Raw genomic sequence first — 70,042 nt, 5'->3', positions numbered from 1 at the left:
GCAATCCCTGAGCCTGAAACTCCCCACTGGCCCACGGCCTCAACTCAGACCCCGGAAAGCTCATCACAGCGCCGGTACATCAAGCCTGTCATGCCCCTAAGCCCTAAGCCTAACCCTAGGTGGGCTTTGTAGCACTCTGTCCCCAGAGCCTGGCTCCAAAGCCCCAGAGAATTGAGACACCTGACCAGACCCAGAGGACTCAGCCTGCCACTAAAAAGGAAAACGTGCCATGGGGAACTCCGGTGAGCATTCTGAACAAGAGAACTGCGCCGGTCCATCCCAACGAACCCCGAGTTCAATGTGCCCAGGATGCAGTACTTGAGCCTGAGACTCCCCCTGACTTTCGGCCTCAACTCAGACCACTGGAAGCCATTCACAGCGCCGGTACATCAGGCCTGTCATGCCCCTATGCCCTAAGCCTAACCCTAGGTTGGTTTCTGAGCGTCCCTCCCAAGAGCCTTGCTCCAAAGCACCAGGTATTCGGGATACCCAAGCAGTATCAAGGGACTCGGGCTGCCACCCAGAAGGAAACCGCACCACAGGGAACTCCGGAAAGTGCTCAGAGCAGAACTCTGAACGCCCATCCCAGCGAAACGGCACTTTCTGCGCCGCCTGGCGGCCAACCATGAGCCTGACACTCAACCTGACTCCCGCCCTCAAGACACACTGCCCATCCCAAGCTTGCCACAGTTCCTGCAACCAGGAGTGCCATGCACCTGGGCCCTAACCCTAACCCTAACCCTAAACCTCACGTGGTTTCTGAGAGGTCTCTCCCTAGGTCCCTGGCTCCATGCTCCAGGGATTTGCGCCACCTGAGCAATACTGGAGGACACAGACTGACACCACAAAGCAAAATGCACCATTTGGCACTTCTGAAAGCGCTGAGAGCAGGAGAGCTATGCCTGCCGTACCCCTAGGCCCTAACCCCGACCCTAGGTGGGCTCCTGAGTGCCTTGTTCCCGCGGGTCTCGCTCCAGAGCCCCACGGACAGGGCACGCCTGAGCAATACGAGAGGACTCAGCTTGCCACCAAGAAAGAAACCCCGCTGGTTGGAACCCCGGAAAGGATTCACAGCAGGAGAGCACTGCATGCCCACCCCAGTGAACCCACACTTTCAGCGGTCCCCTGGCCGAAAAGAAGAGCAAGACACTCACGCTGACTAAAGACACTCACGCTGACCCACACCCTCGACCCTCACCTCCGGGAACATCGACGCAGTGCTGGCACATCAGGCGTCCCATGCCCCTATGTCCTAACCCTCACCCTGGGTTGGCTGCTGAGGGGTCAGTCCCCAGAACCTGGCTCCAAAGCCCCAAAGATTTGGGACACCTGAGCAATATCAAGGGACTCAGGCTGCCACCCAGAAGGAAAACGCGCCATTGGGAACATGGGAAAGCATTCAGAACAGAACTCTGAATGTCCATCCCAAGGAACACACAAATTTTGCGCCTTCTGGTGGCCAACCCTGAGCTTGACACTCAACCTGACCCACGCCCTCAAGACAAACCCCCGAGAAGCAGGCCACAGTGCTGGCACGTCGGGCCTGCCGTGCCCCTAGGCCCGCACCCTGTCCCTCGCTGGCTTCTGAGGGCTATGGCCCCAGAGGCCTGGCTCTAAATCCACAGGGATCGGGGGCACCTGAGGAATACCAGAGGATGCAGCCTGTCTCCCAGAAGGAAAACGCACCATTGGGACCTCGGGGCAAAGCTTTCCGAGTACGAGAACCCTGCGTGCCCATCGCAGCGAAATGCCACTTTCAAAGGCCCCCTGCCCGCAAACCCTGAGCCTGAAACTCACCCTGACCCACACCCCCAACTCGGATCCCCCGCACCCCAAAGCTTGCCCCAGAGTGGCCAAATCAGGGCTCCAATGACCCTAGGCCCTAAGTCTATCCCTAGAGTGGCTTCTAAGTTTCTGTATCCAGTAGCCTGCCTCCAAAGCCCCACGGATGGCAGTAACTGAGCGATATCAGAGGACTCAAATGCCAAAAAGAATTCAAACGCACTACTTGCAACTCCGGAGAGCGTTCCGAACAAGAGAATTCAGAATGCCCATCCCAGCCAACGCACAAATTTGGTACCCTCAGGTGGCCAACCCTCACCCTGATACTAAACCTGGCCCACTCCCTCAAGACAGACCCCCCAGAGCAGCCTACGGTGCTTGCACATCAGGCCTGCCGTGCCCCTGGGCCCTAACCGTGACCCTACGGAGGCTTCTGAAGGGTCTGTCCCCAGGGGCCTGGCTCCAAAGCCCCAGGGACTGGGGACACCTGACCAGGGCCAGAGGACTCAGCCTGCCAATAAACAGGAAAAAGTGCCCTTGGGAACTCCGGAAAGCTTTCCGAGCAGGAGAACTGTGTCGGTCCATCCCAACAAACCCCGAGTTCAACGTGCCCAGGCCACAATCCCTGAGCCTGACACTCCCCACTGACCCACGGCCTCAACTCGGACCCCGGGAAGCTCATCACAGCGCCAACACATCAGGCCTGTCATGCCCCTGAGCCCTAAGCCTCACCCTAGGTTGGCTTCTGAGCGCTCTGTCCCCAGAGCCTGACTCCAAAGCCTCAGGGACTTGGGACACCTGACCAGGGCCAGAGGACTCAGCCTGCCACTAAAAAGGAAAACGTGCCATTGGGAACTCCGGAAAACTTTCCAAGCAGGAGAACTGTGCCGGTCCATCCCAACGAACCCCGAGTTCAACGTGCCCAGGCCGCAATCTCTGAGCCTGACACTCCCCGATGACCCACTGCCTCAACTCAGACCCCAGGAAGCTCATCACAGCGCCGGCACATTAGGCCTGTCACGCCCCTAGGGCCTAAGCCTCACCCTACCTTGGCATCTGAGTGGACTGTCCTTGGAGCCTGGCTATGGAATCCCGGGGGTGGCTGTAACTGAGCAACACTAGAGGACTCAAATGTCAAAAAGAATTCCAACACACTACTTTCAATTCCAGAAAGCGTTCAGAACCCTAGAAATCTGAATGCCCAACCTAGCCAATGCACAAATTTGGCGCCCTCTGTCGGCGAACCCTGAATCTGACGCTCAACCTGACCCTCGCCCTGAAAATAAACCTCCCAGAGCCGGCTACAAACTTGCACGTCAGGCCTGCCATGCCCCTAGGCCCTAATGGTGACCCTATGGAGGTTTCTGAAGGGTCTGTCCCTCCAGGGGCCGGGCTCCAAAGCCCTAGGGACTGGGGACACCTGACCAGTGCCAGAGGATTCAACCTGCCACTAAAAAGGAAAACGTGCCATTGGAAACTCCGGTAAGCATTCTGAGTAGGAGAACTGTGCCGGTCCATCCCAACGAACCCCGATCTCAGTGTTCCCACGCCGCAATCCCTAAGCCTGGTACTCCCCCCTGATCCACGGCCTCAACTCAGTCCCCAGGAAGCTCATCACAGCGTCGGCACATCAAGCCTGTCATGCCCCTAAGCCCTAAGCCTCACCCTAGGTTGGCTTCTGAGCGCTCTGTCCCTAGAACTGGCTCCAAAGCCACAGGGATTTGGGACACCTGACAAGTATCAGAGGACTCAACCTGCCACCTCAAAGGAAAACGTGCCATTGGGAACTCCGGTAAGCATTCCGAGCAGGAGAACTGTGCCAGTCCATCCCAAAGAAACCCAAGTTCAACGTGCCCAGGCCGCAATCCCTGAGCCTGACACTCCCCGCTGACCCACGGCCTCTACTCAGACCCCGGAAAGCTCATCACAGCGCCAGTACATCAGGCCTGTCATGCCCCTAAGCCCTAAGCCTAACCCTAGGTTGGCTTCGGAGCACTCTGTCCCCAGAGCCTGGCTCCAAAGCCCCAGGGACTTGAGACACCTGACCAGGGCCAGAGGACTCAGCCTGCCACTAAAAAGGAAAACGTGCTATGGGGAACTCCGGTAAGCATTCCAAGCAGGAGAACTGTGCTGGTCCATCCCAATGAACCCCAAATTCAGCGTGCCCATGCCGCAGTCCTTGAGCCTGACAGTCCCCCCTGACACATGGCCTCAACTCAGACCACTGAGGCCATTCACAGCACCAGCACATAAGGCCTGTCATGCCCCTAAATCCTAAGCCTAACCCTAGGTTGGCTTCTGAGCATCTCTCCCTAGAGCCTTGCTCCAAAGCACCAGGTATTTGGGACAGCCGAGCATTATCAAGGGATTTGGGCTGCCACCCAGAAGGAAACCACACCAATGGGAACTGGAAAACGCTCAGAGCAGAACTCTGAATGCCCATCCCGGTGAAACTGAACTTTCTGCACCGCCTGGCAGCAAACTCTGAGCCTGACATTCAACCTGACTCTGCCCTCAAGACACACCGCCCATCCCAAGCTCGGAACAGTTCCCGCAGACCAGGGGTGCCGTGCACATGGGCCCTAACACTAACCATCACGTGGCTTCTGAGAGGTCTCTCCCTAGGTCCCTGGCTCCATGCCCCAGGGATTTGGGCCACCTGAGCATTACAGGAGGACACAGACTGACACCACAAAGCAAAATGCACCATTTGACACTTCTGAAAGCATTGAGAGCAGGAGAGCTCTACCTGCCATGCCCCTAGCCCCTAACCCCAACCCTAGGGGGGCTCCTGACTGCCTTATTCCCGCAAGTCTCGGTCCAGAGACTAACCCGTACACTAACCCTAACCCGTACCTTAACCCTAACCCATACCCTAATCCTAACCCGTACACTAGCCTGTAGCCTAACCCTAACCCGTACCCTAGACCATACCCTAACCCGTACCCTAACATTAAATCCTACCTCCAAACCATAAATCGTATCCCTGATGCTATCCAAAACTCTAACCAAAACCCTGAACTTTAACCCCTTTCTTATTTTTCCCTGGCCTGGAGTTTCCTTATTCCCAACCATGTGCATAGTCTCCGTTCCATGGAAAGTTCATCCCCCTAAAATATTTCTGAGTCTCAGTTTTAAATCTGCATAGCTCAGTCCCATTCCGAATGGTTGCCTTAGGTTCTAGGGCTTACCTGTATTTAAAGCTCCCAGGTGTACCCATGAGGATTACTCCTGCAGCCCAAGTCGTCTCGGTCCTGGAAAGGCAGTCCATTCTCCTTCAGTCTCAAAGCACATTTTTGTTGGATAGGGTAAATTCTTGTGGGCCCAAGAGCCCCCTCCCAAGACCCAGCCTTTCAAGATTCTTGCCCTGTTCCAGGTTCCTGCCTATCTGGACCTCCATATTTTGTGCATAAACAGTAGGTACCTCCCCAGTCTGCCACTGTCAGCTGGGGTCTCTCAGGCCTGTGGAGGACAACCTGGTCCCAACCCATCTGCTGGTCACCTGGCTGTTGGGATCAAAGCCCCACAACTATTTCTTTGGCAGCAGTTTTAATGTGGTGACTGTCAGCCCCAGGACCGTCTGCCTGTTCGATCCCCAGCTTCGTCAGTCCTCACAGGTGTCTATTATACGGAGATAACACGTTATCTAACATTTAATCCGCTGCACCGGCCAAGGAATCCACTCTGCTCCAGCTCAGCCTTCAAAGGAAATAGGTACATTTGAGTTAGTACAGGCTTGGAAATGGATAGATTCCATGTACCCCCAACAGCCCGCTCCTGAAACCAGGCTCCTTCTGAACTTCTCGCTGTACAGATCCCTGGGTACATCCCCGTGTGGGACGTGTGTGTGCAGTATGCAGTGATCAACCAGTTTTGTGTGTCCAGGACCCTACAAGCCAGTGGAGTTCCGACCTCCTCAACAACGTGACATTCTGAAAGGAGGGGGCACACCCCTGAAAATCGTTGCATGGTGGCAGATTTCCACGTTTGAACTGATTGCACACTGGGGATGCTGAGTTGCACAGCAATCAGTGTTGGCAGCTGTTTCATTGACGGGTACCCCAGCGAGTCTGTGGAGCCCCATAATGGCAAGGATGTGCAGCTTCCTCCGGCTGGGCCTTTAGGGGGCATATGTGCAGTTGGAATTAGGCAGATATCTGGTGCTCCAAGCAGCCCGCTCCTAGGGCAGGGCCTCTCCCTAGAGCTGCCCTATTCCAGCTACCTGGCTCCCCAGATCTGCCCAGCTTGTGCATGCACACCACACATCCTTCAACCTGCAGAGGGCAGCCTGAGGCCCACAGGTCTGTGGAATCTGTCTGCATACCTCCCGGGGAAAGGGTTACACCCCTGAAAATCTCTCTCAGCAGCACCTTTAGACTGCCAGCAGTCAGACCCCGTTTGGACCGGCTTCCTGAAGGGGCTCCGGGTCTCTCTTCTTAAACACGGCCCAGACAATCCCTCACTCTCACCCGCCTCTTCCAAGGGCCTTGACTTAGGGTCCATCTTGTCTGATATGGGGATGGCACACCACGTCTCCACTGGTTGATGTCTGTATGGAGGATCTTTTCCACCCTCTCACTTTAACCCTCTTTGTGTCACTGGGTCCCAGGTGAACCTCCTGGAGACAGCATGAAGCTGGATCTTGTCTTTTAAACCTAATCCTAACCCAAGCTCTGCCTTTAACTGGAGACATCCGCTCATTACTTCTAATGTAAATGAGCAGGAAGAACTCACTTCAGTCATTTCCTATGTGTTTTCTGTATGTCTTCAGCTTTTTTCACTGAGTCAAGATTTATTTCCAACCTTGAAAACATTTGGACTCATCAAAATGGTGCTGCTGTAATTTCTTATCCTACTTTAGTGTTTCATATAGAGATTTTCAGACATAGACACAGTGACCCAGCCCGACAGCACGTGGTAAGAGTTACAAAGGCCTCGGCTATTTAACAAAACCGAAAGTGACAACCAAATAATGCAGCACAGGACTTGCGCGTCCTTGATGAGGACATAATCAGGAGCAAGTTATTCAACCAAACCAAATGCAAATTTGTTTTTACACTTTTCATGTGTACTTTTAGTCTTTGCTTCATACAGCCACTGATAATTGAGGAAACTTTCAAGTGCGGGATGTCTAAATATTTTTTTTAAGATTTTTATGTATTTGAAATAGAGAGTGAGCAGGGGGAGGGGCGGGGGAGAGGGAGAAGCAGGCTTTCCACTGAGCTGGGAGCCCGGCGGGGCTCCAGCCCTGGACCCGGAGATCCTGATCTGAGCTGAAGGCCGAGGCTTAACAGACTGAGCCACCCAGGCACCCTGGGATTCCTAAGTATTTTACTAAAGAAGACACGAAAAGGCCACAAACTACAAATGCCTACACCAAAGAGGGAAACACGACCCAGCTGCATTTACCCGTGTCCCCGCCCCTCAGCACCGCCGGAGGCCCGCCCGCCACCCGCCAACCCTGCGACCAACCAGCCCTACCCAGGCCCGGCCATCCGGGCACCTCCCGCCCTCCCTCCCGGCACCGCGCTAGCCAGCCTGTACCCCGGAGGCTCGCTATGCTCACCAACCACCTACCACTTGCCATACACTGGTCATGAGATGAAGGTACCTGGGTAAACAAGGCTCAGCCCCTACCCGAGCAGCGGTTAAAGTCAGGGAACTCTGGGTCCTGTGGCCACATAGCTGATGAGGGGTAAAGCAGGGGGTTTTTTTGAACCCAGACAGACTGACGAATCCTGAAAATACTCATGCCTGCTTCATCAGCCCCTGTTGCAGCCCCAGCAGGAAAAGACAGGGTCCTTGGTCTTCCTCACCCAAAGTTCCTCCCTCATGCTCCTGTACCCTCTGCCATCTGTCTTTGCAACCAGAACATAGGACCATCTTGCGCTTGAAAAATGTGCACACAGTGAACAGGTGAACAGGTATGAGACTGTTGCTTGTTGCAGCAACTGCCCAGCCAAGAGCCCGGGAGTTTCTTTCTGGAGCCTGCCATCTTTAATTCTCAAGTGGCTAATCCAGCATTTAGGCTTGATCTGGGCCCTGACCAGAGTGGGCATTTGACCTGAGGCCATCGAGATCTCTTTCTCAGGAATTCACAGATGGACATAAGCAATTCTGGTTGAGGGCAGACTCCTGCCTGGGGTTGGCCATTGTGGGCTGAGCATCAGATGGCCACGCTACAAAACTTCAGACCGGGGTCATTCTTCCAATGCACTCAGACCCACACCCCTCCTTCTGAGTCAGCTCACCTCACAGAAGTGCTCCAAGGCCCACCTGCACTGATTTAATAAGCAGAGACTCTGAGTGTGAGATCCGGACCATACCTGGCCTGTCACCCCAGATAGCCTTGTTCCAACTACAAAAATCAAGATTTAGGAAACCACAATGACACCTGACAAACAAGCAATTCCACCCTGTTGGAGGGTGACAGAGGGAGGACAGATTTGCTGGGGGAGAGTTTGGATTGAGTCGGGGAGGGCAGGTAGGAAGAAGTCCAGAAAGCAAATATAAATATAGTTATATAATATATATATCTATATTTATATTTATTTATTTCATCTTTGTTTTCTTGGGAGTAAAGGGCTCACTGGGTCTGTTGAGAGTGGGGTTGGATCAGGAGGCGGCAGTCAGTTCTGGGAGATCCGTGGTCTCCATTTCGTAATACCCCTTTGCATTAGAAAAGGTCTTCCCCTTCAAGATCTCTGTGAGTTGCTGTAGTCGCTTGGCAAAAGAAAGTACTTGGGGAGCTTTAGTGATAGGTGGGGGAGGGGGTGGGGTTGGGGCCAGGGGTTTGGGTCGAGGTTGAGATGCAGGGGGCCTGGGAGGAGGTCGAGAAGGGCATTGGAAGTACCAAGGAGGGTGAGCAGAAGGGCGGGCAGAGGGTTGTCTAGCCGGGATTGCTTGAGAAGTTGGATGGGGAGGGGTGGGTGATTGAGCCATGTGCAAGGCATTAGAAACGATCTTGGAAGCAGTCCAGTTCAGATAGGGCCAGGTGGCCATGAACCGAGGCGCTTAGTTCGGGCACAGCCTACCCCCCAGCTAGTGACTCCCACGACCACATAGGTGTTTGCCACGTTGTCTCTGCACATGAGAGCTTTTCCCCCAAGGTCAGGAATGCGGCAGGGTTGTCCACTCTCACCACTGCTATTCAACATAGTATTAGAAGTCCTAGCCACAGCAATCAGACAACAAAAAGAAATCAAAGGCATCCAAAACGCCAAAGAGGAAGTCAAACTCTCACTCTTTGCAGATGATATGATACTTTATGTGGAAAACCCAAAAGACTCCACCCCAAAACTGCTAGAACTCATACAGGAATTCAGTCAAGTAGCAGGCTATAAAATCAATGCACAGAAATCAGTGGCATTCTTATACACCAACAACAAGACAGAAGAGAGACAAATCAAGGAGTCGATCCCATTCACAATTGCACCCAAAACCATAAGATACCTAAGAATAAATTTAACCAAAGAGGCAAAGGATCTGTACTCAGAAAACTATAAAATACTCAGGAAAGAAATTGAAGAAGACACAAAGAACTGGAAAAACGTTCAATGCTCATGGATTGGGAGAACCAACATTGTGAAGATGTCAATGCTACCTAGAGCAATCTACACATTCAATGCAATCCCCATCAAAATACCATCCACTTTTTTCAAAGAAATGGAACAAATAATCCTAAAATTTGTATGGAACCAGAAGAGACCCCGAATAGCCAGAGGAATATTGAAAAAGAAAAGCAAAGCTGGCGGCATCACAATTCCGTACTTCCAGCTCTATTACAAAGCTGTCATCATCAAGACAGTATGGTACTGGCACAAAAACAGACACATAGAACAATGGAACAGAATCGAGAGCCCAGAAATGGACCCTCAACTCTATGGTCAACTTATCTTTGACAAAGCAGGAAAGAATGTCCAATGGAAAAAAGACAGTCTCTTCAACAAATGGTGTTGGGAAAATTGGACAGCCACATGCAGAAGAATGAAACTGGACCATTTCCTTACACCACACACAAAAATAGACTCCAAATGGTTGAAAGACCTAAACGTGAGACAGGAGTCCATCAAAATCCTAAAGGAGAACACAGGTAGCAACCTCTTCGACCTCAGCCGCAGAAACTTCTTCCTAGAAACATCACCAAAGGCACGGGAAGCCAGGGCAAAAATGAACTATTGGGATTTCATCAAGATAAAAAGTTTTTGCACAGCAAAAGAAACAGTCCACAAAACCAAAAGACAACTGACAGGATGGGAGAAAATATTTGCAAGTGACATATCAGATAAAGGGCTAGTATCCAAAATCTTTAAAGAACTTATGAAACTCAAGACCCAAAGAACAAATAATCCAATCAAGAAATGGGCAGAAGACATGAACAGACAGTTTTCCAAAGAAGACATCCAAATGGCCAACAGGCACATGAAAAAGTGCTCAACATCGCTCGGCATCAGGGAAATCCAAATCAAAACCTCCATGAGATACCACCTCACACCCGTCAGAATGGCTAAAATTAACAAGTCAGGGAACGGCAGATGTTGGCGGGGATGTGGAGAAAGGGGAACCCTCCTACACTGTTGGTGGGAATGCAAGCTGGTGCAACCCCTCTGGAAAACAGTATGGAGGTTCCTCAAACAGTGGAAATTAGAGCTACCATTCGATCCAGCAATTGCACTACTGGGTATTTACCCCAAGTATACAAATGTAGGGACCCGAAGGGCTACGTGCACCCCAATGTTTATAGCAGCAATGTCCACAATAGCCAAACTGTGGAAAGAGCCAAGATGTCCATCGACAGATGAATGGATAAAGAAGAAGTGGTATATATACACAATGGAATATTATGCAGCCATCCAAAGGAATGAGATCTTGCCATTTGCAACGACGTGGATGGAACTGGAGGGTGTTATGCTGAGTAAAATAAGTCAATCAGAGAAAGATATGTATCATATGACCTCACTGATATGAGGAATTCTTAATCTCAGGAACAAACTGAGGGTTGCTGGAGTGGTCGGGGGTGGGAGGGATGGGGTGGCTGGGTGATAGACATTGGGGAGAGTATGTGCTACGGTGAGCGCTGTGAGTTGTGTAAGACTGTTGAATCACAGATCTGTACTTCTGAAACAAATAACGCAACATATTTTAAGAAAAAAGAAAAAGAAGAAGATAGCAGGAGAGGAAGAATGAAGGGGAGTAAGTCAGAGGGGGAGATGAACCAGGAGAGATGATGGACTCTGAAAAATAAACTGAGGTTTCTAGAGGGGAGGAGGCTAGGGGGATGGGTTAGCCTGGTGATGGGTATTAAAGAGGGCGCATTCTGCATGGAGCACTGTGTGTTATGAACAAACAATGAATCATGGAACACTACACCAAAACAAATGATGTAATATATGGTGATTAACATAACAATAAAAAATAAAAAAAAAAGATTGCAGAGTATTTTACCACAATAGGAAATAATAACTGGAATGGTATCTCAGACTCTGCATGAGATAGCTCTGCTCCTGTTGCAAAGCAGAAGGATGTGTATTTTGATACTGATGTTTCATCTCTGGCCCACGTTATTGTGAATGTATCCATTTTGTGCAGAACCACAGCTGCTTCCCAGGCCATGTTGGGTGGAGAATCACTGTTCTAGCCCCACACAGCCTCACCAGTCTGTCTGGATTCTTCTAGACACTGGAATTCGTGAAAACTACAGGGAGTGGGGGAAGAGATATTGTGTCTTGTTTTCCTGACTTTGGGTTTTGTTTCTGTATCATCTCTTCTCAGCTATCATATGTTTCCACTGAGATCTCATAGTGAGTTGCCAAATTTGAAATGCATTAACCAGTTATCTGGATCTGGACCGTCAAGCAGTGGCTTAGTTTGAATAAGTTATGTGTGCATGTAAAATATATACATATATACATATATACGAGTATGTGCATGAAATGTATATCTTTGTACTTTTTGATACAATGTACTCATTTGTAAATTTTTAATTATATTTGATATAAATCAAAGGTTTGTTGCAAAACTTTATATTTAAGAACATTGTTAAAAAAAAAAACAAAAACAAAAAGAAGTCCTAACCATGCAACACAACTGGGACCTGCTTTAAAACAATCCTGTGATTGACGAGTTTGCTGCCTGAGTAATACTGATCACCCAGACTTTGGATTCTGCTATTGTTTCTACAATGACATTTGGTATGAATCAAAGTCCTTGGATTAAAATAAAACTTAGCAAAAAATCAAAACAAACCCCACCATGCTGCTGGGTGATGTATGCAAGAGGTGTGGGAGTCAGCAACCTGTGCGTCCTCAGGAGGCAGGGCCACCTCCATGGGAGTGTGGGCAGGAGTGCAGAGCTGAGCAGCTCTCTGGAGAAAATAACCCCCTAAAGCTGATTTGGGCCTGTTCGTGATGCAAGTGTGGATCAGCCTGAGAATCTGGGTGGGGTTGGGGTGAGGGTCATGGGCTGGGGTCAGGGCCAGGGTCTGGATCGGGATTAAGTTTAAGCATAATTGGCTTTCTTCCCCCTCCTCCACCTCCCTGGGCCTCCAGGGTAGACAGGACTCACCCAGGGTCACACACGAGTCAGAGGTGAGCTGGAGCATTGGTTTTCAGCCCTTCACTCCTGGGCTCAGACAGAAGAAAAGTGAAATGTCCACCTGATCCCTGACTGTTTGAGATCCAACGCATCCCCAGTCAGGGGTTATAGGGGTCTCAGAGGTTATACAGGGTTCTTCCACCCTCCGACCTGGGAAGGGTGCTGCTGGCCCCACTCTGCCTGGGCAGCTACAAGTTCCAGCACGGCCCCACCCCACAAGGGCACTCTGTAGACATGAATGGATTCATATAGGACTGACTGCCATGGCCTGCCCGCCCCCATATACAGCCTTCTTGTGGGCTGTTGGGGGCCCCCCCGGCGCTGGCTAGATCCTTCGTCCCATCTGAGTGATCGGCAGGAAACAGGTAGTAGACAGGACAGCCCTTGGCCTCTGACCATCCAGGGAGGCATCTGTGGCCCTCCAGCTCAGGCCAGAAAGGGTCCTGACAACCCCCTCAGCCATTACTGAGCTGACTGTGCTCCTGGCAGTGTAACAGGCCCATGGGCAGTGTAGACAGCCCCACAGGATGTTTCCATTCCCAACGTCTGTGTGGTTGAGACAAGTGCTTCCTCCATCACAGTCTCTTAACCCTCCAAATGTTGGATGTGGCCCTGTCCACAACAGCCATACAGCCATACAGCAGACTGACCCTGCAGTCCTTTGGCCTCCCGATTGTGATGTAAACCTTTGACATACGTATTTGTTAAGAATTAAGGTTATGGGAGTAACTGTGCCTCCCAGCAGGCAGTTTCTCAGTGAGGCTGCCTGGTTTCAGAGAGTCACATGCATGATTCAGGGACTGTGGCCCCCAGAAAGTCTGCCATGTGTGGATTTGTGGTGTGGAATAATCCTTGAGCCTCCCACTGTTTCAGTGAGCGATACTTTCCTTATCATCCTCACATTTGCTCTCTGTTCTTCATAAAGGAGAGAGAAGAGACTGGAGAATGAGCCAGTTTGTTCTTTGGGGAGGAGCGATTAATGTGGGGGGCAGGTGTGAGTCCGGGGCTCCTTCCTCCCAGGGAGAAGAGCGAGGTCTGTGTGCCTTCCGGTCTCTGAGATGTGAGGACCCAATATCCAAGGCAGGAGCCTTGAGTTTCCTACCAACAGCAAAGTTGCTTCTTCAGCAAGTAGGAGAGCGCCTTGCCGTCATGGGAAAACAGCAAGAGCACTGGATGCGCGGCTGCAGCCCGTGACCCTAAGTGACCCCTTCTTTCCTTGGGCTTCAGATCCAAAGCCGTGCAGTCAGTCACCAGTGATGCGGAATCTGCTGCTTTCCCAGCCTGGCATCTCTTCTCACGTCCAAGTCCAGCATCTCAGCTTGCCTTTGGGAACCCCATGTCACCTGCCTACCATCCAGACAGTTCCAGAGGGCAGACCCCACTTTCCACCCACTTCAGAGATGGGTGTATGATCCAAGTCTACCCAACCCCTTGCTCTAATTTCTGGGTGCTCTGATGGCTTCAAGGATGAGAGTGTGACCCAAGCTGGGCCAAAGACAGTTAAAGCCATGACTTTTCATGGAACCCACGGGAAAGAGAAACCCTTCCCAGTAGAATGGATGGTGAGTGGATGTCAGCCTGGAGTTGTGGGAGGCCCCAGATGCAGTGAGAGAGACTGTGCCTATGAATGGGGCCACCCCAGGTCGCTTAGCAGGATGGAGGGTTGGAGAGGGTCTAGGTCACATTGTGAGAGTGTGAGCCTTTGGGCCTGCCAGGTCCAAACCCACTCTTGTCTCTTGCAGGTATTAAGGTGTTTCTACCATTAAAAAATATTAACTTCTTTTACTGTAGTAAGTGTGTCCAGTCCCTTGCCATCCATAAAACTACTGGGTGACACATCAGGATCCACAATCCCTGAGACTCCCCGTGCACAGTGTCCTCGCTGAGCAGGGTATGGCTGGAGGAGAGGAAGACAGTGAGTGGGGTCGGGTCTAAGGGCAGCCCGAGAACAGTTCTGTCCCTGTTCCTTTTCTGTCCTAGGAGAGGAAAACCCCAGAACAGTGAGAGGAGAACCAGCAGTAAGATGAGGCCCTGGATGGCTAATTGGTCTGCCTGTTTTTTCCTTATTTTAACATCCATTTTATTATTGTGCATTTTTATTAGGAAATCACCCATTTCCTCTAGGCTTCCAGTCCGATGCAATAGGTTTCCCTTATTTGACCTTTAATGTCTGTTTTTTTTTTAAGATTTTATTTATTTATTTGACAGAGCAAGTGAGCAAGAGGGAGAACACAAGCAGGGTGAGCAGCAGGGAGAGGGAGAAGCAGGCTCCCGCGGAGCAGGGAGCCCGATGTGGGGCTCGATCCCAGGACCCTGGGATCATGACCTGAGCCGAAGGCAGACGCTTAACTGACTCAGCCACCCAGGCGCCCCTGATTTCTCCTCTTTTTCTAGATTTCTACAAAATTGTCACAACTTGTGAAGAAATATTGATATGTTATTTTTAGCGGGAGTCCGTATTTTATTCAGGTTCCCCCTGTTCTACCTTTTCTCGCTCCAGGATCCCATGTAGGGCACCACGTGACATGTGCTCATCATGTGTCTTTAGGCTCTCCTTGGCTGTGACAGTTTCTCAGTTTCTCAGACTTGGTTTGTTTCAGTGACCTTGGCAGTGTTGAGGAGGACCAGTCAGGCATTTTGTAGAAAGTCCCCCATTGGGATTTACTTGTTTTCCTCCTGATTAGACTGTGGTTATGTGTTTTGAGGAAGCAGATCAGGGAGGTAAAGTGCTTTGTCATTACTTTACAACAAGGGAACACTTGTCACTGTCCATGTTAACGTTGGTCACCTGGCTGAGGCAACATTGGTCAGGCTTCCCCACCAGGAAGTTACTCTTTCCCATGTGCAGGAAGACAACTGCCCTGAGCCCCCACTTTAGGAGAGGAGAGTTAGCTCCATTTACTTGATGAATGGTTGAGTATCTACATCTATTAGTTGGAATTCTTATAGGAGAGGTCTATTCAATCCTGCTTATAAAAAGCTATGTAATTTGTTAATAAAAAAGGCAACAAAGTAATTTAAAAGATCCCAATCCCACTGGCTTCATTGACCAATTCATGAGGCAGGCAGCACCTCATTTAGCAAAAAGAAAGGGGCTTCTTTGAGCTGCGGGGAGGGGAAGGATTTTAAAGGCAGAGAGGGATTGATAAAAAGAAATTACTAGAAAAGGATGCACTATTTTAGGCAATGTCCCCCGCCTAAGGGGAACAGAAGGGGTCGTTCAGTTCATTTTCCAGGTTGACCGGTTAAAGTTTACGTGGAGGTGAGGGTGTGTGGAACTGCAGTTAGGTCAGGTAGTAAGTCTTGGTTTGCTGGCTTGGGTTTCTTGACATAAGTGACTCCATTTTGGCCCTGTGGTTTCTTTTTAAAAAATCGTTTATTTCAGGGCACCTGGGTGGCTCAGTCAGTTAAGTGTCTACCTTCAGCTCAGGTCGTGATCTCAGAGTCCTGGGATCGAGCCCCACGTCGGGCTCCCTGCTCAGTGGGTGGTCTGCTTCTCCCTCTCCCTCTGCCTCTCCCTTCTGCTTATGCAGTCTCTCTCCCTCTCAAATAAATAAATAAAATCTTAAAAAGAATCATTTATTTTTACCAGCACAGACACCCGGGTAGGTTATGTTCCAGCACCTCAGTGTTTGGTCGCTGGCGCATTCCTCCTTTGGTGACGGAGAGCACTTTCCATTGGCTCCTGCTTTCCATTGACATCATTCCGTCTCTGTGGCTCTTTTCTTGGTACTTCCTTACTTTCTGATACGTCAAGATTATCTTGGCTCCTATACTTACTGTCCAAGTTCTAGCGTCAGCAAGTTCTTTAAGGAGCTCTGGTTAGTAGAGAATGGTATTAAAGTCTTACACGTGGGAGCTAAATGTCCATGCTCAGCGGACAATGCAAGGCAATATATGCCTGTATTCCCACCTATGTCGACACACCTAATGATAAAGATTTCTGTGTGAAACCGTCTCTCTCTATATTAAGCTAAGGACGATTTTATACTGATGTCTCCAACCTGGTCCGCCACCACATGGAGATTGTGATCTTCTCCCTTTGCTGATCTGTAACTTCCTACTCTAACAGTGACAAACGTGGCTCTCACCACCGGCCCTTTATTTAATTCATTGCTCCATTCCAGATTACAGATGTGGTGTTTTCAGAACTGTTAGCTACCACTCTGATGGCAGAGAACTTTATCAACTAGAGTCCACTGTATACGTACATTATATTTTTTCTTTAATCTACAGATTCCATTCATTTCCAAAGTTACTTAGGTCAGCACCTTTTGTCATACAACCTACAGTGAGGGTTTTTTTTCCCCCATATGTTTCTAATACAGTTAGATTATGTGTCACGTTCTGTATTCCATTGAAGGGGAGGAAGAAATTGTCCTTGGTCCAAGGTTCTTACTGCGGAATGAAGAAAGAAATTGACATGAGACAGATAAATAGGAGAAAAAAACCTAAAGTGCAATGATGTGCAAATGGAGACCCAATAATGAACCTGAGGTCTAAAGAAATGACCAAGGAAGCCGGGTTTTATACTTTTTGGACAAAGAGAAACTACACCTGTGATGAAATCACAGGACAATGAAAACTTAACCTTGGGAGCTTCGATTAGTAAGGAATTCTAAACAAAATTTGGGCTGCAGTCATAAATTAGTAAAAAGTAACAAGGGTTGTTTATACAGCCTTATGGGCTCCAAATCTCCCATTTCTGGTGATGTCGAAATCTCTTTACCTCCTGGTACAGGGACATCTTCACATGGGAGATTGATTTTCTTTCCAGGGGGACAGAGGAGGGTCTAAGTGTCCTCATTGCATAGGCTGTCTCTTAAGTAACTTTTAATTAAAATGATCTATATGTCACAGTGGCAGATTTGGGGCAGCCTGCCCTTGGCCCCCACACCATCCTGTGACACTCCCACAACTTAAACAACTTACTTTCAGTAGATTATTATTTACTCTTTGGGATGTAGAAATGTTTGTATTTTTTAAAGATTTTATTTTTAAGTAATCTCCACACCCAACATGGGGCCCGATTTCACAACCCGAAGATCAAGAGTTGCACGCTCCACCGACAGAGCCAACCAGGTGCCACAAAAGGCTTGGGTTTTGACAAATGCATAGTGGCAGGTATAAATCATGAAAATATCACGGAATTCACTCACAGATCCTAATATCATCTCTAGTTTTGCCTTTTCCAGAATCTCCTACAAATCGGGTCACTCAGTGTGCATCCTTTTCAGACTGGATTCTTTCACTTAGAAAAATACATGTAAAGTTCATCCATGTGATTGTATGGGGTGATGGTTCATTCCTTTTTATTGCTGAAAAGATTAACAGGAGAAAAACAAGTCAAAGTTTAATATCATGCATATGTCCTGTATTCATGGGAGATATCCTTGAAGTGGCCCAGCTCTCACCCTAAATGCTATCTTCAGCTAAAGACCAAAAGATTTTGGGTGGTGGGAAGGCTAGTTAAGGGATGTTCTCAGGTGAGCACAGTAAACGAGGGCATGGTCGTTACACAACTTTAAGTCTGTGCCTTCTCTTTTGATAAGAGTTTCTTGAGATTTAGTAATTCTGTTCCTGATACAGAGGGAGACAGGCTTACGAATGGGGCATTCCTTTATAAGTGTACATTTCACTCACCAAATGGCAACTTTTAACCAATTACCAGAGATTCTGCCATGTCTGCCGTTTCTTAAAATTAATCAGCCCAAATATTCCTTGTGCAAAAGAGGTATATTTTGCATGGCATATTCTGCTTCCTTCACATGGACGCACTTAGTTTGCTTATGGATTCATTTATGGAAGGACATCCTGGTTTCTTTAAGTTTGTAACCATTATGAATAGAGCTACCGTGCATAACTGCATGTGAGTTTTTTTCGGAAATAGGTTTTCAAAGCAGTTGTCTAAATACTAGAAGTGCAATTGTTGGATCTTAACATAAGACTTACTTAGGTTTGGAAAAAATGGCCAAAATGTCTTCCGAAGGGACAGTTGCTGCCATTCCTCACCTTCCAGCAATTGGTGTTCTTGTTTTTGGAGTTTAGTATTTGTGATAGGTGTGCAGTGCTGTCTCACTGTTGTTTAAATTTGTACTTTCCTAATGATGATGTCAAACATATTTTTGTATGCTTATTTTGTATCTGTATATCTTCTTTGTCCAGGCATCTGTTCAGATCCTTACCCATTATCTATTAGGATGTTTGTTTCCTTATCATTGATTTCTGATAGTCTTTTGTATTTTTTGAATACAAATCTTTTACCAGATTTGTGCTTTGCAGATATTTCCTCCCAGTTTGTGGCTTGTCTTTTAGTTTTCTGAGCAAGGTCTTTCACCGAGCAAAAGTTTTTTTTTTTAAGATTTTATTTATTTATTTGACAGAGAGAGACACAGCGAGAGAGGGAACACAAGCAGGGGGAGTGGGAGAGGGAAAGCAGGCTCCCCGCTGAGCTGGGAGCCCAATGTAGGGCTCGATCCCAGGATCCTGAGATCATGACCTGAGCCGAAGGCAGCCGCTTAATGACTGAGCCACGCAGGCACCCCCTTTATTTTGATACTTTTACATTTTAAATTTATCTACAATTTGGGATGAATTTTGGTATAAGTTTTAAACCCTGTGTCTGCATTTCACTTAATTCCGTATGGTTTCTAATTAACAGTTTCTATTTCTGGAGAAGTCAGGGGATTATTGGACTCCATTTCAGTTCGAATTTCCCAAATGTAATGGATTCAGCTGGACCCCAGAAGGGACAGGTGCCTCCACGGAACTGAGTGCACCGCATCCTGCACTGCCCCCACCTCCCGCAGGGGGCGCCCGAGTCCCGCCCCGCGACCCGTACGGGGCATGCGCGCTCAGCCCTCCTCCTCCTGGGCGAGGACAGGTGTTCCAAGGCCTCAGGCCCGACCCACTGTGCTGACGCTCAGGCTTCGGGAGGGTGTGGGTCCGCGTCCTCGCTGACGGGAGCCGGGCCTCCTCAGGACCCGCTGTGGAGACTTCGGGAGGACGTGGGGCCGCGTCCACGCTGACGGGAGCCGGCCTCCTCAGGACCCGCTGTGGAGACTTCGGGAGGACGCGGGGCCGCGTCCACGCTGACAGGAGCCGGCCTCCTCAGGACCCGCTGTGGGGACTTCGGGAGGACGTGGGGCCGCGTCCACGCTGACGGGAGCCGGCCTCCTCAGGACTCGCCGAGGGAGGAGGAGGTGAGGAGAAGCCGCCTGAGCGGGGACTGCGGAGGGGGTGCGAGCTCACAGGACCCCGCGGAGGAAGGGTGCGCTGTGTAGACGCGGGCTGCCTCAGGGCGTGTTACCCCCGACGGGGCGCCGTCCCGCGGACCCACCACCGAACCCTCAGAACGTGTCCGGTGCGCAGTTCCCGGCCGTAGCTGGGGTCCCGCGGGGGCACGTCGTTCTCCAGAACTTCTTCCTTCTCCCCGAGGGCGGCTCTGTCTGCGGGAGACACCAGCTCCCCGTCCCCTTCCCCTCGGCCCCGGCAGCCACATTCTACTGTGTGTCTCGGGACACTTCCGGTAAGTGGGACCACAGGGCGTCTGTCCTTCTGTGACTGGCTGATGTCGCTCAGCGTGATGACTTCCCGCTTCATGCGTGGTGTCGCCTGTGTCAGAGCCCCCTTCGTTTTTAAGGCTGAATCGTGCTCCGTGGTGTGTACACCGCGTTTCGTTTATCCATTCGTCTGTCAGTGGACACTTGGGTTGCTTCCCCCTTTTGGCTGCGGTGAAAAATGCTGCTCTGAATAAGGGTACTTCTCCTTTCAATTTTGGGGTATGTATCTGGGAGTATAATTGTTGAACCATATGGTAATTCTCCTTTGATCTATTTGCCTAAATGCCAAAATATTTTATACATAGACTGCACCATTTGTCACAAGCAAGGTGTAAGGGTTTCCGTTTCTCAACATCCTTTCCAAAATTTGTTATTTTAGTTTTCTTGAAAATAGTGATTCCGTTGTGTGTAAAAGGACATCTAACTGGTTTAAATCTTCATTTCCATAAAGACTAAGGATGTTTAACATCTATTCATGTGCTATTCACCATTTGTATGATTTCCTTGGAGAAAGGTCTATCCAAGTCTTTTGTCTATTTTAAAAAATGGGTTGTCTTTTTGCTGAGGAGTTGTAAACGCTCTTTACATATTCTGGGCAACAGACTCTTATTAGATACATAATGTACAAATATTTTCTTCCATTCGGCGGGCTATCTGTTCACTTTCCAGATAGTATCTTACGATGTACAAAGATTTTTATTTTTATTTTTCTACATTTCTTTTTTAAGAGTGAGTGAGTGTGCGAGTGGTCAGGGGCAGAGGGAGAAGGAGAGAGAATCTTAAGCAGGCCCCACACTCAGTGTGGAGCCTGACGTGGGCTCGATCTCATGACCCCGAGATCATGATCTGAGTCAAAAATAAGAGTCGGACGCTTAACCAACTGAGCCACCCAGGCACCCAGAACAGGTTTTTAATTTTGAGGATATTATTTTATCTATTTTTTCTTTGCTTTCTTACGCTTTGGTGTCAGATCTAATAGCATTGCTAGATCCAAGGTTATGAAGATTTATCCCCACTTATTTCTTCTAGAGTTTATAGTTTTACCTCTTACATTTAAGCCTTTAATGTATTTTGAGTTAATGTTTATATGTGGTGTGAGGTAAGGGTCCAGTTTCATTCCTCTGTACACGGATAGCCAATTTTCTACCACCCTTTGTTGAAAAGACCCTTCTGTCCCCCAGTGTAATGTTGTCCACCCTTGTCAAAATTCAGTGGACCATAGATGAAGGGGTTTATTTCTGGGCTCTCAGTTAAACCCCACTGATCTGTATGCATATCTTTTTAAAAAATTATTTTATTTCTTTATTTTTAAAAATGTTTTAAATTTAAATTCAATTACCGTACAATGTATTATTTGTTTCAGGGTGAATGCATACCTTTATGACAGTATCAAAATGTTTTATTTACTGTTGCTTTGTATTAATATTTGAACTTTGGAAGAATGACCTTTCACCTTTGATTTTCTTTTTCAAGATTGTTTTGGCTATTTTGTGGTCCCTTGAAACTCCATATGACTGTTAGGATTAGCTTGTGCAGTTCTTTCCAAAGGCCTTTGTGAATTTTCTTGGGAACACATTGAATTTCCACATTGCATTGTGTACTATTGCCATCTTTTTTTTTTTTTTAATTTTTTATTGTTATGTTAATCACCATATATTACATCATTAGTTTTTGGTGCAGTGTTCCATGATTCATTGTTTGTTCATAACACCCAGTGCTCCATGCAGAACGTGCCCTCCTCAATACCCATCACCAGGCTAACCCATCCCCCTACCCCCCTCCCCTCTAGAACCCTCAGTTTGTTTTTCAGAGTCCATCATCTCTCATGGTTCGTCTCCCCCTCTGACATACTCCCCTTTTCTTCCTCTTCTGTTATCTTCTTCTTTTTCTTTTTTCTTAAAATATGTTGCATTATTTGTTTCAGAAGTACAGATCTGTGATTCAACAGTCTTGCACAATTCACAGCGCTCACCGTAGCACATACCCTCCCCAATATCTATCACCCAGCCACCCCATCCCTCCCACCCCCGACCACTCCAGTAACACTCAGTTTGTTTCCTGAGATTAAGAATTCCTCATATCAGTGAGGTCATGTGATACATGTCTTTCTCTGATTGACTTATTTCACTCAGCATAACACCCTCCAGTTCCATCCACGTCGTTGCAAATGGCAGGATCTCATTCCTTTTGATGGCTGCATAATATTCCATTGTGTATATATACCACTTCTTCTTTATCCATTCATCTGTCGATGGGCATCTTGGCTCTTTCCACAGTTTGGCTATGGTGGACATTGCTGCTATAAACATTGGGGTACACGTACCCCTTCGGGTCCCTACTTTTGTATCTTTGTGGTAAATACCCAGTAGTGCAATTGCTGGATCGAACGGTAGCTCTAATTTCAACTGTTTGAGGAACCTCCATACTGTTTTCCAGAGGGGTTGCACCAGCTTGCATTCCCACCAACAGTGTAGGAGGGTTCCCCTTTCTCCACATCCCCGCCAACATCTGTCATTCCCTGACTTGTTAATTTTAGCCATTCTGACGGGTGTGAGGTGATATCTCATTGAGGTTTTGATTTGGATTTCCCTGATGCCAAGCGATGTTGAGCACTTTTTCATGTGCCTGTTGGCCATTTGGATGTCTTCTTTGGAGAAGTGTCTGTTCATGTCTTCTGCCCATTTCTTGATTGGATTATTTGTTCTTTGGGTGTTGAGTTTGGTAAGTTCTTTATAGATTTTGGATACTAGCCCTTTATCTGATATGTCATTTGCAAATATTTTCTCCCATTCTGTCGGTTGTCTTTTGGTTTTGTGGACTGTTTCTTTTGCTGTGCAGAAGCTTTTTATCTTGATGAAATCCCAATAGTTCATTTTTGCCCTGGCTTCCCGTGCCTTTGGCGATGTTTCTAGGAAGAAGTTGCTGCGGCTAAGGTCGAAAAGGTTGCTACCTGTGTTCTCCTTTAGGATTTGGATGGACTCCTGTCTCACGTTTAGGTCCTTCAACCATTTGGAGTCTATTTTTGTGTGTGGTGTAAGGAAATGGTCCAGTTTCATTCTTCTGCATGTGGCTGTCCAATTTTCCCAACACCATTTGTTGAAGAGACTGTCTTTTTTCCATTGGACATTCTTTCCTGCTTTGTCAAAAATAAGTTGACCATAGAGTTGAGGGTCCATTTCTGGGCTCTCAATTCTGTTCCATTGATCTATGTGTCTGTTTTTGTGCCAGTACCATACTGTCTTGATGATGACAGCTTTGTAATAGAGCTGGAAGTCCGGAATTGTGATGCCGCCAGCTTTGCTTTTCTTTTTCAGTATTCCTCTGGCTATTCTGGGTCTCTTCTGGTTCCATACAAATTTTAGGATTATTTGTTCCATTTCTTTGAAAAAAGTGGATGGTATTTTGATGGGGATTGCATTGAATGTGTAGATTGCTCTAGGTAGCATTGACATCTTCACAATGTTGATTCTCCCAATCCATGAGCATGGAACGTTTTTCCATTTCTTTGTGTCTTCTTCAATTTCTTTCCTGAGTATTTTATAGTTTTCTGAGTACAGATCCTTTGCCTCTTTGGTTAGATTTATTCCTAGGTATCTAATGGTTTTGGGTGCAATTGTAAATGGGATCGACTCCTTGATTTGTCTCTCTTCTGTCTTGTTGTTGGTGTATAGGAATGCCACTGATTTCTGTGCATTGATTTTATATCCTGCTACTTTACTGAATTCCTGTATGAGTTCTAGCATTTTTGGGGTGGAGTCTTTTGGGTTTTCCACATACAGTATGATATCATCTGCAAAGAGTGAGAGTTTGACTTCCTCTTCGCCGATTTGGATGCCTTTGATTTCTTTTTGTTGTCTGATTGCTGTGGCTAGGACTTCTAATACTATGTTGAATAGCAGTGGTGAGAGTAGACATCCCTGCCGCGTTCCTGACCTTAGGGGAAAAGCTCTCAGCCTTTCCCCATTGAGAATGATATTCGCTGTAGGTTTTTCGTAGATGGCTTTTATGATATTGAGGTATGTACCCTCTATCCCTATACTCTGAAGAGTTTTGATCAAGAAAGGATGTTGTACTTTGTCAAATGCTTTTTGTGCATCTATTGAGAGGATCATATGATTCTTGTTCTTTCTTTTGTTAATGTATTGTATCACGTTGATTGATTTGCGGATGTTGAACCAGCCTTGCAGCCCAGGGATAAATCCCACTTGGTCGTGGTGAATAATCCTTTTAATGTACTGTTGGATCCTATTGGCTAGTATTTTGGTGAGAATTTTTGCATCCATGTTCATCAAGGATATTGGTCTGTAATTCTCTTTTTTGATGGGGTCTTTGTCTGGTTTTGGGATCAAGGTAATGCTGGCCTCATAAAATGAGTTTGGAAGTTTCCCTTCCATTTCTATTTTTTGGAAGAGTTTCAGGAGAATAGGTATTAATTCTTCTTGAAATGTCTGATAGAATTCCCCTGGGAAGCCATCTGGCCCTGGGCTTTTGTTTCTTGGGAGATTTTTGATGACTGTTTCAATTTCCTTAGTGGTTATAGGTCTGTTCAGGTTTTCTATTTCTTCCTGGTTCAATTTTGGTAGTTGATACTTCTCTAGGAATGCACCCATTTCTTCCAGGTTATCTAATTTGCTGGCATAGAGTTGCTCATAATATGTTCTTATAATTGTTTGTATTTCTTTGGTGTTGCTTGTGATCTCTCCTCTTTCATTCATGATTTTGTTGATTTGGGTCATTTCTCTTTTCTTTTTGATCAGTCTGGCCAGGGGTTTATCAATCTTGTTAATTCTTTCAAAGAACCAGCTCCTAGTTTCGTTGATCTGTTCTACTGTTCTTTTGGTTTCTAGTTCATTGATTTCTGCTCTGATCTTTATGATTTCTCTTCTCCTGCTGGGTTTAGGCTTTCTTTGTTGTTCTTTCTCCAGCTCCTTTAGGTGTAGGGTTAGGTTGTGTATTTGAGACCTTTCTTGTTTCTTGAGAAAGGCTTGTATTGCTATATACTTTCCTCTCAGGACTGCCTTTGCTGTATCCCAAAGATTTTGAACAGTTGTGTTTTCATTTTCATTGGTTTCCATGAATTTTTTTAATTCTTCTTTAATTTCTTGGTTGACCCATTCATTCTTTAGTAGGATGCTCTTTAGCCTCCATGTATTTGAGTTCTTTCCAACTTTCCTCTTGTGGTTGAGTTCTAGTTTCAAAGCATTGTGGTCTGAAAATATGCAGGGAATGATCCCAATCTTTTGGTACCGGTTGAGACCTGATTTGTGACCTAGGATGTGATCAATTCTGGAGAATGTTCCATGGGCACTAGAGAAGAATGTGTATTCCGTTGCTTTGGGATGGAATGTTCTGAATATGTCTGTGAAGTCCATTTGGTCCAGTGTGTCATTTAAAGTCTTTATTTCCTTGTTGATCTTTTGCTTAGATGATCTGTCCATTTCAGTCAGGGGGGTGTTAAAGTCCCCCACTATTATTGTATTGTTGTCAATGTGTTTCTTTGCTTTTGTTATTAATTGCCTTATATAATTGGCTGCTCCCATGTTAGGGGCATAGATATTTACAATTGTTAGATCTTCTTGTTGGATAGACCCTTTAAGTAGGATATAGTGTCCTTCCTCATCTCTTATTACAGTCTTTGTTTTAAAATCTAGTTTGTCTGATATAAGGATTGCCACCCCAGCTTTCTTTTGGTGTCCATTAGCATGGTAAATGGTTTTCCACCCCCTCACTTTCAATCTGGGGGTGTCTTTGGGTGTAAAATGAGTCTCTTGCAGACAGCATATGGATGGGTCTTGTTTTTTAATCCAATCTGATAGCCTGTGTCTTTTGATTGGGGCATTGAGCCCATTTACATTCAGGGTAACTATTGAAAGGTATGAATTTAGTGCCATTGTATTACCTGTAAGGTGACTGTTAACTGTCTGTTGTCTGTGTTCGTTTCTGCTCTTTGCTGCTTTTAGGTTCTCTCTTTGCTTAGAGGACCCCTCTCAATATTTCTTGGAGGGCTGGTTTCGTGTTTGCAAATTCCTTTAGTTTTTGTTTGTTCTGGAAGCTTTTTATCTCTCCTTCTATTTTCAATGATAGCCTAGCTGGATATAGTATTCTTGGCTGCATATTTTTCTCGTTTAGTGCTCTGAAGATATCTTGCCAGTCCTTTCTGGCCTGCCAGGTCTCTGTGGATAGGTCTGTTGCCAATCTAATGTTTCTACCATTGTAGGTTACATATCTCTTCTCCCGAGCTGCTTTCAGGATTTTCTCTTTGTCTCTGAGACTCGTAAGTTTTACTATTAGATGTCGGGGTGTTGACCTATTTTTATTGATTTTGAGAGGGGTTCTCTGTGCCTCCTGGATTTTGATGCCTGTTTCCTTCCTCACATTAGGGAAGTTCTCTGCTATAATTTGCTCCAATATACCTTCTGCCCCTCTCTCTCTCTCTTCTTCTTCTGGGATCCCAATTATTCTAATGTTGTTTCGTCTTATCGTATCACTTATCTCTCGAATTCTGCCCTCGTGATCCTGTAGTTGTTTCTCTCTCTTTTTCTCAGCCTCTTTATTTTCCATCATTTGGTCTTCTATATCGCTGATTCTCTCTTCTGCCTCATTTATCCTAGCATTCAGTGCCCCCATTTTTGATTGCACCTCATCAATAGCCTTTTTGATTTCGATTTGGTTAGATTTTAGTTCTTTTATTTCTCCAGAAAGGGTTTCTCTAATAACTTCCATGCTTTTTTCAAGCCCAGCTAGTATCTTTAAAGTCATGATTCTGAACTCTAGGTCTGACATCGTACTAATGTCCGTATTGAGTAGGTCCCTGGCAGACGGTACTACCTCTTGTTCTTTTTGCTGAGGTGATTTCTTTCGTCTTGTCATTTTGTCCAGAGGAGAATAGATGAATGAGAGAACAAAAGGCTAACAGGTTTACAACGTCCCCACCAAATATACTGTATACAAATCAGAAAAGACCTGAAACCAGGGGAAAGGAAAGGGAAAGAAAGAAAAAAGAAAGAGAAAAAGAAAAAAAAAGAAAAAAAGATAAAAACAAAAACAAAACAATTCAAAAAAGGCAGAATATGATCAAATATGATCAGGCTAGTGCATAGATCAGTGCCACACACTAGATTTTGGGCGTATTTTGGTCTGTTAGAAAAAAGTGCCTCCTAAAATTTTAAAGGAAGAAAGACATATATGTACAAAATAAGGGTTGATACAATGAAGGGATGGAAGATGACTGTAAAGATGAAAATTATAAAAGATTTTATAAAAGGACTTGGTAAGATAAGTTGTTTGAAAAAAGAAAGAAGATTTAAGGAAAAAAAAAAAAAGGAAAAAGGGAGAGAATGTGATCAGGCAGGAGACTAGAACAAAGCCATACACTAGTGGTTTAGGGTATATTTTGATCTGTTAGAAGAAACTGTACCTCAAAATTTTAAAGAGAGAACAACTTATATATATATGCCAAAAACAAGGATAACTACTATGAAGGGATAAAATATGACTCTAAAAATGAAAAAAAAATAAAAAATGTTTTTTTTTTTTTAAAAAAAGGGATTTATAAGATGTTGGTTGAAAAAGGGAAAAAGAAAAATAAAAAAAAAGTCAACAAAAATTAACTTTGATGAAATAATGAATCATGGTAAAAAAAAAAAAAAAAAAAAAAAAGAAGCCATGAATCTATGTGCAGTATTCCCCTAGCGCTGGAGTTCTCCTATTCTCCTTGATCGATCAACTTGGTCTTGGCTTGCTGGCTGTTTGTGCTGATCTTCTGGGGGAGGGGCCTGTTGCTGTGGTTTCCAAATGTCTTTGCCGGAGGCGGAATTGCCCCGCCCTTGTCGGTCCGGGCTAAGGAAGCTGCTCCAGTTTGCTCTCAGGAGCTTTTGTTCCCTGCAAGCTCTCGGTACAGCTTTGGAGGACCAGGGCGAAAATGGCGGCCTCCCAGTCTCCGCCCGGAGGAGCCGAGAACTCGGGGCCCCACTCCTCAGTGCGCCCCCAGAGAAAAGCAGTCACTCCCGTGTCCCCGGTCTCTGGCCGCACTCCGTGCTCACCCGGCCTGTGACCGAGCGTTGCTATCTCTGGCACCCGACCCCGCTCGGAGTCTCCAAACCCAGCAGATCCCTGCAGTGCGTTCCCGCACCGCTCCTCCCCGGGAAGGAAGGGGAGTCTCCCCGGATCTGCTGCTTGTTGGGTCCCTGCTGGGGGAGCCGTGCCCCGACTGGGCTGCAGATCACAGTTTGTGGCAACCCAGAGCTGAGAGCCCGCGACTCTGCTCCGTCTCTGCAGCCGGCTTCCCCGCTCTGATACCTGGGAGCTCTGCCACACTCAGGCACCCCCGGTCTCTCTGTGACCCCAAGGGTCCTGAGACCACACTGTCCCGGGAGGATGCCACCCCCCGCTTAGCCACTGTAGCGACGTCCCTCCACCGAGCCAACTTTTAAAAGGTCCGATTTTGTGCTCCGCGGCTCTAGCACTTGCCAGAAGCGGCCGGCGGAGGCCCCTCCCCCGCCGTCTATCCTCCCGAATATGGCCTCGGATTCACTTCTCCGCACGCCCTACCTTCCAGTAAGTGGTCGCTTCTCTGTTCAGAGAGTTGTTGCTACTCTCCTGTTCGATCTCCTGTTGAGTTCGTAGGTGTTCAGAATGGTTTGATCCCTATTCAGCTGAATTCCTGAGACCAGACAAAATCTAGGTCTCCTACTCCTCCGCCATCTTGCTCCGCCCCCCACAAGTAAAACCGTACTATTGCCATCTTATCGATAGTATGTCTTTTCATCGCCGTGGGGTCCTCAGATTTATTTAGGTTTCCCTTTCTTTCAGCAATGTTTTGTAATTTTCAGCGTACAAGACTTGCATCTTGATTACATCTGTTCCTAAGTATTTTGTCAATGTTAATGTTCCCTAAAATGGAAATGTTTTCTTAAATTATTTTTTGGATGATTCATGGCTAATGTATACAAATAAGACAGATTCTTGTGTATTGATATTAACTGGCTGTAATCATTTTTTGTTGATTGTTTAGGAAGCTCTGTCTATAAGATGATGTCATCTCTGGTCTCTGAATAAACCTAGTTCTACTGTTTTCTTCCACATGTGGATTTCTTGCCTTATCATTCTGGGTAGAACTTTCAGTACGATACTGAGCAATGAGTGAAAGCCAGCATGATGGACTTGTGTTTGATTTCAGAGTAGAGCTGTCAGTCCTCAAAATTGAGCATGATGTTTGATTAGAGTTAGGGTTGGGTTTAGGGGTAAGGGTTAGGTTTAAGGGTTAGGGTTAGGGTAGGTGACCCTGTGACCCATGAAGACTGACGCTAGCATGCTGGCGCCAGGAACACTCCCCCTGTGCTGAGCTCCCGGGCAAACCCTGCACGTCCCCTCCCCTGGCTGACCCCCTGCAGGTTCTGTCCCCACCTGCCATGAGTTGAGGACCTTTGGGCACAGCCCTTGTTTCTATGCCCTACAGACTGGGTAGAATCAGCTGCATGGGTTTCTAGCCTCTAAGTCTCAGGCTCCCCTTTGTAAGATGGGGTCCTGAGGGCTCCCATCTCTGGGAGCCGAAGGTAGGGAGGCCCCACTAGCAGATGCACTCAGGCCAGGCCAGGAGGGTGGCTGTTGCTTAAATCAGCCCAGGGCCTGCCCCCTGAAGAAAGTGCACACGTTCACGGCCCAAGTTTTGGGGTCCTGCCGCCAGCCTCTGGCAGTGACCCTCCTCCAGCCCTGTCCCCTGTCCCTGTGGATACATGGTCTTCCTGGAGCTGTTCCTGCAGACAGTTGAGAAACACTTCATGGTGGGACACAGGGTCACCTACTACGTCTTCACCAATCAGTTGCCCGCCGGGCCCCATGTGCCCCTCCGGGAAGGCCGGAAGGTGGTGGTCCTCGAGGTTCCCGGCACCGCGCGCTGGGAGGACGCGTCCATGCAGAGCACGTGATGATCCACCGCTTCTATAAGCATCTCTTCCCGTCATCGCGTGCTGAAATAAAGTTCTCAGACACCAATCTGAGCGGCCATGCAGGGCTGCCTCTGTAAGTAGGGCAGCAGCAGCTGGGTTCTGCACATCGCTTTTATGTCATTTCTTTCAGAAAAGCAAGGGCAGACGCCTCAAAGCGTGGGAAAGGAGGACAAAGGGATGGCAAGTATGCTGAAGCTGTAAAGCAGGCCTGCACTCTCCCGTACGCGCAGGCACGCAGGGAGGCCGTCATGGGATCGGGGAAGAGTGGGACGTTTGTGCTAGCAAACGCCAGGTGCAGGAGGGGGGGTACGGAGTGTTACATTCTTTCCTGGCTCCTAACCTAGGCCCTGCCCCTGGGGATGTTGGGATCCTGCTCCGACTGGGCCATTGTGTTCAGTAGCCCGAGAACAGGAACGCTGCTGACGTTTCAGCTGCTTCCACAATCACTCCTTAGGGCTGACAATATATTTTCTAAGATTAACTCCACAATTCCTCCGTGAGGTGGACTACCTGGTGTGCACAGAGGTGGACATGAAGTTCCGCGACCACGTGAGTATGGAGACCCTCTTTGGCACCCTGCACCCCGGTTTCTACCAGGCGGCCCACAAGGATTTCAGCTACGAGCATTGGCCACAGTCCCAGGCGCACATTTCCCAGGGGCAAGGGCTACTTTGACAAGGGGGCCTTTTCTGGGGGGTCGGTGGTAGAGGTTCACCAACTGACCTTGGCCTGTCACCAGACAATGGGGGTCAACCTGGCCAATGGGATCGAGGCTGTGTGGCACGACGAGAGCCACCAGAACAGGTACCTGCTGGGCCATAAGCCCATTAAGGTGTTGTCCCCAGAGGACCTGTAGGACCCACAGCTGCTGGCCTGTCCCCAGAGGACCTGTAGGACCCACAGCTGCTGGGCTGCCCCCATCATGAGGAAGCTGAGATTCATGGCTGTGCCCAAGAATCACCAGGACGGCAGCAGTGGTTAGTACTTGAGGAGTCATTTTGGTGCCCACCGGGTCTTTCACTTGAGTTAACAGATGAGCCCGAAAGAAGGACATCTTCAGTTAGGAAGTATAGACGAAGGTCAGAGTGGAGGTGGGCAAAGGCCTCTTTCAGAGAGCAGGGAAGCTCTGAGCTTCTTCTATACACTTTGCCCTGCTCCTCGCTTCCAGCTGCCTGGCCCTGAGTACTGTCCTTTCAATGAATTGGTCGTCTAGTAAGTAACATGATTCTATGAGTTCCACGAGCCACTGGAGCAGTTTATTCAAACCTGAAGGGGTTGTGGGGACCTCCAATCTGTAGCCCATAGCTTGGAAACAGGGGTGATTTCTCTGCCCAGCCACTGGCTGACCACTAAGTTAACAGCACAGGGATTCAGTAGCCATACACACAGCAAAGAATACAGACTTGACAAAGTTAGTTCAGAAAAGTCACTAAACCAACAGTAGCAACTACAAGGAGCAGCAATCATGAAGCCTGGCGTGGGGAAGGTCTGATGTTTAGGATGCTTCCATTATAATAGTCATAATCACACCCTGGACTTGTCACTGGGGCCAAGTCCCCTGGCTGGGGGCCAAGTAGCTCCTACATGTTCCACGTGCCTCTCTATGGCTCCTCCAGCCATGCACTGTCCTGTGCTGCTTCCCAGTAGAGGTCCGTTTTTACCAAACCCAGGAAGATGGGATGGCGTTTTCTGACTCCCCACCCCCTACCCCACAGTGTTGCAAGAAAGGAAAATGTTTTCCTCAACCCTCTTAAGGTCCCTGGCTGAGTCTGGAAATTGGCAAAGACAGATGGACAGGAGAAAAGCAAGCAAAATATATTGATTGTTTTGGTGGGAGCCTCACAAGACCCTGACGACCAGCAGAGGTGACTGGAGCAGACAGCTCTTCTACCTTTTAGACAAAGAAGCACTAAGTGTGTGAAGAATTGACAGACACAGGGGTTTGGACAAGGGCTCGTAAACGGTAAAGAAGTTAACTAGGAAGATAGGATTCGTTTAACCAGGTGTGTTCGTATAGACCCCGTGGTCCTAAATTCCTTGACTCTGGTGATAAGCACATCATCCCTCTGGTCCGGGGAGAGAAAGTTCCACATGGGAGTATTCTGACCTGCTTAAGGGAAGAAGGGCTGATGGCTGGGCGTCAGAGAGTCCTTCTTGCTTCTGCTCTATGCAAAAGTTCTTTTAGCTTCTATCTTTAATTTGCCAAGGTGCCATATTTGGGTTAGTGTGTCCTGACCCTCACTGGCCTGGTGCTGTACTCTGTCTCCTAGTATCCAGGATATTGGGTGTGCTGCTGTGGAGACCTCCCAGCCCTGGGGTAGCCCCTTGTCCAGGGAGGCACCTGCCTCAAGGGGAGGGTTGCTAAGGGTGGCCGCCCCTCCTCAGGGCGATTGGGTGGGAGAGTGCAGGTCTTACTTCGAGAAACTGACTTCATTTCCTGAAAAGGTCTACCTGACAGTGGGATCATACAGGAGTTCTATTTTTAAGTATTTTGGGGAAAAATCCATCCTTTTCCCAGCATGGCTGTGCCATCCAAAGTCACTTTTGGATGATTTTTACCTATAAACCAGAGATTTTTCTCCCAAAGCAACGGAATACACATTCTTCTCTAGTGCCCATAGAACATTCTCCAGAATTGATCACATTCTAGGTCACAAATCAGATCTCAACCGGTACCAAAAGATTGGGATTATTCCCTGCATATTTTCAGAACACAATGCTTTGAAACTAGAACTCAATCACAAGAGGAAAGTCGGAAATAACTCAAATACATGTAAGCTAAAGAGCATCCTACTAAAGAATGAATGGGTCAACCAGGAAATTAAAGAAGAATTAAAAAAATTCATGGAAACCAATGAAAATGAGAACACAACTGTCCAAAATCTTTGGGATGCAGCAAAGGCAGTCCTGAGAGGAAAGTATATAGCAATACAAGCCTTTCTCAAGAAACAAGAAAGGTCTCAAATACACAACCTAACCCTACACCTAAAGGAGCTGGAGAAAGAACAGCAAATAAAGTCTAAACCCAGCAGGAGAAGAGAAATCATAAAGATCAGAGCAGAAATCAATGAACTAGAAACCAAAAGAACAGTAGAACAGATCAACGAAACTAGGAGCTGGTTCTTTGAAAGAATTAACAAGATTGATAAACCCCTGGCCAGACTGATCAAAAAGAAAAGAGAAATGACCCAAATAAACAGAATCATGAATGAAAGAGGAGAGATCACAACCAACACCAAAGAAATACAAACAATTATAAGAACATATGATGAGCAACTCTATGCCAGCAAATTAGATAACCTGGAAGAAATGGGTGCATTCCTAGAGATGTATCAACTACCAAAACTGAACCAGGAAGAAATAGAAAACCTGAACAGACCTATAACCACTAAGGAAATTGAAGCAGTCATCAAAAATCTCCCAGGAAACAAAAGCCCAGGGCCAGATGGTTTCCCAGGGGAATTCTATCAGACATTTAAAAAAGTATTAATACCTATTCTCCTGAAACTGTTCCAAAAAATAGAAATGGAAGGAAAACTTCCAAATTCATTTTATGAGGCCACCATTACCTTGATCCCAAAACCAGCAAAGACCCCATCAAAAAGGAGAATTACAGACCAATATCCTTGGATGAACATGGATGCAAAAATTCTCACCAAAATACTAGCCAATAGGATCCAACAGTACATTAAAAGGATTATTCACCACGACCAAGTGGGATTTATCCCTGGGCTGCAAGGCTGGTTCAACATCCGCAAATCAATCAACGTGATACAATACATTAACAAAAGAAAGAACAAGAATCATATGATCCTCTCAATAGATGCAGAAAAAGCATTTGACAAAGTACAGCATCCTTTCTTGATCAGAACTCTTCAGAGTATAGGGATAGAGGGTACATACCTCAATATCATAAAACCCTTCTACGAAAAACCTACAGCGAATATCATTCTCAATGGGGAAAGGCTGAGAGCTTTTCCCCTAAGGTCAGGAACGCGGCAGGGATGTCCACTCTCACCACTGCTATTCAACATAGTATTAGAAGTCCTAGCCACAGCCATCAGACAACAAAAAGAAATCAAAGGCCTCCAAATCGGCGAAGAGGAAGTCAAACTCTCACTCTTTGCAGATGATATGATACTTTATGTGTAAAACCCAAAAGACTCCACCCCAAAACTGCTAGAACTCATACAGGTATTCAGTCAAGTATCAGGCTATAAAATCAATGCACAGAAATCAGTGGCATTCTTATACACCAACAACAAAACAGAAGAGAGACAAATCAAGGAGTCGATCCCATTCACAATTGCACCCAAAACCGTAAGATAACTAGGAATAAATCTAACCAAAGAGGCAAAGGATCTGTACTCAGAAAACTATAAAATACTCAGGAAAGAAATTGAAGAAGACACAAAGAAATGGAAAAACGTTCCATGCTCATGGATTGGGAGAACCAACATTTTGAAGATGTCAATGCTACCTAGAGCAATCTACACATTCAATGCAATCCCCATCAAAATACCATCCACTTTTTTCAAAGAAATGGAACAAATAATCCTAAAATTTGTATGGAACCAGAAGAGACCCCGAATAGCCAGAGGAATCTTGAAAAAGAAAAGCAAAGCTGGCGGCATCACAATTCCGTACTTCCAGCTCTATTACAAAGCTGTCATCATCAAGTATGTTACTGGCACAAAAACAGACACATAGATCAATGGAACAGAATCGAGAGCCCAGAAATGGACCCTCAACTCTATCGTCAAGTTATCTTTGACAAAGAAGGAAAGAATGTCCAATGGAAAAAAGACAGTCTCTTCAACAAATGGTGTTGGGAAAATTGGACAGCCACATGCAGAAGAATGAAACTGGACCATTTCCTTACACCACACACAAAAATAGACTCCAAATGGTTGAAAGACCTAAACGTGAGACAGGAGTCCATCAAAATCCTAAAGGAGAACACAGGTAGCAACCTCTTCGACCTCAGCCGCAGCAACTTCTTCCTAGAAACATCACCAAAGGCACGGGAAGCCAGGGCAAAAATGAACTATTGGGATTTCATCAAGATAAAAATCTTTTGCACAGCAAAAGAAACAGTCCACAAAACCAAAAGACAACCAACAGAATGGGAGAAAATACTTGGAAATGACATATCAGATAAAGGGCTAGTATCCAAAATCTATAAAGAACTTATCAAACTCAACACTCAAAGAACAAATAATCCAATCAAGAAATGGGCAGAAGACATGAACAGACATTTTTCCAAAGAAGACATCCAAATGGCCAACAGGCACATGGAAATTGCTCAACATCGCTCGGCATGAAGGAAATCCAAATCAAAACCTCAATGAGATACCACCTCACACCCGTCAGAATGGCTAAAATTAACAAGTCAGTGAACGGCAGATGTTGGCGGGGATGTGGAAAAAGGGGAACCCTCCTACACTGTTGGTGGGAATGCAAGCTGGTGCAACCCCTCTGGAAAACAGTATGGAGGTTCCTCAAACAGTTGAAATTAGAGCTACCATTCGATCCAGCAATTGCACTACTGGGTATTTACCCCAAAGATACAAATGTAGGGACCCGAAGGGGTATGTGCACCCCAATGTTTATAGCAGCAATGTCCACAATAGCCAAACTGTGGAAAGAGCCAAGATGTCCATCGACAGATGAATGGATAAAGAAGAAGTGGTATATATACACAATGGAATATTATGCAGCCATCCAAAGGAATGAGATCTTGCCATTTGCAACGACATGGATGGAACTGGAGGGTGTTATGCTGAGTGAAATAAGTCAATCAGAGAAAAACATGTATTATATGGCCTCACTGATATGAGGAATTCTTAATCTCAGGAACAAACTGAAGGTTGCTGGAGTGGTCGGGGGTGGGAGGGATGGGGTGGCTGGGTGATAGACATTGGGGAGGGTATGTGCTACGGTGAGCGCTGTGAATTGTGCAAGACTGTTGAATCACAGATCTGTACTTCTGAAACAAATAATGCAACATATTTTAAGATAAAAGAAAAAGAAGAAGATAGCAGGAGAGGAAGAATGAAGGGGAGTAAGTCAGAGGGGGAGACGAACCAGGAGAGACGATGGAATCTGAAAAACAAACTGAGGTTTCTAGAGGGGAGGAGCCTAGGGGGATGGGTTAGCCTGGTGATGGGTATTAAAGAGGGCACATTCTGCATGGAGCACTGGGTGTTATGCACAAACAATGAATCATGGAACAGTACACCAAAACAAATGATGTAATATATGGTGATTAACATAACAATAAATAATTAAAGAAAAAGAACTCACATCGCATGAAGTCTAGGATATACTTACTTTTCATCACTTTTCAGGACTAGATTTTTCTAGAGGAAGTGCTAAGCATGGGTCTCTCCATTCGTTTCTTTGTGCAACTGACCTGTTTTCAGGAGCAGATTCCTGGTGCTCATCACCAGTGCTAGCCCTGAGGACTGCCCCCGTCACCTCCCACAGTGGACGTGACCATGTGGGTTGGGGGGTGCTCACTGATGAATCCCCAGTGCTCAGTACACAGCAGGGACCCCAGATCCTCTGCTGAATGAGGGAGGATGGGAGAGAGGGAAAGAGAGAGGGAGAAGGGAAGGGAGGTTGGAAGGGAGGCAGGATCCGGAGAGGGAAGGGAGAGAGGGAGGAGGGAAGGGAGGATGGGAGGGGTAGAAGCGAGGGAGGGAGGCAGGGAGGCAGGGAGGGAGGGAGGGGTGGAGGGGAAGGAGAGGGAGGGGGGAATGAATGAGGGAGTGAATAAATGATGCAGGGAGGGAGGGAATGAAACCACAGAAGCTGGATCCATACCTCAGGAGCCATTATTTGGGGTAAGGTCCAAGGGCATCACAGCCCGGGCCCTGGATGGTGGCTCAGGGCACGTCCATCTGTCCTCCCAGTGCTGACCTTCCTTCTCCTTGCACCCGCTGTCATCCTGGATCCTCTCCCCCTCCTCCTCAAACAATTCTTAATGTTCCCAGGAACAGCGTGGCAGGAAGGGGGGTCTCAGGAGGGGCTTCCCGGATCCTGTGCCCCGGATGACACTGGGACAGTAGCTGCAGGGCATTCTATCATGAGGACGGGGACCGTGGATCCCGTCCATCTCCTTGGGCATTAGTCTTGGTCCATTCCCTGCTCTCTCCAGCACCGCTGTGATGAACACTCCTGACAATACATCTGTGAAAACCGAGCCAGAGTTTCCGGGGGTGAGTCCGAGGCTGAGCATACCAGGTGATGGGTGCACCTGTGGCCTGGGATGGGTGCTGCTCACTGTTCTCCCAGACAGGGGTGCCTGTCACCGTTCTCTCCAGGGGACCTCTACTTCCTCACGTTCTCCCCAGGGCTGCTGGTCCCCAGACCAGACACCTGCCGGTCTGAGGGTGACCAGCGCTGCCTCCATAGGGTTTCCTTTGCCGGAGCCCTTCCCCAGGAGCTCCCGCATCTCTGACCCATATTCCCTGCGTGCCTATCCTTCCGCCTTGGACTTGCATGTGTTTGGTCTCCGTCCCTGTGGAACCCAGTGACTTGGAGCGTGGTTTGGACCAGAGTCAGGTGAAAACCTTCTCTGGCCTTGGGTTCTGAGCAGTACTTTTGCCCTTTGTGGTGTGTCTTCCAGCTTTCTGCATTTCCCTGGTTTCTGTGTGGGCCACAGGAGGAACCAGCGTTTCCTGTCTGGGGTCAGGCTGTGGTGGCCCAGAGATTGTGCCCATAATTCCTAAAGTGGCCTCTATGATTACATGTGATGTGCAATCCATCGGGATTTCAATATCAAATAAGTGAAATTCTATGTCAAGTAAACACAGGAGAAAACGAGTCCCTTTTGAAAATAGGTGGGCAGACACAAAGGCCCTTACTGCGTGATTCCACTTATGGAATCATCCAGAACAGGTAAAAGAACAGAGAGAGAGAAAGCAGTTTAGGGGTTGCCAGGGTCTGCGCTGGGGGATAAATGGGCAGGGAGGCCTTCTGGTTCGGGGACTCCTTTGGGGAATGAGATATTCTGCAGCAATGTTCTGGGGTGTGGTGGCACAGCGTTGGGCATGTACTTAATACTCATGACATGTTCAATTGAAAACAAGTAATTTTATTTAAAACAAATAATAAACAGTATACAGAACATGAAAAGATAAAATAACAGTTAATATGAACCAGAGAGAAAGAACATCGGGGGAGGGGATGAAACACTCTGATGAGGCGTCAGGGTCCGGCAATGGAACTAAGGGGATGAAACACTCTTGTGAGGCGTCGGGGTCCGGCGATGGTACAAGGAGCTCTCCCTGCAGGGCTGTGGGCTCTGGATGTGGCTCTGGGAGCCCTGCAGGAGCAGGAGTACGGGCAGGGGTTAGGATAGGGGCAGGGCTGGGTGTAAGAGCAGGGCCAGGGGCAAGGGCAGGGGCAGGGGCAGGGAGAGCGGCTCTGGCAGGGGCAGGAACTGTGGCAGGGGCTGGGGCAGGAGCAGGTGCCAGTTCTTCCTGGTCCATGCCAGGCTCTCCGTGGGCAGGTGCTTGGTTACCTGCCGGCTCCTGGTGTGCTCCTGAAGTCGCTGTAGGCACCACCCCTCCCCCCAGAGCTGCTGATGGAGTTGGAGCCAGCTCTAGGTCCTCAGAGGGTGGAGCAGCTGTGAAAAGAGAAAAGCTCACCTCTGTGCCTACTCTCCGTGGGCCTTTGCAGAGACAGAGCCCAGCCCAGGGCCTCCCAGAGAAGCCACAGCCGGGAAGGAACCCTCACAGGGACATCTCCCCGACTGCAGTCCACCCGCTGTGTGCTCTGAGCCCAGTCTTGCTCCTGGCCCCACACCAGCCTCTGGGGGCTCCTCCCTGTGGGGCCAGGAGCGACCCATCCCCACACACCACAAACACCCAGCCCCAGCCTTCTCACCCTCAGCCTTGGCCTCTGTGGGCTCTGGCTCCTGGACCACTGACCGGTGGACAACCACCTGGGACAGTGGTCTGGGTTGTGTAGGAGGTCTTCCCCTACAATCCCCAGCATCTGCTCCTGGGGACCCCTGTGGGGTCACCCCCTCTGTCGAGGAGACGGAGGGCGTGTCCAGCAGCCTCCTCTCCATGTCCTCCGTTGCCTTCTGCAAAGACAGGGACCGGTAGCCGGCCCGGAGGTATCACAGCCCTCCCCGGCCATCCGCACTGTCCTCCTGCCCAGTCCCCCTGCTGCTCCCAGATCAGACACACACCTGTGCGTGCACAGCCCTGCACCCGGGATGCAGTGACCCATCTCTGCAGGGCTATCGGGATCAACCTTGGGCAGAAGGGGCAGCGCCCGCACACCCCATCCCACCAGCCAGCCTTGACCTTGAACATGACCTGCCCACTGGGTATCTGACCCCTCATCAGCCTGCTCCTGCTCGGGGTGGCCCCACCCCCATGACCCCTCTTTACACACACACTCACACACACACGCACACACACACACGTGCACACTCACAGACACACACAGGGAGGGCACCTGGGGCTACACAGGTCATCAGAGTGAGTGGGGCTGGGTGGCCGGCTCTGGGCCTCCTGCTGTCACCTTTCTGTCCTTCCGACCAAATGGCCAGAGGCGGTGGGGAGTCCTGACATGAAATCCCCAGCGGGGGACAGCGTCTGCAGGGCTCCCTTTCTTCCGCCTGCAGCCTCGGGACCTTGGCAGGCAACACATGAACATTTTGCCATTAAGATCTCCAATGAAATGAGCTGGGCAGGGGGCTGTCTGTGGAATGTGGGTGCCTGGTTACCGGGGTTCCAAATTCTGTTGGGCTCTGTTGTCAGGGAAGTGAGGTCACCACTGCCTGGGGTCTCCTTACCTAACTTCCTCCTCACACAAGAGCCCCCCGAGGGGCCCCCTCCCCCGCTGCGGAATGCTCACCCTCCCCCCATGCCGCATCCACACAGTGACACCCTCACAGCCCACCCACAGCCCCGGGAGGCCTGGGTGCAGCCGGTGTCCCTGCTGTGAGGACACAGAGCTGGGTTCAGACCGGACTCTTGCGCATGCCCAGGGCTATGACCCTGGACAGACCCCGTGCCTCTCAGGGCCTCCCCAGGCTCCCCATCTGCACATCGGGGTATTCTGGCTTCTAGTTCTAGGGACGCCATCAGGGGTAGGACCTTACACGTGTTCCATACCTGCTATCACAGGAGGCTGGTGCATACTTGGCAATGCATGGATGAGCCAAGGAGCTGGGCTTGGCATGGAACACAGCTCAGAGGGGCTTGGGTCTGCTCTGGGGTCCAGGCAAAGCCACCCCCCTCCTGCCTGTGTCCCAGCCCCCGTGGGAAGGTAGGAATGAACTGATTCTGACCTTGTCCTCTCACAACACAGACTTCCAGGGGCTCCCATTAGGGTTAGGCTCAGGTCCCAGGGCCTCGTCTGTGCCCGTGTGCTGGGCAGTCCCCACAGTGGCCCCTAATACCCCTGAGTCCTGGTCACACATCCCTGTGGAATCCCCTCCCCTCCAGGGTGGATGGCCTATGTGACGGCGCTCTCCGGAATAGAATGGCACAAAATGCCGGGATGTCATTTCCAAGCTGGTGGAGGAAAGTCTGTGACTTCTCCTGGTTCCCTCTGTCCTGTGTTCATTCTCTGTCTCCTTCTCTGTCTCTGTGTCTGTGTCTCTCCCAGGAGCAGGATCTGTGGGATCCATGGGCGATGTGAGAAACCTCAGCAGCCTCCCTTGTCCCCGTTTCCCTCTCCGGTCCTGGTGCCCCATTCCTTCCTAAGGCCTCCTCCCCCTGACCAGAGCAGTGATTCTGGATCCTCTTCCACATGGGGACCCTGAGGCTGCAACAAGGAGGGCCCTGACCTTGGTCTCCAGACTGGTGGCCCAGGGCTCTGCCACGTTCTGCGTAGCCAGGTCCTCAGCCTCCCAAGCCCCGAGTCTGTCCTCTGCTGAGAAGGACCAAGAGTGAGTACAAAGCATTTTCCCAGCACTGGGATCACAAAGGGTCAGGGATGGAGATCCAAGGCCAACAGGCTCTTCTACAAGCCTGTGGGACCCTTGGGACACTGCATCTCTGCAGCCCAAGTGACAGCAGAGGAAGCTGAGGCCTTTTGGGCTCTGGATTTGGGGGTGGGTATCTCTTCCTACTCCCAAGTGCCCAGGGTGGTGGTGGACACCAGAACCCAGACCCTGTCTTTTCCCAGTGCCCTGCAACCCCCTGGGTCCCTTGGGGACCCCTGACCATCAGCCTGGGCTGTCTCCCCTCCCCATGCTATGGATCTGGGTCCTTGCCAGGAGTCCTGATGCCCTGCCCCATGGCCCAGCTGTCTCCAACCTCTTTCTTCTTTCCCCCTTGTCCCCACCTCGCTCCCAGGGTGTCCTCCCCTTCTGACCCCCAGCTGGGCAGTCAGAGTGGTGCGTGTGGGTGGGTTTGCAGGTGCGCATGCCTCTACATGCCTGGGGATGCCAAGGTCATGTCCCCACATGGGACATGTTGGTTAGCTCTCCCCGAGGATCTGAGCGGCTCTCACCCCCAAAGCGAACCTCATGGGAGGGTTGGGGCTGGCCCAGGACTGGAGAGCAGCCCTGCTCCTTGGGCTCTGCACCCCTCAGTTGTCCTGGGCCAGTCCCTGCCTCTCTTGACCCAGGTTCCCAACTGTCCCTGAGGGTTGGACATGGAAACGCTTGAACGTGGCCGCTCCTCCAGGGGTAGGTGGGGGACAGGTGCACCAGGCACCCAGACCTCCCCACCGAGAGGGCCAGCCAGGTGTGTCATGGCCAGGTGTGCAAAGGAGACCTGCACGCAGCACCTGTACGGTGAACCAGCCCTGCAGCGCATGTACATGAGCCCCATGGCTCTGCACCTGACCGGTCCCACACATTCCCTCACCACAGCCAACTGCTCTGTGGCCCCAAAGTCCACTGGGCCCCGCAATTACACCCACCCTGGGCCGCAGGCCTTAGGGTGCAAGGCCAGGTGGGTAGGACATCTGGGGACGCACAGGTCATTGAATACCCCTCCCACCCAGCTGGCCTGGAATGCAGACTCCCTCTCAGGGTCCAGCTAAGTGCAGGGCTGGGCCAGAGGACCTGGAGGCATCAGTGGAGGCCGACTCAGGACAGGGAGAAGATCAGTCTGCCCCTTCCCCTTCTCCTCTCCTCCTTCTGCCTTGTCTTCCTGGCAGGATCCGGGACAGAGGTCCAGCCTGTCTCTGGCTGCAGCCCCGGCTGGAGTCAGAGGGGCGGGAAGGAGGCCGGGGTGGAGGGGCCCACCAGCAGGATGCCCGAGTGGGAAGGGGGTCGTTACTGTAATGAGGGACCCCATGGGCATTCAGGGATTTCAGCCCTTTTTAGACATGAGCAGTGGCCCCAGGACTCGGCCCCTGCCCCATCCTTCACTCTCCACAAGGCCCTGCATCCTCCCCAGCCCAGTCCTGGTCCACAGCCAGTCCTCCCTCCGGCCCCAGGGGCTCCACGGGCTGTGAAATCATTACAAGCTGGAACCAAGCCATCCCTATGGGGCCTGGTTCCGGGTCCTGCAGCCCCACAGTGAGGAGAGGTGAGGCCAGGCAGGTGCGGGGAGAGGGCAGAGTGGACTCTCCCTGGGGGCCATGGCTCCCTGGTCAGTGCAGACCCTGTTGTGTGCTGGCCCCTAGGGCACCCAGATTCCAGCTCCCAGGCAGGCTCCGGGAGGGAGACCCGAGTGTGGCTCCTGCTAGCTCAGACGTGTCACTTTGTCCTGTAGCTACAGCCTGTCGCACCAGCTGGACTCCCCCTCCTAGTCGGCCAGCTCACCTTCACGGTCAAGAACAGGCCATCATGAAGGTCAGGGGCCAGTGCGTGGCTTGTCAGGCAGGGGAGGGCTCGCTTTCAACTCAGGGAGTCTCTGGCTGGTCTAGCAGGGGTTCTGGAGGGCTGGCTTTCCAGCTTCTCTGCTGACCAGCTCTGGGACTGGAGCCATTTACCTCCCCTCTCTGGGCCTCGCTCTCCTCCTCTGTGCAATGGGGTGATGCTCAATGATCCCTCCCATGGCAGGAACATGGGGAGTGCTGGTGATCGACGTAAGCTGGGCACAGAGCCTGGATTGCAGAGTGCAGAGGGGGATGGCGAGCGGTGTGGGCAGTGAGCACTCCTTCCCCCAAAAGCAATTCAGCTTTTCCATGCAGCCACCAGGCCCCTGGCTGGGAGCCCAGGAGCAGTGGCCGACCACACTCCTGACACCAGGCCCCTGCGTGTGGCTCTTCCTCAGCACTGGGAACACGGTGGGGACCCTGGCACACGGGGCCAGCTCCTCTCTCTGAGGGAAGGAGAACAAAGACTTTCCTTGGGGTCCCACAAGGCCCCGTAGGCCTAAGAGGGGAGGAGGCTGCCCCCAAACAGTACATTGAAATTCTGCTTCTGTTAGAACCTGAGCGTTGGAGTTTGGTTCTTTCACTTGCTGGGCTGACGAGACACACTTGCTCTCCATGACTCCTCCTCAGATGAAGAGCTCTTGCAGGTCCCGGGAGTCCTGGAACTGGGGTGGGGAGAGGGGCCAGTCCCCTCCCTGGCTCCTGCAGGAGACCTGTCCTCCCAAAGACAGGATGGTTTCGGGTCGTGATCCTGGGCCAGGGTTGGAGACAGCTCCTCACTGCTCCTGACTCTGGGGCTGAGGGGGCCTTTCTCAGGCATAGCAACGCCCACGGAAGGCTGGGGCTTCAGAAAGAACACATTTCTGGACTGGTCCCGCCCCAGGACGGTGGCTGCCTTCCCCAGCTCCGGAGGAAGAGGGATATTCTCTGCTTCTTTGGCGGTGGTCCTCTGACCCATGAGCAAGCCCTGAAAAGTCTCTAGTCCTCCTCTGGAAGTGCACCAGCCCTGAGTGGGCCAGTCACTGTCCACACACGAAGACGGACAACATTTTGAGGAAGTGTGGGAGGTGATCCTGTGCAAATGGCCTGCAGGTCGGTGGGGCTGGGTGCTTCAGTGCCCTCCAGTGGACCCCCTTTCCCTGGATAGGCATCCTCCTGGAGTCTGGTCTCTGCCCTTGGAGGTCCCTTCCTGCTGGTTTCAGAACCAAGGGAGAGACTGTGGTGTGGCTTGGAAGGCTCCACCCCAGCCTCCTCCCTTTTGCACACATCACTGCTCCCCAAGAAGCAGGGGCTGTTGCTCCCGCATGCCCCGCACAAGGCTGGTTTAAGGCACTCTTTCCCTCCAAGTCCCAGCCGCTCTGGCTCCGTCACATACATCATGGCCACAGCTGCCTGGCTGGGCGAGGAGTCCAGGAGAGCTCTCCTTTCCCGGGATCAGGGTTCACACTCCTGGCCAGAGAAAGAAGTCCCATCTGTCCTCTGCTACAGAAGGTGAATTCCTGGGCCGGGTTGTCCTCAGGTACCTGAGGACATTGGGGTCCCCTGCAGGTCCCCTGGAAAGAAGGGTGTTGGGCACCCCAGGCCTGGAAAACAGTGAGCAGCACCCATCCCAGGCCACGGGTGCAGCCATCACCTGGCAGTGCTTGGCCTCAGACTCTCCCCCGGAAACTCTGGCTGGTTTTTCACAGATGTGTTTTCAGGAGTGTTCAGCACAGCGGTGGTGGAGAGAGCAGGCAATGCACCAGTACTAATGCCCAAGGAGATGGATGGTGGCTCAGTCCGTTAAGCCGCCGACTCTTGATTTTGGCTCAGGATGTGATCTCATGGTGTGGGATCGAGCCCCACGTAGGGTCTGTGTTCAGGGCAGCGCGGGCTCACGATTCTCTCTTCCACCTCCTGTGTCTACTACCACTCTCGTGCCACGCTCTTTCTCTAAAATAAATTAATAAAATCTTTATAAAAATGGAATCATACAGAATGTACTTTTAAAAAATGGTAAAAATCTATCATAAGATCTCACTGATATGAGGAATTCTTAATCTCAGGAAACCAACTGAGGGTTCCTGGAGTGGGGATGGGTTGGGAGGGATGGGGTGGCTGCGTGATAGACATTGGGGAGGGTATGTGCTATGGTGAGCGCTGTGAATCGTGTAAGACTGTTGAATCACAGACCTGTACCTCTGAAACAAATAATACATTATATGTTAAGAAAAAAGAAGAAGATAGTAGGAAGGGAAACATGATGCAATATATGGTGATTAACACAACATAATAAAAAAAGGAAAAAATTGTAAAAATCATAACATTGATTTTGCCATTTCAAACATTTTCAGTATAAAGTCCGGTAGTGTGAAGTCTATTTACACTGCTGTGATACATATCTTGAGAACATTTCATTTGCAAGTCTGAAATTCTGTACTCATTATTATTTGTTTTTCATGTAGAAAGCATATTTATTTATTTACTTATTTAATTAGGTTCAGTTAGCCAACATATAGTACATCTTTGGTTTTTGATGTAGTGTTCAATGACTCATTATTTGCATATAACCCAGTGCTCATCACAACATGTGCTCTCCTTAATACCCATCACCCCCAGATACCCCATCTCCCCACCTCCCTCCTTTCTGTAACTCTCAGTTAGGTTCCCGGAGTCCAGAGTCTCTCGTGATTTGTCTCCCTCTCTGATTTCTTCCCATTCAGTTTTCCTTCCCTTCCGCTGTGGTCCTCCACACTATTCCTTATGTTCCATATATGAGTGAAACCATATGATAGCTGTCTTTCTCTGCTTGACTTATTTCACTTAGCATAATCCCCTCCAGTTCAATCACGTCAGTGCAAATTGTAGGTATGTATCCTTTCTGATGGCTGAGTAATCTTCCCTTGTATATATGGACCACATCTTTATCCATTCATCTGTTGAAGGGCATTTCGGCTCCTTCCACAGTTTGGCTATTGCAGACATTGCTGCTATGAACATTGGGGTTCAGGTGCCCCTTCTTTTCACTACGTCTGTATCTTTGGGGAAATACCCAGTAGTGCCATTGTTAGTTAGTAGGGTAGTTCTATTTTTAACATGTTGAGGAACCTCCATACTGTTTTCCAGAGTGACTGTACCTGCTTGCATTCCCACCAACAGTGTAAGGAGGGTTCCTCTTTCTCCACATCCTCACAACATCTGTCGTTTCCTGACTTGTTAATTTTAGCCATTCTGACTGGTGTGAGGTGGTATCTCATTGTGGTTTTGATTTGAATTTCCATGATGGCTAGTGATGGTAAACGTTAGTCATTTTTATGTCTTTTTTGGAGAAATGTCTGTTCATGTCTTCTGCCCGTTTCTTATTGGATTATTATTATTTTGTTGTTGTTGGGGTGTTGAGTTTGAGTTCTTGATAGATCTCGGATACCAGCCCTTCAACTGTAATGTCATTTGCAAATATCTTCTCCCATTCCATGGGTCGCCTCTTAGTTTTGTTGACTGTTTCGTTTGCTGTGCTGAGGCTTTTTATCTTGATGACGTCCCAAAAGTTCATTTTTGCTTCTGTTTCCCTTGCCTTTATAGACATGTCTTGAAAGAAGTTGCTGTGGCCGATGTCGAGGAGGTTACTGCCTCTGTTCTCCTCTAGGAGTCTGATGGACTCCTGTCTCACTTTGAGGTCTTTCATCCATTTTGAGTTTATCTTTGTGAATGATGTAAGAGAATGGTCGAGTTTCAATCTTCTGCATGTGGCTGTCCACTTTTCCCAGCACCATTTATTGGAGAGACTGTCTTTTTTCCATTGGACATTCATTCCTGATCTGTCAAAGATTGGTTGACCATAGAGTTGAGGGTCCATTTCTGGGGTCTCTATTCTGTTCCATTGATCTATGTGTTTTTGTGCCAATACCATCCTGTCACAGATTTGTAATATAGATTGAAGTCAGGCATTGTGATGCCCCAAGTTTGGTTTTCTTTTGCAACATTTTCCTGGCTATGTATCCTTGGCTGCATGTTCTCATTTAGTACCATGTACTTGTCTTTCCAGCCCTTTCTGGCTTGCCAGTTCCCTGGTGTTATTCTGACATTATTCTGATGTTCCTCCCTCCGTACGTAAGAAATCTCTTCCCCCTGGCTGCTTTCTGTATTGCTTCCTTGGTTCTAAGATTTGCAAGTTTTCCATTTTTAATTCTAATAGTGTATTTATAGACTACTTTGGATTTTCTATGTACACCATCATCTTATCTGTGAATAGTCACAATTATCTCCTCAATGGGTATTCTTTTTGTTTCTCTTGGCTTATAACACTTGGGAGATTCTCCAAAGTAATGTTGACTAGAGTAGCATTGTTTGAAGATTTTAGTATACCTTTCGCAATATCCGATAGAAAAACAGACAAAACATTGGTAAGAAATGTGACCTATTTGACATATATGGAACATTACATAGTAAGTGCAGAATACATTATTTTCAAGTGGTCCTAGAATATTTACCCAAATAGCCGACACGTTGGGCCGTGAATCAAGTCTACACATTTTAAAAGCCTGAAATTAACTAGATTATATTCTTCGACCACAGGGGAATTGAGCCATAGTCATAATGAAAAGAAAACCAGGAAGTCCCTCAATGTTTAAAACTTAAATGTAACTTTGCTACGTATCCTAAGGGTCAGAGAGGGAATCACAATGGAAATTCTCGATCTTTCCTACATCAGAGCTCACAGACAACGGCATTCTATCCATGAAGAGCACTATAAATAAGGTAGACAGGAGTTGAGGCTTAAGTCCGAGTTCTGCCTGCCTCAGCCACACCTGGCAGCCTTGGTATGTGGTCGCCCCCGGCTGCCCTTTCTGGCGGCCCTGAGCTAAGGGGGACAACATGGCCATGTGGAAATGGGAAGCTCCACACTCCTAGTGATGATGGTGTCTCCCACCCAAGCTGCCCTTTCTGGTGGCCCTGAGCTAAGGGGGACAACATGGCCATGTGGAAATGGGAAGCTCCACACTCCTAGTGACGATGGTGCTATTGTATTGTCCTCACCAGTCCAACAACATGATTTCTGAGTGAAAGATGACACAATAGCAGCTTCTTGACCTTCCTTAAGGTTTGAAAATCATCTTGTGAGTCATCTATTAGAAATAGGGTTTCAACACGTGTTCATTTATCTGGAAAAGAAATAGATCCAAATAGTAATTATGGCTTCCTGAGCACCTGCCGTGGAGCGCCATCACACTGGCTCTTTGTGGAATTCTCCCTCTTGAACTTCTAAACTATGAGGTAGGTATTATTAGTCACATTTTCTAGATGGTAAGTCAGGGGCTCAGAAACGATACGAGTCACAGAGGATTTGAGTGTCAGAGACCTAAGTGGGATCTCCAAACTGACTCCAAATCCTTTGTTATTCCATACACGGTACTATTTCCCTCTTTTTTTTTTTAAGGTTTTATTTATTTATTTGAGAGAGAGAGAGAACGACAGAGCGCAAGAGCGGGAGGGTCAGAGGGAGAAGCAGACCCCCCGCCGAGCAGGGAGCCTGATGTGGGACTCGATCCTGGGACTCTAGGATCATGACCTGAGCCGAGGGCAGTCGCTTAACCAACTGAGCCACCCAGGCGCCCTGCTATTTCCCTCTTATCTCTGGTCTTCTCTATCTGGAAACATATCAAGGATCAGGAATTTTATGTTGTGTGGCCAACTGGAATGAATTCAGTTGGCCTTTTAACCTCTGCCCATCGTAATTGAAGGATCTTTGAGTGAGATACTCCACGATCTCTAGGAATAGAGACATTATAATATTTTTCTAATATTACAGTTACTGAAAGAACTATCTTTTTTTAGTTGATTCAGCCTCTGGTATGATCAGAGTGTACCGTAAGAGAGGTCTGAAATAGTATTTAAAAACACTCAGCTCAGCCTCTTCTACAAAGTGAGACCGTGCTTATAAACACAGCTGAAATAGTCTCTTAGCTACGATTATTTCCTTCCCAACCATCGTAGCGTTTATATGGTATGACTAAGACTTACATTAGTCAAAATCAGCAAGGAAAGAACTGAGACAGTGTATCCAAGCTTTAGGAGCACTTCATGTTTCCATTAGTGCTGTGAAAATGAGCTACTCTGTTTTATTCTGTAGTCTAAGGGAATGGTGCCAGACATCTCTAAGATGTCTAGTAGTTCTAAAATTCTGACTTTAAGTTATCTGTGTGCTTCAGAGATTTGGGCAGGAGAAGGGGAGGAGCCCAGCGTCTCTGAACCCCTCTGTTACCCGTGTGGACCATGGAACAGGTAAACTTCTGTAGGCATCATTTTGATTTCTTGGTACTATCGTTAAAGGTCCTTTTGTCTCAAGTTCCTCCCTTGAGTAGTAATTCTAATGATAATGGAAATTTTAATCTTTTACCATCCATGGGCCCGGATCCTGGGCTCCCAGAGAAGCTATCCTTTAACATTTTACCAAGTTCCGAATGGGCAAAACCTCAGAGCGTGGGTCCTATTTCTGTCCCAAGCACATATTGTACATCTGGTTTGAGAAGAAAAAGATAACCCAAAAATGCCATTGCAAACATAAAGATAAGAAAAACGGAAGAACCTCTCTGGCTCCCATAAGATTAAAGTCATACCGACTTGCACAAACGGAAAGCACAGGAAGAAGTCTATAAGTTTCTGGAACGTTCTCCCTCATGACGATGTGTAACTCTGTATGTAAAACAACACAGAACAAATATATAAACCTGCCCCAGATGTTCCTTCCCCGGAGCACTCCCTTCTTTCTGGAGATTGTGTCTCCCAGGCAGCTGTCCTGCGGTGGGTTTGAATAAAACTCTCTTCCTTTCTCTCTCAGCTGTTTAAAAGGGTTTGCTCATTTAGTGTCGACAATAACAATACGTTTTCATTTTAAGTGAAAAATAAATGTTCCTGGTTCACGACTCCAACAGCACAGAAGGGCGGCTGTTCTTCATCCTGGAGCTTCCCTGCAGAACCAAGCATATGTATATATATTCCAGCATAAACGGGCTCATCCTACAAGGATGCTTTGAAGGTCCAAGAAGCACTATCCACTCCATGGGTGAGACCAGACAGTGAAGCTCTTCCCGCCTAGAGAATTACTTTTTGGGTTTAAAACTGCCTTGGAAATGCGTGAAACCATTGCATTTCCTAAAGCCCAAAGCCTCGGAAGGTCCGAGTGTGACTGACCTTGCGGGGGGCCAGGAACAGCTCTGCAGGCAGGGTTGGTGCAGGAAGGGAAGGGGCAGGGCTCTGGGGGTGGTCTGAAGCCCGAGGCGTCCGCGGAATGGGCCGGGTGTGTGCCTGGGGCGGACCCCGCCCATAACCCCCGCCCATGCCTGCGCCGCCAAGCCAGGTGCTGGCTTGAGGAGGGGCCTCCTGGACCACCTGCGGTCGCGGGGAGCCGCGGGCGTGAGGGCGGGTTGGCCGGTAGAGGCAGGCGCGGCATCCAATGGGCTCGGGGCACCACCCTCCCCGACCAGTCACCGCGTGGGGGTGGAGCTACCTCTGCGGGAGGACCCGGAGCTGCCCGGGGGTTGCAGAGGTCTGGCAGCTGGGCCCGCTCCCAGAGAGTTCACCTGTGGCGTTCCCGGCTGGGTGAGAGCGCGCTGTGGGCTGGGGTGGGGGTCCCGGGGGCAGGGTGGCCCTGGATGGGAGTTGGGGGTTCTCGAAGGCGGCGGGGAGCGAGCTAATCCCGCGAACTCAGATGAGTTTTCTTTTTCCCTTGAAAGCCCTTCAACTGGCGGTATCCCCCAGCCCCGTGAGCTCCAGGGCCCCGCTCACCCGAGTTTTTGTGGGATGGGTTGCGGACATTTCAGGGTTTGCCTCGTTCCCCTGGAAGAGTGCACGTAAGGACCGCACACAGTCCCCAACTTCAGTGGGGTGCCCCCTGTCCCCTGGCACAGTGCAGGTAATGGACCTTGAGCAGCACCCCGAGTTCAGCAGGGTGTCCCCTGTTCGCCCAGGCACAGGTGTGGTGGTAACAAGCCCCAGAGCCGTCCCCCAACTTCAGCATTGTGCCCCATGTCCTCAGGGGGATGGTGGTAATGGCCCCTTATGATCGTCTGGGAGGGCCCTCCGTGTTCCTGCTCCCCCAGGCACAGGTGCGGTGGCAACAAGCCCTAGAGTCATCCCCGAACTTCAGCATTGTGCCCCTTGTCCCCCGGGGATGGTGGTAATGGGCTGACAGGATGGTGCAGGAGGGTCTTCCAGGTGGGGGCCTGGAGGCTGGAGTAAACCAGACTCCACTCAAGTTGCATGAGGAACAGATGAGTTGAGGTGTTCATTTGGAAGAGTAATTTCGCTTTTCCAAAAATGTCAAAGTCATTGGTCTACACTAGAATGAAGATAATGACTACTTAAAAAACAAGCATGTGTTTCCCCTTCTCCCAGAAACCGGAGCAGGTTTGCAGGCCATAGGTCGGAGGTGCCTTCTCATCCCCACCCGACAGCACTTCTCTGCTCTGGCTCCAGGAGACCTGAAGTTCTGAACATCAGCATGTGAGTCAGTGATGCAGCTTGTCACAGGATGTCAGCGTTCAGATAAAGCAGCAGGTCCATTTGGCACAGTGTCATCATCATGTCAGGACAGGAGGTAAAACCTCTCGTGAACCCCAAACCTCCTGGGCTTTCCTCTTTTCTCTAGTTGAGCCATGAAGTAAAACTTCAGTAGCTGTCAGCATTCTCCATTTGGTGCAGGAGTTAGTTAATTTCCCTGCAGGTAGAAGATTGCAGGTGCAGGGGATCCCATTTTCTCTATTCACTTACTGCTTACAAAATAGATTCTGATTATCTGTTTCCTAGAAGTAACCTTTATTAGAAAGGGAAGGTGAAATTTACTCTTTGTGTGTTTTTAACATATCATTTGTTCCTTCATCTAACAGCGTTTATTCATTTGGGCCTAGGATATGGTTGAGTGGCCAGCATCTAGAGTTAGTTGGCTTTTTGTCGTAGGATACAGACTCGGATGATGTCTTGTCATTTGTCAAAGGTGATGTTTCATAATTGATTAGTCTTTTCATCAGAAGAGTTACAATTAGGGTCGAGGGAAAAATCAAAATTATTCAAAGCAGCCTTTTACTGTTTAAAAGTTGAGCTTGAGGGGCGCCTGGGTGGCTCGGTCATTAAGCGTCTGCCTTCGGCTCAGGTCATGATCCCGGGGTCCTGGGATCGAGCCCCGCATCGGGCTCCCTGCTCCGTGGGAAGCCTGCTTCTCCCTCTCCCACTCCCCCCGCTTGTGTTCCCTCTCTCGCTGTGTCTCTCTCTGTCAAATAAATAAATAAAATCTTTAAAAAAAAAAAAGTTGAGCTTGACTTTCTAGTTTTTCTATATGTGTCATCTAGATATTTTGACATGCTGATTTTCTCTGTAGCTTCTTTGGTGGTGGAGTCAGAAGGAGAGTCTTTGAGAATTCTGGATGCTGGTGGCATCAAGGGGCTTGGCGTCAGGAGCACTGGGTTGAGTTCTGGAACTGCTTGCCTGACCCTAGGTGAGTCAGGTTATCCTACAGAGCTTCCATTGACTCCTTATGAAATTGCTGGCATCTAATATCTATGGAAAGGCTTTTTCCACAGAAACTGTTCTGCCTGATGAAGAGCAATTAAAAATGAGGTGATTTGGGCTGTGTTATTCTGTGAATAAAGGTTTAACCCCTCCCGTCATAGGATACGGTGTTTTATTGTACAAGGAGTCCTCAGAAGGCTGCAATGAAAGAAGCAGGTCTCATAGCATGTCCATGTTCCATTGATACGTTCCTTACAGTTTGCCCAGGTAGGAAGGTAATTGGAGAGAAATACGACAGAAGGGGAAAGTAGTGAACCATTCATTGGGTAGCCTTCCACCTTTCTCATGAAAGCCTTGGGCCAGTGTCATTTTGGAAGAAGAGGGGAGTCCTGGAGCTGTGCAGCGGATGGGGGAGTTCCAGGTCTGGGTAAAGCTGACAGGGGTCTCAGAGGAGAGCTGAGTGCATCGAGCAGAAGGGTGTCGGCAGGGCGGGCTCCAGGGGTGGCTTTGGGTCTCCCAAGTGAGAGTGGTGACAGGTGGAGGGCCGTGAGGAGGTTCCTGGCCGAGGACAGGTGAGGCCCAGGTGGAGAGCTGGCCGAGCACCTTCTTCTGTGCCACCAGCCTCACCCAACATACACGACATCATCGTCTGTCCCTGTCACTCCAGTTCAGACGTCTCAGAGGTGCCAGGCCAAGACGTTTGTTTGAGCTTCTTTCTCTGAGTGTGTGTGAAGTTTCAAAATTTTGATTATGGAAATGACGGGTCATCGGAACATCTGTTACTCTTTTATTTCCTGCTCTTCTTTCCATCACCAAAGTGAATCATACCTGCTAGTGGAAGGGGCTATCTGTGTGTTTTTATATCTCGATTTAATTAAACAGTGGGAAAATAATCTTCCGAAATATTATGAGAATGCTTGGTGGGTGTTCATGTTTTCCTCTTCCATGAACCACATTCCGATACTAGAAATCATGTTTTAAAGTAAAACACAGCCTCAGAGCTGTAACAAGGTGCCCTGCCCTTTGTGAGAGGGGCACATGGAGAAGGAGTGTAGGTTTTTCAGGAGCTCGTGGAGTGGTGCATCGTGCTCCCAACGGAAATCGAGCCCCCTGTTAGCCTTCCCTGAGGGGGCTGCTTACCTGGTGGCCCATCCTGGGCTCTGGAAGCTTGACCCGGTGAGTCACTTGTGACTTGAGCTGGGGGATTTGTGAAGAAAATGGAAGGAATCCTGGAGGGTGCCTGCATCCTTTGTACTCGGACAACTCCACGTAGCAAAGGAACTCATCATACTGTGAGGCATGTCGGGATCCCTGAGGGAAAGGGCTTCACTTCGTGGGCTGAGGTAGTGTCTTCATCCTTATCTGGACCAAGCCATGTTGTGTGGCTATGGAGATCCAGACCCTTATGTGACCATGTCATTATTATTATTATTATTATTATTATTTTGAGAAAACAATATAGACATTGACTTTGAGATACAAATATCGTAAAGAAAAACACAAGATCAAATATATATATATAATGATTGAACTCGTGGCCTCTCTCATTAGTATGGGTAATGTAGGGCTGCCCGTATGAGAAAGAGCAAGGAATTATATTTCGATTAGAAGTGTGCTGTGCACACATAGTGTTTTATTCTGTCATTTGCCTTATTTTTTCTGGAGGGAAAATAGAGTGGTGACTGGAGCTTGGTTTCTGATTTTAAGGAATGGGAGACAAGTGAATTGCAAGACCAGTGTTGATGCCGACATGGTGCTCAATGCCCAGTGAGCGAAGGTTTGAAGCTTGGACTTGGAAGCCTTGGTGTTCAGCGAGGATGTTGTCCGAGTTTCCAGCACATCGAGTCACTTGGCTGGTGTGCCTAATCGAGCTAGTTCCTGCCTTTCTAAGGGCAGTTTGAAAGTGGCTTGAAACCCTAGGGTACTTGTGGAGTGGTCTGGATGGGACACCTGTGTGGGCCAGTGTAGACGCCACCCAGGGAATTCCAGAGCTAATGGTGAGCACATTTGTGAGGCTGGAGTTTGCTTCTCTGTGAGAAGCATTGAGTTGCAGTGGAAAGACGTCGCTGGGTCTTATGACTCACTGTGTGAGCAGGTCTGAGCCTGGCAGGGTAGTCGGATCAGATAGCTGGGAGGTTGTGATGCCGTGGTGGTGGACCATTGCTCATGATGGGCAGGCCAGCTTGCTACAGGGACAGGGACTGGGCTGTACTCCCTGGCCAGCCCTCCTGCTGCAGATGTGATGAGAGAGTTGCTTCCTGTTTAGTGCCTGAGCCCTCGGCTCAGCAGAGTGGTTGGTGGGAAGCAGCCCACAGGCAGCATTATCGATTCTTGCCCATTGTGCCCCTGCTTCCTCAGAGGAGGCACAGCAGATGTCCTCTGCCTGGTGTGTGTGAATTCAGTCAGCAGAAGCAGTTCTTCCAGAGCCCCACCCCTGAGAAATCCTCTCCACATTCCTGTGCTGTGTGCAAGAGGTCGCTTTTCATCTGGAACTGAAATCTCAGCTCCTACCGTTAGGTTCCGAGGCCACACAGGACACCAGTATCCGTGCAGTTCTACTTCTGCATGGGGCCTGATGTGCGAGACTGAGGCCGAGCCTGGTCGGCCTGTTGATGCCGCTGCAGGCTCCTTCCTGGAAAATGTGCAGCACAGCCTGGTTTGTGATGATATCGCAGGAAAGAGGGACAGGTGCACCACTCTGCCTGACCGCCGGAGTATTCCGGACGTCAATCCCAGGTGGTTGGTGCAGGGAGGAGAGATGTCTGTTTCCCAGGACGTTGGCCAGAGGGAGAGTTGGATCCTGGGATGGGTCTCTGTTCAGCTTTCTCAGATGAGCACCTCAGGCAAGGAGAGGAAGTGTGAGTGCTCACCTGTAATTGAGGAAGGTGTCTGGCTTCAGGTCTCATGGGCAGGTGGATTCCTCGTGTGGCTCATTTTCCTGATAGTGTTCAGGGTGCAGTCGATGGACCCCTGGTCCTTGGCATCCTGGCTGTGCCAGAGCCCTGGGGCACCTTTTCCCCCGGGGCTTTGGACCAGGAAATCGGAGGGAGTCAGTGGTGAAAGCGTCAGTGTAGGCCTTCGTTTCTGCCCTGCCGAGATGGACTGGTGACTGTGATAACTGCTACGGAAATACGGAGCAGGAGACGGGGCTGGGGTGCTGCAGGGGAGGTAAGGGTGGTGCTTGCTATTCACATAGAGCCAGGTGGGACTTCACTGGGAAGGTGATCCTTGAGTCAAGATCTAAAGAAGGTGAGGGATATCACATCAAGAGCATTCTAAACGGAAGGAAAGCATGTGTATAAGTCCCGGGGCAGGAGCGTACCAGGTATGTCCAGAAGTAGCAAGAAGGCCCTGTGGCCACGGGAGACAGCTTAGGACATCACCTCAGGGAGGTGACAGAGGGAGACAGAAAGCCATTGCAGTGCTGTGACCCCATGGGACCCTGTTTCACTGGGCCATCCTGGCTACAGTGTTGAGAATAGATGACAGAGGATTGAGGATGGGCAGGGGAGGTCCATGATGAAGCTTTTCCAGGAACTCAGGCAAGAGATGGCCTCTAGTGTGGACCAGATAGGTGGCCTTGGAAGGAGTGGTCAGTCCTATTCTGGGTACGTTTAAGAAGGAGCTCACCGGATTTGCTGATGGGTTAGATACTGGGAATGGGAGAAAGAGGAATTGGGGTAACTCCCAGCTGTGGCTGGTTGTCCTGAGCGAGGAGAAGGAGGAGGTTTCTGGGGGTAGGAGGTCGTCTGTGTTCCGCATGCTCAGGAAGGTGCCTTTCACGGTGGATCTGCTGATGTGCGTGTCCAGGAGAACAGTTAACATCTACTCCCTCAGCGACTTTCAAGTACAATATCCCCCACTTTTTAAAAGTTCACGGTACACATGGCTTTTTTTTTTTTTTTTTTTTTAAAGATCTGTTTCATTACCCAGCTTCAATAACAGGAGGAATCCTGAAGAGGATTTTGCTCTTATGAAAAAAGTCGAAAAGTGAGCATTGCGTTCATCATCTGTTTTGCGGGGAGCCACTGCAGGGGCAGCGTGCACCTCAACCAGGTCTTTCCTGGGAACCGCTCTCCACGTCCAGCCCCCAGCACTTTGAATTGTGTCTGTGAGCATCTGCTGTGCTTCATCTCCATTTATTTTGGGCATCTGTTAGGAAGTCGTGTCCCGAGGCCTAGGAAAAGCCAAAGAGAAGTCGTTTTTGGAGCCTGAGCACGCTATTTTTTTCTGTAGAAATGAATGGTAATTCCTCCTTTGGTCTACACCATTCTTGCTGTGAGAGGTTTCCTTCCTAGGAAGGAAGGAAACTACTTTCAAATAGCGGGGGAACCTGTACGCCATCCTGCAGGGTTAGCTTTAGTCTCCATGCTGCACAGAACGTTCCATGACTTATGCATTTTATCACTCAAACATTTTGCCTTTTTTTTTAAGATTTTATTTATTTATTAGAGAGAGAGAATGAGAGATAGTACGGGAGGGAAGAGGGTCAGAGGGAGAAGCAGACTCTCTGCTGAGCCGGGAGCCTGATGTGGGTCTCGATCCCGGGACTCCTGAGCCAAAGGCAGTCGCTTAACCAACTGAGCCACCCAGGCGCCCAAACATTGTGCCTTTGACCACCTTCCCCCATTCCTCCCCCATCCCTGGATCTGGCAACCAGCAATCTGTTCTCAGTATCTGTGCATTCAGTATTTTTTTTTCCATGTGGAACGTCCATGAACATCTGGTATTTGTCTTTCTGTGTCTGAGTTACTTAGCATAATGCTCCCAAGGTCTCTGTTTCCATGTCTGGCTACTGTGAAGAATGCTGCAGTGAACATGGGGAGTGCATCTATCTTTTTGAGGTAGTGTTTTTGTGTTCTCCAAATAAATCCACCCAGAGCAATCACTGGGTCATGTGGTAGTTGTATTCATTTTTCCAGGAACCTCCATACTCTTTGTCACAGGTGCTGCACCAATGTACATTCCCACCAACAGTGCACAGGGTCCCCTTGTCTACACACCCTTGACCACACCTGGTGTCTGTCTCTGGGACAAATGCCATCCCGACAGGTGTGAGGAGATAGCGGATTATGGGTTTGACTTAGGTTTCCCTGACGACGATTAGTGATGTTGAACAACTTTTTCTGTGTCTTTTGACCACCTGGGTGCCATCTTTGGAAAGTATTCACATATTCTCCCCATTTTTTATACAGGTTTTTTTTGTCTGTTTTGATTTGTATGAGTGTTTTGTATATTTTGGATATTTGCCTCTTCTCATACATATGATTTGCAGATTTTTTTTTTCTCATTGGGTAGGTTGCCTTTTAAGTTTTGATGGTTTCTTTTGCCATGTAGAAATTTCAGTTTGATGTCGTTCCCCTTGTTTATTTTTGCATTTGTTGCCTTTGCCTTTGGTGTCCGATCTAAAAGACTCTTTGCCAAAACCAATGTCGAGAAACTCACTACCTGTGTTTTGTTCTCGGAGGTTTATGGATTCCGGTCTTATATTCAAGTCATTCATCCATTTAAAATTTTTGTGTGTGCTGTCAGAAAGCGATCCAGCTCCATTCTTCTGCATGTAGTGTGCGGTTTTCCGGGACCGTTCACTGAAGAGGCAGTCCTTTCCCCGTTGTATATTTTCTGCTCCTGTGTCGTAAGTTAAGGCCATACATGTGTGGGTTAGTTTCTCAGGTTTCTTCTTCTTCTTCTTCTCCTCCTCTTCCTCTTCCTTCTCCTCCTCCTTCATTTTTTTGTTTTACAGTTTATTTTTTGGGAAAGTATTTTTTCCTGTTGGAATATATGCAGTGTGGACTTTATTGATTACATGTTCATACTATTTGTTAGGACATTTCTCTCGTGTGTTTTTGTAAATGACTTGCCGGATTTATAGCTTTCAACAGGTTTAACATTTGGGCAGAACTACTCAAAATGTTATATTCTTCCATCAGATCAGAGATTGTGTCTGATTGTCTTTTGTGATGCTGTCAGTTGTGATGATTGATATCTCTGTTTCTTTTCCCTGATAGGTTTATTAAAGTGATTTTAATATTTCTTAAAAACGTGGATTCTAAATCACTGTTATTTAATAATATGTGTTTATATAAAACAAGTTTAAAGAAATGCATTTATTGGAATCAGCTGTTGAAACAGGAGATAAATATTAATTCTCGTTCAGAGTTAATAATAATTATATCAGAGCTAAGTCTAAATATACCTTTAATGTACTGACTCTAATGAGTACACTTTGCCCAAAGTGCTGTGATTATCATTTCCTGAGCTTTCTATTCGGTTCCATTGACCTGTGTGTCTGTTTCTATGTCAGCACCATACAGTTTTGATGAGCACAGCTTTGTAATCTAGCTTGAAATCCGGGCGTGTGGTGACTCCTGCTCTCTTCTTTCTCCAGGTTGCTCTGGGTATTTGGTGTCTTCTGTGATTCCATATGAATTTTAGGACTGTCTTCTATTTCTTTGAATAATGGCACTGGAATTCAGATCGGGATTTCATCACATCTGTAGATTGCTTTGGTTGCTGTGGACATGTGAACATGATTAACTCTTCCGGTTAATGAGCAGGACGAATGCTTCCGTTTATTTGTGTCGTCCTCTGTTTCTTTGACCCATACACGCCCCCTCAACATGCATGTGTTTTTCCTTCCTTTTGCAACATGTGTTCAGTGTACCAGGTCTTTCTCATTCTTGGTTACTTTTCTCCTAGGTTTTTTTTTTCTTGATGCAATTGTAAATGGCATTGCTTTCTTATTTTCTCTCTGTGAAGGTTTGTCATCAGTACACAGAAATGCAACAAGTTGGGACACCTGTGTGGCTCGGTCGGTTAAGCATCTGTCTTTGGCTCAGGTCACCATCCCGGGGTGCTGTCATCGAGACCCTCAGTGGACTTCCTGCTCAGTGGGGAGTCTGCATCTCCCTCTCCCTCTGCTGCTCACCCTGCTTGTCCTGTCTCTCTCTGTCAAATAAAGTCTTTAAAAAAAGAAATGCAACAGGTCTCTGTATATTGCCTTTGTATCCTGCAGCTTTACTGATTTTGTTGATTCTAACAGTTTTGTTGGAATCTCTATGGAATTCTATATATAGTATGTCCTTTGCAAACAGTGACAGTTTTCCTATTTGGATTTCGTCTTTTCTTTCTTTCTTTCTTTTCTTTTTGTCTGAATGCTTTGGCTAGGTCTTTCAATACTGTGTTGAATGAAAGTGATGAGAGTGGGCATCTTTGTCTTTTTTTTTGTCTTTTATATAATATGTTTTATATTTATTCATGAGAGTCAGAGAGAGAGAGGCAGAGGCAGAGAGAGAAGCAGGCTCCCCGTCTAGCAGAAAGCCCAATGCAGGACTCGATCCCAGGACCCTGGGATTGTGACCCAAGCCAAAGGCAGACGGTTAACCATCTGAGCCACACGGGCGCCCTCTTTGTCTTGTTTTTGATCTTAGTGGAAATGTTTTCAGCTTTTCACCCTTGGGTATGATGTCAGCTGTGAGCTTTTCATATATGGACTTTGTTATTTTGAGGTGTGTTCCCTCTATACCCAGATGGTTTAGAGTTTTTATCATAAATGCATATTGAACTGTCATGTGTTCCTGTTGAGGTACAGCGGAATGTGGGGGTTCGCCGGGATAGGCGTGCAGATTTCTCCAGGACAGACACCTTTCCGTAGTTCCAAATGACGCAGGATCCTTCTCGGTGGCAGCCTGAGTTCTCTCCTATTATTGAGGTGTCCCCAGTGCCCGGAGCTTTGTAGCCGGGACTCTGGGGAAAAACCCATCAGAACCCAAGCCAGGGTTAGGGCTCGGGACTACGGGCATGACAGGCCCGATCTGCTAGCACTGTGGCAGGCTTTCCAGGGGATGGATTTGAGGGTGTGGATCAGGATGAATGTCATGCCAGGGATTTTGGCCAGGGGGCCGCTGAAAGTGGGGGTTTGCTAGGATGGGCCTCCGGAGTTCCCAATGGCGAGGTTTCCTTCTGTGTGTCAGTCGGAGTCCTCTGGTATTGCTCAGTTGTCCCCAATCCCTGGAGTTTAGAGGAAGGCCTCTGGGGACAGACCCTTCACAAGCCAAAATAGGGTTAAGGTTAGGGCTTATGTGCGTGGCAGGCCCGATCTACCAACAGTGTGGTGAGCTTCTCAGGGAGCCGAATTGTGGGCATGGGTCAGGGTGAGTGCCATGCCCAGGATTTTAGGCCCGACCCCTGAATGTGGGAGATGGATGGGGTGGAATTGCAGGTTTCTCTTGCCCTGAATGCTTTCTGGAGTCCAAACGGTGAGGTTTCCTTCTGGGTGTAGGCTGAGTCTTCTGGTCCTTCTCAGGTGGTCCCAATTCCTGGGGCTTTGGAAACAGGCCTCTGAGAACCGACTCCTGAGAAGCAAACCTAGGTTATGGTAGGGCCTTAGGGGCTTGGCAGGCTGAATCTACGGGCACTATGGCTAGCTTCCCGGGGGTCTGAGTTGAGGCCGTGTGTCAGTGTGAGTGTGAAGCTCATGGTTTGCGGCAAGGGGGCCAATGAAAGTGCAGGTGTGCTTTAATGTGCGTGCAGTGCACTCCTGCTCTGAACGCTTCCCGCAGTCCAAATGGTGCGGTTTCCTTCTGGGTGACAGCCTGAGTCCCCTGGTATTGCTCAGGTGTCCCATTTCCTGGGACTTTGGAGCCAGGCCTCTGGGGACGGATCCCTCAGAAGCCAACCTAGGGTTAGGATAATGGCGTAGGGTTATTTCAGCCACATCTGCCAACACTGTGTCATGCTTCCCAGGGCTCTCAGTTGGGGGATGGGTCAGAGTGAGTGTCAGGCTCAGGGTATGCCGCCAGGGGACCCCTGAACGTGGGGTTTCGCTGGGATGGGCAAGTAGGGTTCTCCTGCTCTGAATGCTTTCCAGGTTTCCAAATGGCACAGTTTCCTTCTGGGTGGCAGGCTGAGTTCTTTGGTATTTCCCATGTGTCATCAATCCCTGGGGCTTTATTGCCAGGCCTCTGGAGACAGAGCCCACAGAAGCAAACCCTGAGTAAGGGTTAGGGCCTATGGGTGTGGCAGGTCCAATCGGCTTGTGCCGTGGAATGCTTCCCAGGGGCATGAGTTGACCATGTGGGTCACAGTGAGATTAAGGTCAGGGTTTGCAGCCACTGAAAGTAGGGGTACGCTGGGATGGGCATGCAGAGTTTTCCTACTCTGAATGCTTTCTTGAGTTCCAAATAGTGTGTTATCCATCTGGGTGGCAGGTTGAGTCCTCTCGTATTGCACTGCTGTCCCGAATCCCTGAGGCTTTGGAGCCAGGTCTCTGGGGAAAGAAACCTCAGAAGCCTACCTAGGATTAGGGTTAGGCTGTAGGGGCATGGCAGTCGATGTGCCAGCACTGTGGCGAGCTGGGGTCTGAGTTGAAGGCATGAATCAGGGTGAGTGTCAAGCTCAGGGTTGGTGGCCGGGTGTCCTCTGAATGTTGAGGTTCGCTGGAATTGGCATGCAAACATCTCCTGCTGTGAATGCTTTCTGGGGTTCCAATTGGCGTGGTTTCCTCCAGGGTGGCCGGCTGTGTCCTCTTGTATTGCTCAGATGTCCCCATCTATAGTGCTTAGGAGCCAGGTCTCTGGAGACACAACCCTAGGAAACCAACCTGTGTTTATAAGGCCTAGGGTCAGGGCGAACTGTACGTGTCCACGCTGGGGAGAGCTTCCCAGAGGTCTGTGTTGATGGCATTGTTCAGGGTGAGTGGCAGGGTCAGGGTCTGCTGCCAGGGGGCCAATAGATGTGGGTTATGACTGGGTTGAGCATGCTGAGGTCTCCTGCTCTGAATCCTTTCCATAGTTCCAAATGGCGCATTTTTCTTCTGGGTGGCAGCCTGACTCCATTGAAATGGCTCAGGTGTTCTGAATCCTTGGGGCTTTGGATACAGGCTCTGGGGACAGAGCACTCAGAAGCCAACCTAGGGTTAGGCTTAGGGGCATGACAGGCCTGATGTGCTGGCGCTGTGATGACCTTCCCGGGGTCTGAGTTGAGGCCGTGAGTTAGGTTGAGTGTCAGGCTCAGGGTCGGCTGCCAGAGGGCGCCAGATTTGTGAATTGGCTGGGATGGGCATTCAGAGTTGTATTCTGAACGCTCTCCGGAGTTGCAAATAGTGTTTTTGAATTCTTTTTGGGAAGCTGAGTCCTCTGGTGTTGCTCAGTTATTGCCATCCCTGGGGCTTTGGAGCCAGGCTTCTGGGGACAGAAGCTGAGAAGCCAACCTAGGGATAGGCTAACGGTCTAGGGTCGTTTCAGCCCTCATCTGCCCCCGCTGGGGCAAGCTTTGGGGGACGGGGGATCTGAGTGGGGGGCATGGGTCAGGGTGAGAGTGAGGCTCAGGGTTTGCGGGCAGGGGGCCATTGAAAGTGGCATTTCGCCGGGATGGGCACGCAGAGTGCTCCTACTCAGAAAGCTTTGCCCCGAGTTCCCAGCGGTGCGGCTTCCTCCTGTGGGACAGGCTGCATCCTCTGGTATTGCTCAGGTGCCCCCAACCCCTGTGGCTTTAGAGCCAGGCCTCTGGGGCCAGAGCCCTCAGAAGCCAGCGAGGGATAGGGTTAGGGCCTAGGGGCACGGCAGGCCCGACGTACCAGCACTGTGGCCTGCTTCCCCCGGGTTTGTCTGGAGGGCCTGGGTGAGGTTGATTGTGAGGCTCAGGGTTTGCCGCTAGAGGGCGCAAAATTTGTGCATTCCTTGGGATGGGCATTCAGAGTCCTCCTGCTCTGATTGCTTTCAGGAGAGCAAATGGTGCGTTTACTTTCTGGGTGGCAGCCTGAGTCCCCGATACTGCTCGGGTGTCCCGAATCTTTGGGGCTTTGTAGCCAGGTTCTGGGGACTGACCCCTCAGAAGCCAACCTAGACTGAGTGTTAGGACATAGGGACACGGGAGGCCTGATGTGCCAGCGCTGCGTCGAGGTTCCCGGCGGTGGGGGTTAAGGGCGTAGGTCAGCGTGAGTGTCTTGCTCTTCTTTTCGGCCAGGGAACCGCTGAAAGTGTGAGTTCGCTGGGATGGGCATGCCGCGTTCTCCTGCTGTGAATCCTTTCCGGAGTTCCAAACGGCGGGCTTTCTTTCTGGGTGGAAGGTGAGTCCTCTGGTATTGCTCTGGAGCGAGCCCGAGGGAACAAAGCACTCAGGAGCCAACCTAGGGTTGGGGTTAGGGCCTAGGGGTTAGAGTGTAGGGATTAGGGTGTAGGGGTTAGGGCCTACGGGTTAGCGCGTAGCAGTTAGGGCATAGGGGTTAGGGTGTAGGGCCTAGGGTTAAGGTTAGGGTTAGGGCCTAGGGTAGGGCCAGGGTTAGTGTTAGGGCCTAGGGTTAGGGTGTAGGGTTTGGGTTTAGGGGTTAGGGGTAAGGGTATGGGTTAGGGTATGGGTTAGGGTACGGGTTAAGGTATGGGTTAGGGTTTGGGTACGGGTGCTCTGGGTTCTGCTGACACTGTTCACAGTGTCCACAGGAGAAGGGTGGCCCATGTGAGTGCTCACTGGCTCATTGTAGCAGATCATGCTATAGCAGAGGGGCAGCTTGGGCAGGGAGTCCCAAACTCTGCCTCTGTTTGTGTTCTAGTCTTCCAGCAAATACACCATAGTCTCTTGCACCTACCAGGTAAGACATGGCTCTGCCTTCTGGTGGGCAACCTGGAAAGAGGATGAGATTAAGACAAAGTACACAGCATAGTGATCTCCTGAAAATCGTTTTTGAGTGGCTGAAGGCCAGAGGGAGGATGGGTCTATTTGGTGTCTCCCTGTGCTACCCTTCTGGCCTCAGTTAAGGGTAGACAGAGGGATGTATGTATTCAGTGCCACACTGGATGACTGGGGACTTCCTTTGGGGCTGGGAGGACCACCGCTCAGAAGGTAGGCTCAATGCTGTGCCAGGAGCCCAGGGCTTTCTAAAGGCAGGTGAAGCTGGGTATGAACTGGTGAGCTGGGCCTGAGCAGGTGTGAGCCAGGAGTAAGCAGGCAGGGCAGAACTCCTGGGCCTCCACCTGTCCTGGGGTTAGGACCTCCGGTCCCTGGAGACCTCCCGTTGATGGCCTTCCAACAGCCCTGAGAACAAGCCCTATAGGGAGGGTAGTCTACCTCAGGAGACTGCGGTCCTGGGGAGCGGCCTGGGGCCCGCAGTGTTGAGCATCCCCTTCCTCTTGCCATCTCTGGGCTCAGATATGCAAGCCTCACCTGTGATACAGGTCTTGACTTTCCCATGGCCCTTTCCTCAGGGGTCCCCCTGACACTTGGTGTTTGCCCTTGGTGCAGGGTCCTGAAACACTCTGTGGCCGCCACCTATGAGGAGCAGGCCCAGGCCCTGGGGTACCGCATGGAGCTGTCCATCTTCTATGTGGTCTACTTCATGGTCTTCCCCTTCTTCTTCGTCAACATCTTTGTGGCCTTGATCATCATCACCTTCGAGGAGCAGGTGATATCTGAATGCAGCCTGGAGAAGAACGAGGTGGGTGGCTCCCTCTACTGCCTGAGTGGCTCAGTCGTCAAGCGTCTGCCTTCGGCTCAGGTCACGATCCCAGGTCCTGGGATCGAGTCCCACATCGGGCTCCCTGCTCCGTGGGAAGCCTGCAACTCCCTCTCCCACTCCCCCTGCTTGTGTTCCCTCTCTCGCTGTGTCTCTCTCTGTCAAATAAATAAATAAAATCTTAAAAAAAAAAAATTTGGGGGCGCCTGGGTGGCTCAGTCGGTTAAGCGGCTGCCTTCGGCTCAGGTCATGATCCTGGGGTCCTGGGATCAAGCCCCGTGTCAGGCTCCCTGCTCGGCGGAGAGCCTGCTTCTCCCTCTCTGCCTGCCTCTCTGCTTACTTGTGCTCTCTATCTCTCTGTCAAATAAAATAAAATCTTTAAAAAAAAATAAAAAAAAAAGAATTTTTGAAACTAGAGAGGTGGTTGCATAATATTGTGAATACACTAAAGCCACCGAGTTGTACTCTTCAAAATGATTAAATGTATGTTATGTGAATTTCAACTCAATTAAACAAAAAAGAAGGTGAGCTTTTGGCCTCTGGAGTCCAAACTACTAACTCCAAAGTCACTGTTTTCCTTGAAGGCTGGCTAGGTGGGGAAGAGGGTGGTGATGGGAGGTGGGGTGGGAGGGGTGCCAACATGAATTAGGGTAGGGCAGCAGAAGCAGGGAGTGGGAGGGACCTGGGTTAGTTTGCGGGACCAGAACCCCGGGGTAGGAGGCTGGCTGCTGCGGGGGCTGGTGGTGGTGGTGGTGGTGCAGGGGAGGCCCAGAGGCTGGGGGGAGCAGGGCTGGACGGGCTCTGGCTGAGTCAGAGTGGCCTCCGCTGCCATGATGGTTTCGCACAGACTTTGGCTGGAGGGTAAGGGCTAGGGTAGAGGGCGGGCTGAGGTCTCTCTACGTCACCCCTTCTCCTTCCTGTCCTGCAGATGTTGAGCCCCTTTGTGGCCGTGATCATGGACAATTTTGAGTACCTTACACGGGACTCTTCCATCCTAGGGCCTCACCACCTGGACGAGTTCATCCGGGTCTGGGCTGAGTACGACCCGGCCGCGTGGTGAGTGGCCCCCGTGTTCCGTGGTCCTCAGGGTGGTCCGTGCCACGGATCTCGGGACAGGGCTGGGTGGCTTCAGACCTGTGTCATGTGGCACAGGTTTTGTCAAACCCCTTCAGGTTTTGGCGGGGTCCGCAGAGGGTGGTGCCAGGTCCCCTTCTAGGTGGCACGCTCCTTCTCATGCCCACAGTGCTCTTACACAGCTCCCTGGGCGGAGAAATGCTCTGTGAGACCCTTAGTCCAGGCTTAGGAGGTTCCAAGGGGTCTGTGAGGCTCAAGTCTCTTGCCAAACGGGAGTGTACTGTCTCCTCACAGGTCTGTCACATGAGGGGCGTGGAGGGCTCAAGGGAGAGGGTGTGGACACAGCAGGAGGGCCTTCCCTTGGGGCCTCACCATCCTCATGAAACTTGGAGGCCTTCATGGCAGAAATGACATTCTTCCCGCCAATGGGCTCAGGCCTCTCCCTCTCTGCCATCTCTTGGGAACAGGAGCCAACATGCACCTGTGTCCCCAGCCCAGGCTGCAAATAGCGGGCGCTTGGTGAACTTCCACTGAAATTAAAGGAGCTACCAGGAAGGGTCTAGTATGTTGAAGACCCTTTGGTCATGGTGGGAAAGGGTTACTGTGTTGCATTAAGTGAGGGGTAGTTTGTTTCCAGACAGAGCAAGTATGTCATGAGGGGACTGGCTTGCATTAGAAGGGTGTTCCGTGATCCATGGAGAGTCCTGCACACCCAGGACACATACTCTTTATCCTCGGGGCTAGCAAAGCAGCATGGACTCACCATCTGCCCATTTGTTCCTTCACCACTCGCTTCTTCATTTGCTTATTCATTTATTCATTCTCTCAAGCGGATACTTGAGTAGTTATTCAGGGCATGCTCTCTGCAAGGCCAACACAGGACATGGAAGGGCCAAGACACCTGGCTGCTGGGGAAGGCACAGGCCGGCTCATCGCCTCGCTCATGGTGAGCGCTCAGCAGACATGAATGTGAATGAACCAAGTGCATCAGTAAACGGATGGGCATCCGTCCCTTCCCACGCTCGAAGGGAATGAGAAGACTGTGAAGATGGGGTGTAGCCACTTCCCACCTCCTCTCTCCGAGGCTCCCAGCCTGCCCGTGTCCCCCCTCGCAGAGCTCTGTGTTTGGTCACCCCTTGCGTGGTAGAGGCCTGGAGGAGATGGTCAGTGTCGTCGTGGTGAGGACCCTACTGCCCACAGTTTTTCCCTAAATTGGAGCTCAGCAAGGGGATTGCTCCAGAGCTCTCTGACCCTCAAGCCCCTGGGAGCTTGGCTGGGCTCCCCCACCCTCCTCTCATCCAGCCTTCCCGGAGCCCCTACCCCATCATGTGAGGATCCAGAAGATGCTGTATGAGACCCTTCCCAGGCTGGGCAAGTCCTGAAACCACTGGTAGCACCAGCAACCCTAGGGCATTTCCATTCCTGTAGTGTCTCCGGGTGTTTTCCATTGTAGTGAAAACTGAATAATTTTCACGCAGTGCAGAACAAGCATGGATTTATTTATGTTTCATGGTGTAGGTGACCGTTTTTGTGGCCTCGGAGAGTCCTGTCATTTTGCTGATGCGTCAGCACATCGGCCCTGCAGTGCCCGGTGTCGTTCTGGCTCAGGGGTAGGTGTGGGTTCTCTGGTCAGGAGGGCCCAGTCAGGTCAGAGAGCAGGAGAGACTCCAAGTGAGGCAGGCTTGAGGCTCATTCTAGGAGGGTCATCTGCACTGTGGTCTCAAGAGATGCTGCTGTTTCTGGGCACATTGTTTCCAGTATATGTGCTGCCAAAGGGAGGACCGGGCACGTTGTTTCTAAAGGGTGTGTTGCAGGGAAGCAGAGATGCTGTATGGGCAGTATGTTCATAGGTGCACGACAAAGGCAAGTCAGTGCAGGCCTGTGAGAGGGGAGGACTTCCCCCCAATCTTTATGAACTGTAGACCCAGGGCTTCCCCTAGTCCAGCCACAGGTGGAGCAGAATTTGGACATACAGGGAATGGACTTGGGCCAGACTGTGGTTTTGTGATGGTGCACAGGGGGCTCAGACTGTTTCCCAAATCCAGAGTTCTGAAAATGGGGCCTCTGGAAGGCAGGGGCCATTGGGAGTGGGGTAAAGAAAGTGCTGTGGAAGAGTAGACAGCAAATATAAGCGTCACCCCAGAGGTGGCATCTGTGAAATAGCACACAAGACCATGGTCCAAAAGTAGCATAAATGTGACCCGCAACTAACACTCAGACTTGCTGCTCCCAAGTGGCCTGGGCTGAAAACATAGCCTGCCTCCAGATGGCAGGGGATAGGGGAAGGCCCAGCAGAGGCAGCTGAGGAGACTGAGTCCTGGGCACAGGAGCGAGGGTGCTTTGAGCCCTTCCTAGCCTCCGTGGCAGATGTAGGGATGTGGTCCGCTTTATATCCCAGGTGGCCACTCTGCTGTCTCCTCGTTCTTGGAGAGACTTAAAGAACAACAAAACTTTGTGAAATTTCCCAAGCTTTCATATGTGTGTATGGCTCTGTGGGTGCGTGTTGCATATGTGCACGGGTGTGTTTGTGTGCACATGTGGCATGCGTACATGCATGTGTGCAGCAGACATACATGTGTGCATGTGCGCACACGCACATGGTTTGTGTGTACACGTACGAGTGTGCACACGTGATTGTGCAAATGTGCGAGTGCGGTGCATGTGTGCACGCGTGTGTGCATGGGTGTACATGCACATGGTTTGTGTGTACGCGTATGAGCGTGCACGCGTGTGTGCAAATGTGAGTGCGGTGCATATGTGCACGTGTGTGTGCTTGTGTGCACGTGTGTGAATATGCAGCAGACATACATGTGTACATGTGCGCACACGCACATGGTTTGTATATATGCGTACGCGCGTGCACACGTGATTGTGTGCAGGTGTGTGCAGTGCATGTGTGCACGTGTGTGAATGCGCGTGTGCACGGGTATACACGGGCGTGCATGCTTGTGTGTGCACATGTGTGTGAGCGCAAGTGTGCATGGGTATGTATGTGCACATGTGCGTGCACACATGCCTGCTGTGGGGAGATGAAGAAGGCGTGGGGTTGTTGCTTTATGGTGCCGCCTTCTCCCATCTTCCCCGTTGCTTCACTTGGTGAAGGGTAGAGAGTCGAGAGGAGAATCACAATCACACCTGTAAGCGATCTGTCTACTCATCTTTGTGTTCATCCATCTGCCCAGTCAACATTCCTGAGCATCCGCCGTGTGCTGGGGACCAGGGGTGTGTAGGTGAAGCAAGCACGTGCTCTCGGGATGCTGAGTCCAACGGGACTGTGGGAGAACAGAGGAGCCATAGTGTGAGCCCGGGGTGTTCGAGGAGGGAGAAACCCCATCTGGCCGGTGAGTCAGAGGAGGTGGCATTTGAGCCAAACCGAAGAGGGCAGGATGGATTGAGCTCTAGAGAAGAGGTTGGGGCCGGGGCTTAAGGGAAGGGGCTGTGATTGTGTCTGATGCAGAAGAGAACGCATTGCAAGGGGCTGGAAGGGCGGCTGGGACAGGTTGAGAAGGTCTTGAAATTTGGGATAAACAAGGAGCTTTGATTTGCTTTACAGACAGCGAGGACAGTTTTTTGATTGCCGTGACAGTATGGGTGCCCCCACTTTCCATCTGGTGCCCGTGTGGGGATTCGATGGTGGAAGAGAGAAGATGAGCCAGAGAACAGGCTGTGAATTGGGTTGGGTGATTATTGGGGCTGGGGGCTTCACCATGCTTCCGACCCTTCGTCATGATCCTTTAGGTCCAGTGAGGTAGCAAGCACCTTGGGTGAGGCCAAAGTGGGGGCTTCCTCTTTCTTCCTCTTTGTGCAGAAACTTGAGGAGCTGAGGACGAAAGGAAAACGTCGGTGTTGGCCAGGGTGCCCACCTGGGACTAGGGGGTCCTTAGCGGGCCAGCAGACTCCAGGAGATGCAGGAGGTAGAGACGGTCAGGAGAGCCAGGCGTGGGGTCTCCAGAACTCAGGGAGCGAGAGCAGGGGCTGCCCGAGAGGGTGGGCGAACAAGACCCGGGGGAGGCGGACCAGTGGTTGCAGTGCGTGCACAGTGGGGGCTTGCGACAGGGGCCAGCACTGGTTCTGTATGGTGTGCCTCCTGCCCGCGCAGGCTCTGGAAATGGTCTTGGGATTGCCCTGCCTCCCGGGGGCTTTCTGAGCCCCAGGATTCCCTGCAGGGAGCTGCCTGTCCAGCGCCCGGCTCCTCTTCTGTCGCAGGCTGGGTGGGCGGCGGGACGGGCTCATGGTGCCCTGGTTGCCAACCTGTGACTTTCCTTTCCACTTGCCGGTTCATTGTAAGGATACGTACAGTTTGTTGCGTTGTATTGCGCCACCCGTCGGCTTAGGGAAGAACTGCCCTC

General features: G+C 49.5%; 2 protein-coding genes, 1 long non-coding RNA gene and 1 pseudogene across 4 annotated transcripts; 3 read left to right on the top strand and 1 right to left on the bottom strand.

The window, feature by feature from the left end:
- The first annotated feature begins 29,671 nt into the window (after nt 1-29,671).
- Nucleotides 29,672-30,826, top strand: LOC118356682 (annotated as a pseudogene).
- Nucleotides 30,827-37,977: 7,151 nt separating this feature from the next.
- LOC118356681 lies at nt 37,978-39,575 on the bottom strand. 2 transcript variants are annotated; one of them, XM_035725981.1, is made up of 4 exons: nt 39,428-39,575; nt 38,780-38,981; nt 38,415-38,519; nt 37,978-38,216 (listed from the first exon to the last, which is right to left on the bottom strand). In XM_035725981.1, the coding sequence occupies exons 1-4, from the start codon at nt 39,560-39,562 to the stop codon at nt 37,990-37,992; spliced, it is 669 nt and encodes a 222-aa protein (XP_035581874.1). In that variant the 5' UTR covers nt 39,563-39,575; the 3' UTR covers nt 37,978-37,989. The 2 variants fall into 2 exon arrangements, with proteins under 2 accessions (XP_035581874.1, XP_035581875.1); XM_035725982.1 differs by having other exon boundaries at nt 37,978-38,117.
- Nucleotides 39,576-48,843: 9,268 nt separating this feature from the next.
- Nucleotides 48,844-64,446, top strand: LOC118356683. The gene is made up of 5 exons (XR_004819891.1): nt 48,844-48,949; nt 49,564-50,266; nt 51,062-51,263; nt 63,137-63,239; nt 64,409-64,446. It is a non-coding gene; the product is annotated as an uncharacterized LOC118356683 (long non-coding RNA).
- A 23-nt stretch (nt 64,447-64,469) lies between these two features.
- LOC118356684 (voltage-dependent N-type calcium channel subunit alpha-1B-like) lies at nt 64,470-66,730 on the top strand. Its single transcript, XM_035725983.1, has 3 exons — nt 64,470-64,601; nt 65,548-65,675; nt 66,564-66,730. The coding sequence occupies exons 1-3, from the start codon at nt 64,470-64,472 to the stop codon at nt 66,658-66,660; spliced, it is 357 nt and encodes a 118-aa protein (XP_035581876.1). The 3' UTR covers nt 66,661-66,730.
- The last annotated feature ends 3,312 nt before the right edge of the window (nt 66,731-70,042 follow it).

Source organism: Zalophus californianus, unplaced genomic scaffold, assembly GCF_009762305.2.
Source record: "Zalophus californianus isolate mZalCal1 unplaced genomic scaffold, mZalCal1.pri.v2 scaffold_31_ctg1, whole genome shotgun sequence".
Classification (NCBI taxonomy): domain Eukaryota; kingdom Metazoa; phylum Chordata; class Mammalia; order Carnivora; family Otariidae; genus Zalophus; species Zalophus californianus.
The sequence above is the reverse complement of the archived record's forward strand: the minus strand, read 5'-3'. Positions and strand labels throughout refer to the sequence as shown.

Excerpts from the sequence above, each read along its gene's own strand:
- LOC118356681 (XM_035725981.1), bottom strand. The coding sequence starts at position 39,562 with ATGTTCATGTGTTGCCTGCCAAGGTCCCGAGGCTGCAGGCGGAAGAAA. Across the intron at positions 38,520-38,779 it reads CACAGAGGCCAAGGCTGAGG|CTGCTCCACCCTCTGAGGAC; the intron begins GTGAGAAGGCTG and ends CTCTTTTCACAG. Across the intron at positions 38,217-38,414 it reads AGCACACCAGGAGCCGGCAG|GGCTCCCAGAGCCACATCCA; the intron begins GTAACCAAGCAC and ends CTGCTCCTGCAG.
- LOC118356684 (XM_035725983.1), top strand. The coding sequence starts at position 64,470 with ATGGAGCTGTCCATCTTCTATGTGGTCTACTTCATGGTCTTCCCCTTC. Across the intron at positions 64,602-65,547 it reads GCAGCCTGGAGAAGAACGAG|ATGTTGAGCCCCTTTGTGGC; the intron begins GTGGGTGGCTCC and ends CCTGTCCTGCAG. Across the intron at positions 65,676-66,563 it reads GAGTACGACCCGGCCGCGTG|GCCAACACAGGACATGGAAG; the intron begins GTGAGTGGCCCC and ends GCTCTCTGCAAG.